General features: G+C 36.4%; 3 protein-coding genes across 38 annotated transcripts in view; 1 reads left to right on the top strand and 2 right to left on the bottom strand.

Annotated features, from left to right (window-relative positions):
- Positions 1-21,669: 21,669 nt before the first annotated feature.
- On the bottom strand, positions 21,670-31,533 carry tnfsf14a (TNF superfamily member 14a). Its single transcript, NM_001281995.1, has 4 exons — positions 31,330-31,533; positions 25,124-25,163; positions 24,942-25,016; positions 21,670-22,058 (listed from the first exon to the last, which is right to left on the bottom strand). The coding sequence occupies exons 1-4, from the start codon at positions 31,531-31,533 to the stop codon at positions 21,670-21,672; spliced, it is 708 nt and encodes a 235-aa protein (NP_001268924.1).
- Positions 31,534-42,011: 10,478 nt separating this feature from the next.
- On the top strand, positions 42,012-61,874 carry tmed1a (transmembrane p24 trafficking protein 1a). Its single transcript, NM_001003487.1, has 4 exons — positions 42,012-42,315; positions 45,099-45,196; positions 47,071-47,257; positions 61,299-61,874. The coding sequence occupies exons 1-4, from the start codon at positions 42,139-42,141 to the stop codon at positions 61,515-61,517; spliced, it is 681 nt and encodes a 226-aa protein (NP_001003487.1). The 5' UTR covers positions 42,012-42,138; the 3' UTR covers positions 61,518-61,874.
- Positions 61,875-64,962: 3,088 nt separating this feature from the next.
- dnm2a (dynamin 2a) overlaps positions 64,963-72,089 on the bottom strand; it is a 91,022-nt gene continuing 83,895 nt past the window's right edge. For 23 of the 36 annotated variants that reach the window (XR_015479863.1, XR_015479864.1, XR_015479861.1 and 20 more), the window contains one exon: positions 71,810-72,089. This exon is cut by the window's right edge. Coding sequence is in view for 12 of the 36 variants with exons in the window: in XM_087242911.1 (XP_087099037.1) it covers positions 66,933-66,969 (37 nt within the window). In the remaining 24 variants the exon portion in view is untranslated. Of the gene's footprint in view, positions 65,291-66,901; positions 66,970-71,809 lie in introns of those variants that run through there. The other 13 variants (XM_087242911.1, XM_087242895.1, XM_087242907.1 and 10 more) reach the window with 3 other exon arrangements.

The following is a 72,089-nucleotide window of genomic DNA, read 5'->3' as shown; positions in this document are numbered from 1 at the left end:
TGTCCCAAGCCTCCCGGAAGCTTCAGGAGACTCCTAGATGCCCGCAAACGAATAATAATCCTCAGAAAATTGCGAGTCTCCCCCCCGGTCCTTAAATACGTCGCACACCCTTCTCCACCGCATCCCTCCCAGCTCTTCAGGTACGTTGGGCACAACTCAACCCCGCCGCTCAGGTACATCGCACACACATGCCTCAACCGCTCTTCATATATGTCGCGCACCATCACCACTACCAAGAGAGTGGTGAAAAAAAAAACATCTGAGAGATCTTTATCGGTAGTGAAAATGTTGGGTTTTAAGAAAATGTTAAATGTAATAGAGCCCCGTTACATTATTCCTTCATAAGCGCATTTCAGTCAGATAATTCCTTCTTTCAGATCCACTGAAATGGCAGGTGACAGTCAAATCAAGCAGATATGTGCTGTCTGAGAAAACGGTGGACACTTATCTTTCTGAAAATACTTAAAAAAATATTTAAAAAATTATTATAACTGAGTTCCATATACAAACTAATATGTTATTTTCTTTTTATTTGTTTTACTGTTACAATATTATATATATATATATATATATATATATATATATATATATATATATATATATATATATATATATATATATATATATATATATTTTTTTTTTTTTTTTTTTTTTTTTTTATAAGCAGCTTTTTGGTTGTGAGTATAAAGAAGGATTTGTATTATTTGCAGAAACCCCGGAAGTATAGCTCTATCCCTGTTTAAAGTAAAAGAAAAAAAAACAGGATCATACTTTTATGATGTTAGTTTTAATACATTAAAAAATTAAATGAGAGAAATCCTCTGGCTTTTTTCTTTTTTTGCTGTATCGAACATACCGAAGTTATAGTCAATTATCAAAAGAGACACAGTGTAGGGTCTGTCTGCAGACTGCAAGACATGGGCATAAAATGAAGTGGCCTTAGGGGCGTTACTTGAACTATGTTAGAGGCGTAACTTGAAGTTATGGAGACATGTCAAAACTATTTTGTCAGCAAGATGGCGCTGTTCATCAGTTATTATCGTCTACACCAGGGATGGGCAAACTCGGTCCTGGAGGGCTGGTGTCCTGCATAGTTTAGCTCCAACTTTAATCAAACCCACCTGAACATGCTAATCAGTGTCTTCAAGATCACTAATTATCTAAAAGCATGTGTGTTTGATCAGAGTTGGAGCTAAACTGTGCAGGACACCCGCCCTCCAGGACAGAGTTTGCCCATCCCTGGTCTACACCTACTCCACCCCTAAACCTAACCATCATATTTATTCATGTGTATACCTACCACAACCCTACACCCAACCATCATCGTTTTTAATGTGTATATCTACTGTATCACAACCCTTAACCCAACCATCATCGTTATTAACGTCTGTGCCTACCACAGCCCTAAACCCAATCGTCATCGTTATTAACATCTATACCACAACCCTAAACTCAACCATCATAAATATTAATGTGTTTACCTTCTGTACCACAGCACTGAACCCAACCATCACCACTATTAACGTCTATACCACAACTCTAAACCCAACCATCATAGTTGTTAATGTGCATACCCACCACAACCCTAAGCCAAACCATCATCATCATTAACGTCTGTGCCTGCCACAACCCTAAACCCAACCATATTCGTTATTAACATCTATACCTACCAGAACCCTAAACCCAACTATCATTGCTATCAATGTGCATACCTTCTGTACCACAGCCCTAAACCCAACCATCGTCATTATTAATGTCTATACCTACCACAACCCTAAACCCAACCATCATCGTTATCAATGTGTATACCTACTGAACTACAACCCTAAACCCAACCATCATTGTTATTAAAGTGTATATCTACTGTACTACACAACCCTAAACCCAACCAACATCGTTATTAATGTGTATATCTACTCTACTACAACCCTAATCCCAACCATCATTGTTATTAATGTGTATATCTACTGTACTACAACCCTAAACCCAACCAACATCGTTATTAATGTGTATCTACTGTACTACAACCCTAAACCCAATCAACATCGTTATTAATGTGTATATCTACTGTACTACAACCCTAAACCCAACCATCATTGTTATTAAAGTGTATATCTACTGTACTACACAACCCTAAACCCAACCAACATCGTTATTAATGTGTATATCTACTGTACTACAACCCTAATCCCAACCTTTATTGTTATTAATGTGTATATCTACTGTACTACTACCCTAAACCCAACCAACATCGTTATTAATGTGTATATCTACTGTACTACAACCCTAAACCCAACCAACATCGTTATTAATCTGTATATCTACTGTACTACAACCCTAAACCCAACCATCATCGTTATTAATGTGTATATCTACTGTACTACAACCCTAATCCCAACCATCATCGTTATTAATGTGTATATCTACTGTACTACAACCCTAAACCAAACCATCATCGTTATTAATGTGTATATCTACTGTACTACAACCCTAAACCCAACCATCATCGTTATTAATGTGTATATCTACTGTACTACAACCCTAAACCCAACCAACATCGTTATTAATGTGTATATCTACTGTACTACAACCCTAAACCCAACCAACATCGTTATTAATCTGTATATCTACTGTACTACAACCCTAAACCCAACCATCATCGTTATTAATGTGTATATCTACTGTACTACAACCCTAATCCCAACCATCATCGTTATTAATGTGTATATCTACTGTACTACAACCCTAAACCCAACCATCATCGTTATTAATGTGTATATTTACTGTACTACAACCCTAAACCCAACCATCATCGTTATTAATGTGTATATCTACTGTACTACAACCCTAAACCCAACCAACATCGTTATTAATGTGTATATCTACTGTACTACAACCCTAAACCCAACCATCATTGTTATTAATGTGTATATCTACTGTACTGCAACCCTAAACCCAACCTTTATTGTTATTAATGTGTATATCTACTGTACTACAACCCTAAACCCAACCAACATCGTTATTAATGTGTATATCTACTGTACTACAACCCTAAACCCAACCATCATTGTTATTAATGTGTATATCTACTGTACTACAACCCTAAACCCAACCATCATCGTTATTAATGTGTATATCTACTGTACTACAACCCTAAACCCAACCAACATCGTTATTAATGTGTATATCTACTGTACTACAACCATTAACCCAACCATCATCGTTATTAATGTGTATATCTACTGTACTACAACCCTAAACCCAACCCTCATCATTAATAAAGTCTATACCACAACCCTAAACCCAACCATCATTATTAATGTGTATGCCTTTTGTGCCACAACCCTAAACCCAACCATCATCGTTATTAACATCAATACCTACCACAACCCTAAACCAAACCAACACAGTTGTTAATGTCTATACCTACCACAACCCTAAACCCAACAATCACAGTTATTAACATCTTTACCTACCACAACCCTAAACCCATCCATCATCGTTATTAACATCTTTACCACAATCCTAAACCCGGGAGTTAAATCCAGGGAGTTTTCCAGGAGACAGAACAATACGGGAGAAGAGCGGGAGATGGGTCTGAAATACACAAGACTCCCGGGAAGAACGTGAGTGTTGGCAGGTATGATGCCAGTATACCCAATTAAAGTGGAAAACAGTGTATTTGATTCATTCAGTCAGGAAGGCTCTTAAAGTATGTGCAAAATAATGACCAAAACAATAGGCAGAATCAGACATCCATATAAGGTGGTTATTAATTAGCAAATAATTTAAATATTACCAAAGTAAACACTAGATATGCAGGTTACAGGTTACATTACACCAGATAAAATGCAACATAAATTTAAATACAGCCATTCAGAAGCACGGAATAGTGCACTCACTGCACTACAACAAAATGCCAAGGTTTATAATCAATTTAATTCATATTAAACCTCTTTAACATTATTAAATGTACACGCTAAATGACTGGTAAATGTTGGCTTGCACTAATTCACAGTTCTAAAGTTTAATTTCAAACGGTTTACTTTATTTTAAAGATCTGAGGTGAACTATCTGCTGCTGCTTTCAGTAGTATGGCAAGAAATGTCAAGTGACGTGGCAATCGAGTGTCAAACTTACATACTGCACCTTTAAATACAGAATATTTTTCAGAGTGTAGTTTAAAAATGTCAGAATAGTTCTAGCTGTTTTGCTGATTACGCTAATACAGTAAATAGTGTGTTGTACTTTATAAATTGGATTTGTCAATCTAAGCACTCTGCAAGTTGATACTATTTATTTTGGTCACACTTTATTTTGATGGTCTGAATTTAATCTTCATGCCAACGAATTCTCATTAGTTTATAAGTAGACTGCTAGGTTGGGGTTTGCGTGAGTTAAGATGTACTTGAAAAGTTTCTTATAGGAGCAGAATCAACAAATATTAAGCAAACAATCTACAAACTCAAATGGACCATCAAAATAAAGTGTTACCTTTATTTTTAACTTTTTTTTTTTTTTTTTGCAGAATTGTGTTAAAACAGTTAGGGTAGTTCGTCTTTCCATCAACATAATTAATAACCAAGAATATGGGTATGCGTGTATGTGAATGTGTAAAATAAGCTTGTGCATTAAGCTGATTATACCCTTTTTGTTTTGATGAGCTCATATAAGATTAGCTTCATGACACATTCTTTGAAATAGTCCTACGCCTTAATAATGCTGCATACAGACAAATGAGGGGGAAATAAACTGAATGTCTGGTTCCTATCCATCCTTTCTGAGTGGGTGTTCCACTTTATTATTTTTTTTCCATATTATCATGTCTTTTCCCTCTGAATCGGAAAAGGCCAATAACCCTAATATTAGACACCAATAGGTCCACAATGCTAATTTTACAGCCCACTCTTGTGGAGATCAGACGTTTTCCACCTCCGCAGAACAAGAGGCAGAAGCATTTCCGCTTCTCTCGCTTCTTTCACTGAGGGAAATCTCGGCCATTCATCAGCTCCTTTTCACATCACACACATTTTTATGAGATCATGTCTTCCTCAGCCTAAGAAAGAAAATGAAATTGAAAAGCATGCTAATTGTGTCTCTCATTTTGAACAGTGAAAAATAAAACTCTTAGTTTCCATTTCACATCCTTCGTCTGGCATTATCTGAATTGTAGCTATTTACTCAAATACATCAGTGAATTTCTTTTAGATTTGAAGTCTGGTTTTAAGATGAACTCCAATATTTTAGCAGCAGGTGGCGCTGTTTTACCTACAGATTTACACTATGAGCAGTGGTACTTTTGTCCGAATGATGGGCTGTGCATTTTAAAGTGTTTCATGAAATGGTAATTTAGACACAACTGTTTGTCTCATTCTACTCAAAATCAGTATTTATGTTTTTCTAATATGCAAGTTCTTTGTGTTAAAGGGATAGTTCACCCGAGAAAGACAATTTATTCCCTTTTCACTTGCCCTAAAGGGGTTCAAGAGTTTCTTTTTTCCGTCTGCTGAAGCGAACATAAGATATTTTGAAGACTTGTACAAACTAATAATAGGAAATGAAATTCAATAGTTACAGCTTTAGCAATCTTCTAAATATCTTCTTTTGTGTTCAACAGAAACTCTGTTTCTGACTGACTGTTTTTGATCGAGTTGAGCGGGAGTAAGTAATGGCAGATTTTTCTCATTGTTAGGTGATCTATCCCATTCCGTCATTGTGCTTGTTTTAGATTGTGTTTTAATGCTCATTTTGCGTGACCAGTAGACCGATACTCAGATGATGAATCAGATTTGTCCATCTCTACGGTTGAAGCTGGCATGTGACATTTACACAATCGCTGATTTTAGTCCACGAACCTTGTATGTCATCTTTAAAAGAGCCTGTCATGCAGTGAATAATCAGTGAACAATAATGAAGATCTTGTTTTGTTTCTCACAGTGATTGATCATGAAGGTCTGTTCACATGAATTAACCCCTCCAGACCCAAATTATGTTTCAAGTTTTTGGAAAAATAAAAAATTCAGAGTTTTTGGAGGCTACTAAGTAGACCAAATTATAATAAAAAAAATATCAACACCCTTTAAGATATATATATATATATATATATATATATATATATATATATATATATATATATATATATATATATATATATATATATATAGTTGTTTTTTTTTTTGTTTGTTTGTTTGTTTGTTTTTTGTTTTTTTGTTTTTGTCTATTACAATGGCCATCAGGTCAGAAGAATTGTACTTCCCAAATTGTCAGTCACACAAGGAAGACAAAGGAGGATAAAACTTCAAGGACATTTATTCAAACGCATCAACAAAGGTAAGATGGAGCTGGTGAATGGTGTTGTGGAAGGTGAGCTGTCTTTGTGAAACCCTCTCATGACATAATCCAAAGGCCACACCAAGATCCAGCAGCAGAATATATTTTTTCCATTTTTTTGTCTTTTCTGTTTTTGGTTGAAGGATGAGTTTTCAAATTATTCTACCAGCAACCAAAGGGGTGTAATTGCTTCGTTCTCTGACGTTGGCGGCTCAACGGCTGCAGGGGTTGGAGGTAGGAGCTTTTGCCCAGGCTTTTTGGACTTTGGCTGAGGCACTGAAATTATCTGACTTTGAGCTGATGAGAATTTTTAATCAATGTCTGGATCAGCCTTTTTCTATTGAGTAGATGGATGAGCTTAAGATCACTCAATTTTGGGACTTTGTTATTCACCTCAAACAAGATGCGCTAAAGTTTGATTCTTTTCCCAAGATGGTTGACCCTCCAGAGTCCCCACCTCAAGAAACCATCATCCCAGACTGTTTATACATCCATAGAGTTAATGACTGTTAATGACTGTTTTGAATCTCAGTCTAAAGTGATTTCCTGTCCTGAGACCCCAATTAAGTTTGTTTTTAACCCAGGACCCCTGTCTAAAATGGTGGAGGACATGGAGGATTTCTTTCATAAGACTATTACTCCTGTACCAATCTGCAAATTGACCATTAATTCAGATTTTTTTGCCCAGAATTGTGGTCACCTCACATCCATTGCCAAAAATGGTTAATAATTCAGAGTTTTTGTCTCGTGTCTCTGCCTATTTCAAGTTTCTGCTTGAGTCTACTGCTAGCTTTTTTGTTCCTGAAACCATTTTGGAGCTTCAGGTTCTCATTTGGGGAACTTTTGTTTTCTGTTTTTTCTGATTCAGATTTTTGTGGACTCATTGAACCCATTTTTTCGAATATTCTTAAGTATTCGTTTTTAAGTTTTGCACCCCCAAGTGCCGGAGAGCCCCCAGCCCCAGAGCGCCCGTCAGTGTCGGCTCCAGCCCAGAGCGCCCGCCAGTGTCGGCCAGCCCCAGAGCGCCGGAGAGCCCTCGCCTCAAAAACAAGCTTATGCTCCATGGAGGACTGCAGTCCCATCTTTACCACCAGGGTGGTCTTTTACCCAGCGTAGGGGGCCACCAAGCCCACCAGTTGCACCATGGTGGATCTATAACTGGTTTAAGGAGATTTTCCCCTCTATTGTACAGCCATGGTGGTTTTCAGTCAGGGAATCAATTCTTCAAGGCTCCTTTGATCACCAGCTCTATGGGCTCTATCTTGGCTCTTATAGACTTGATTAGTTCTTTGTTTTGTTTTGTAAATTGTTTTGTTTGTACTGTCCTAAGTATAGACCTTACCCACCATCCCTCCCCCTGGTCCACCTTCGTTCCGCCTCCCTCCTATACATTTGGGAGTGTCTGGTATCCACTCCCTTTGAGAGGGGGTAATGTCACACCTGTGGATACTTGAGGGCACTAGCATTTGTTTTGTTTTTGCTTGTATCTCGGCACACGTGATCACTCATCGTACTCAGCTGTTCCTTGTTTGTTTAATTGAGTCCTGTCTTTATAAGCACTGTTCTGTTGTGTTTTAGTTGCCTTTAGATTTTTGATTTGTACTTTTGTTCCTCGTGATTTGGTTGGTTTGTTTGTTTGATCACTATGTATCATCTCAATGTTTTGGATTTCTGCTCGTTTCTTGTCTGCAGTTTTTTGAATTACCCTTGTTTAGTTTAATAAATTTATTTTGCTGCACATGGATCTTTTCTTGTTTTTGTGAAACCCTCTCGTGACATAAACAGAGTGTTCAGAGAGTAAGCTCAGTGTTTTCGTAAAACACCAACATAAAAATAGTCACCTCCCTTTCACAGGTGAATCTGCATTTGCAGGAGTAGGAGAACATCAATGCAAGAGCACAGGCAATGCAGGAGAAAAGACAAGGAGGACCATGCATCTTTGGCTGTTTCTCAATTCCAAGAATGCAGAGAACGTACTTGCGTTCTTGTGGAGACCGGTCTTACCAGGTGTCCTTGGAAGAACAAACTCAGGAGACCGTGAGGGCAGAGAACGTGTCCTGTGAGAAATGAGATGGTGCGTTCTTCCTGATGGTCACATGACCTTCACGCGTTTTAAATAGTAAATTATTTAAACATTACAACATTCATACAAGGATTTATTGTTTTTCCTCTTTTCAAAATATATACTCTGCATAAAAACATTATAATTATACTTTGCACGATATAAATAAAACAAATTTTAATATGAATTTCAGCAAACAAACACCCTTAATGTGTTTATCCTTAATTAAGATGTCCATGGTCATGTTTACTTTCACTGTTTCATTTAGGGAAACTCCTGATGAAAATAAGTGATATCTCTGAACTTTAATAATAAATCTAAATAAAATGCTGTGCTTCCCACCTCCAGTCGCAATGACTTCTGGGACTTCTAGCTCGAGTTCAGTGCTCAAATCTGCATCGGTGTGTCCTCAATATCAAGATCACATCCAGGAAGTTTCACACTCTGTTCTTTTGGTCTAGAGTATTGGAACTGAAGTTTGGCAGCTGATAATGACGTTAAACAAGAACATGAGGACGTAAGACCGCTGAAGAACACATATTGAGAAACAGACTTTAACTGCGTCCGAAACCGCATACCGGTAAGATTCTGGAGTACGCATCCCATGCATGCTGCGCTATCCCATGACGCCCTGCGAGCGAATTCATGAATGGGGATAAAGCAACGCAACTGACGCAGGTAGGTCACGTGACCATGACAAAATGGCGGATGAAGTAGGTCCAAATTCCATTCATACTTTTCACATTCATACTGTATAGAACATACTTTTCTAACAGCCGATTAGTACGTTTAAATTCAAACCTACTGAGTAGTAGGCGGTTTTGGATCCAGCCAAAGACTGAGTGAGTGAGGTGAGTGTTTATAGTGAGTTGCGATTGCAGGTGCGGGTGATTAGTTATCAAGTCAGTGTTCACGGGTGTGGTGTGTGGTGAGGCAGAGCGGTGATTTGGACTGCAGGAATGAGCCGAGGGTGTGACACAAACATTATACCCACATACATTACTAAAAATAACATACATTGTTGCTGGTATAATCTTGAAATTTCTTTTCAAAACCACAAACATTGTAACATTTTACTTTAATTTTGAGGTTTTTGTTTATAGATTGCACCTTGTTTATAACAAACTTTATATATTTTTTTTTCGTCTTCCTCGTCACTCAACATAATGTCCACATCTGAAATATTTCCATCCGCTATATGCTAAAGAACTTTTGTATATTCTGCATATGAAATTGAGTCAGCAATGATTTAGTACATCCATATATATATATATATATATATATATATATATATATATTAGGGGTGTAATGAAAATGAAAGGAGGCAGTAATGTTATAGGCTCCACAATGTATAGCTACACAATGCCTCAACATTTTTAATGTCTGTTAAGTTGCTAATATTAAAATTAAACTAAGGTAGTTTCTTAAATCATGTTTCATTTTATTGTTAAGAAAGTGAAACATAGCCAGGGTAGTGCGAATGAGGTTATAAAGTAGCTACACTGTTTCCTTTGAAGATTTACCAGACTTTTAGGAGTTTGTTTTCTTCTTAACACTATTAATATAGTGTTCATACATACCTATGTTGATATTTAAATGTATTTTGAGTTATTGTTGACTGCATTGCAGGGCAGTTTGCATTGATCAGTTAAAAAAATAGTCAGAACAGTGTACCAGTTTAATTTTTTATTTTTAACAATTCATCTGAAATGCAGTTAAACCAACATAAAATGTACAGCATTTTCAGAGTCAAAAACTGTGAGAGTCTTAAAGAAGTGCTACAGTACTTGCTTGCAAGCTTTGATAACAGAAATATATTATTGTATAAGAAACATTTAGTGAAAAAAGCTTTGCTCCCAGTTCCTTTTCCCTGGATGACTCACTGTTAAGTCCAATGTCGATGTTGTAGATGGCAATCTGCAGAAAGGTTAAGATGTTGACAAGGGCTTCCTCATATGTCCAGTTGAACACATAAACATTAAAGAGTTCATCAACAGCTCTCAAGGAGCTGGTTGCTGCACATGGGATGAGATGTTTGTCCATAACCACATAGAAAGGAACGATCTTCCCCTTGATCGTTCCTGCTCCTAGTAGATATGGCTGGTGGCCCTTCCTTGCACTTAGATGGCCTTCAATGCTGGTGCAAGACTGCAAAAAACAGGCAAAGATATGTCATTAAATGCAGAAAACTAGTTAGGAAACTTACAATTTTGTTAATGAAAACAACAGTAAAAATAAAACACAACCACCTTTACACAAAGTGCAAAAATATAAATACATAATAATAATGTGTTCATATCATCCACTGTGTAGTGTGACAGAGAAAATAATTATCACAAAAATGTTTAAAAATCTTTTTGATAAATCCTCAGTTCATCCAAGATGTAATGTACAATCTTTAACAGCATTCAACTGAATGTATTGACTTTTTTAAAAAGTTTAAAAATGTACATTTTGCAGCATCGCATTATGGTTTTAACAACCTCAATAATAATAATAAAAATATTTTCTAAAACATTGAGTTTTACCTTATGGAAATGCACAAGTCTTTCAAAGGCCTCTGTTGGACTGATCTTAGTCTTCTTTCTCCCTGAAGAAGGAGGCAGGAGATGCAGAAGGAGTAGAACAGATGACATATCACTATCCCAGTCTAAATGAATGATGGTAAAAAGTTTTTTTTTTATTTTTTTTTAGTTAAGTTTAAGAAGTATTAATATTAAAATATTGGTTCCTTTCTGCTGTCACCACTTGCTTGGTTTGGGACTTGTGGAGCTGCGCAGCGATGGATTTGCTCTTCAATTAAACCACACTGCACTGAACTAATCTGGGGTGCGTTTTCTAAACCCCAACATAAATCGTGGCTGAACTATCATAGTAGGATGCATCGTTTGGGAAAAGAACGATGTAGTGAGGAGTGTTTCCCAAAACCATAGTTGCTTTGTCGCAGATCTATCGTTTGAACCACGTTAGTTGTAACGTAAAACATCCATAATTATGCTCTAAACGGGGCAGAGTTACAACTTCTTTAGAGAAAAAAAAACATCATTTTGTGCAATTTATTGTTTTAGACAAATACACATTTATTTATTTTTTAAAATCCAATATTATGCTAATTTTGTAAAAACATGCACTTACCGAAATATACACATATTGTGAATATGCCATATTCTGTTCTAAAACTACTCAGAACACATATTCTAGTCTCATATATAAATCATAAAAATCATTAATGGTTGTAATTTACAGTAGACTACTTATTAAGAAATGAAAAAATACTACTTCATAAAAAAATTAGCAGTCGTAGTAGTAATAGTACTGTAGTATTTCTAATGTTCATTTATAGTTTTATTTATTTAATATTATTATTTTTGAAGTTGACTTTTACAATTTGGCACATTTAAACACTGCAGAAATGTTTAATGCAGGTATACTTAGCAAAATCTTCAGGCAGGCAATGGTCAACACAGGGGCAAAGAGAAGTATACAGAGAATCCAGAGTTGTGGTCAATAAACAGGCAGATGATCAAAAGGCAGGCAGCAGCCAATGTAAAACAAACAAAACAAGGTAAGGTTAAAACACAGAAAAACAAGGCAAGGAAGCCGCGTCGTAATGTTCACAATACTGTTTGCAAGCGGTATTTATGTAAAGTATAATCAGTCCATGAGCAGCATCAGCTGAGGGTGTGTAATCAATGGAGACTTGGAGCAGGTGTGTGTATGTATTGCATGACAGGACTTGTAGTCATTCTACCAGCAGATCTTTAATTCCGTTCTGCTGTGTTCACACCAGATGCAGAACGCATGGATAAATCATGCTATTTGCACATAAATAGATGCGTGAACATTTTACTCGCTTTATTTAATTCACTTCAGAACAGATGTGGCTTTCTGTCATGGGCAGGGCTTCTGTCTGCCGGGTGACTGTAGCTTCATTGCTAAATGGTTAACATGGATTTTATTGAGAAAATAGCTGTGTTTATGTGCTTTATGAAGGCTGAAAAACTCAGTCGATTTGATTGGAGCAGTGTCTGAGTCCATTAGATCCTTTCAGAGGTGCACTCAGCTCTGTGAGCTCATGAACTCCTCCAGAATCTTAACCTGGATGATGGAAGCATTTACTGGTGCTTCTGACTGAGCCGAGCCCAGTTGGAGGAATTGTTGTTGGTATCGGCAGGAGGATTTTCTCCCAGGCCACCAACAACAGGCACTATGTCATAATCACGCCCCCGCAAAAGCAAGCTGCTGATTGGTTAACGCAGCACGAATGTCCGCTGAAGCGTGTCAAACCTGCAAAATGTTCGTGCTATTTGCGTGTATCGCACCGCAGGATGTCTATATGCGTGTTTGCATTGACTTAACATGTGAATCACTCATGCTTGATGCTTCTTCTGCATCTGGTGTGAACGCAGCTTAAGCAATCTGCACAGGCTCGATCGCTGGTGACCGTGACAGTCAGTAGGCTACATGTCTTAATAAATAACCTACTATAAATTAAAACCATTAACGTTTGCTATATATTTTTGTTTTCACAAGCTTTGGAGACGTAACGTTAATTCCGCTTTTAAATAATAGGTCACCTATAGCTTTTGTCATGAGCCACAGATGTGTTCAAAATGGCATATATGTTTTCAAAGTGTGCTACAAAGGGAACACAACTGTCAATATGAAGATTGCTAAAACTAATATTATATTAATTAATTTTTATATATTTATATTAATAAAATATGGTAGTTTACCGTAAAAATGAGAAAATACTTTTACGGTTTGTACCGTGTTTTTAACGGTAAAGTACTGGCAACTACAGCTGCTGTTTTTTTACCGTAAATTTTACGGATTTATTTTTTACAGTGTAACAACAGCTCCAGAAGTGTAGTTGCAAGCATACAAGTTTGCGACACAGTCTGTGAATGTTCGTTGGAATGAGGGATTGGAGATACGCTAAATCAATGAAGTATGTTTGTAACGACAAAACTTGCGACCTTACTTGGCTAACGATGGTTTTCGGAAATGCACCACTTAAATTTAAATATGAATTCTGAACTGAGGGCGATGCAGTGGCACAGTGGGTAGCATGTTCGCCTCACAGCAAGGTCGCTGGGTCGCTGGTTTGATCCTCGGCTCAGTTGGCGTTTCTGTGTGGAGTTTGCATGTTCTCACTGTGTTCGCGTGGGTTTCCTCCGGGTGCTCCGGTTTCCCCCACAGTCCAAAGACATGCGCTACAGGTGAATTGGGTAGGCTAAATTGTCCGTAGTGTATGAGTGTGTGTGTAAATGTGTGGATGTTTCCCAGAGGTGGGTTGTGGCTGGAAGGGCATTCGCTGCATAAAAACTTGCTGGATAAGTTGGCGGTTCATTCCGCTGTGGTGACCCCAGATTAATAAAGGGACTAAGCCGACAAGAAAATGAATGAATGAATGAATGTATTCTGAACTGGCACAGTTTCAATTTACTAGAACTTTTATGTTAAGCTGACACAATCTACATTGTAAAGGTGCCATAAAAATGAAGATGAATTTGTAATTTTGACATGTTTATTGTCTGTTTTTGAGACAATACATATGGTTGTTGATGTTGTTTTAACATCAAGGTGACTGCTGGGTTTCATACAACAATGATAAAATGATAAGTAACGGGATCATTCAAGCTAGCCTTAAAGTTCGCAAGACTTCTGATCTCAATCTTCTGCCTATATGAAACAAAACCTCTTCACACCCTTTAAAGCTATAGTGGAAACTAAAAGGGTAGGAAAATCCAGGCAAAATACTTTCAGTTGTTATTGTGAAAAGTGAATATACAATAGACCATAAACACCCACGAGGAACCAAACACAACCCATCAAAAAACTATGATGGGAATACACACATACACACAAAGCCCTTTCCATTCAAAATCAGTGCCTAACATCAAGGCTTTAAATATCAAACTAATGCATTGAAACCACAACACTCTTCTGATATAGGATTATAAAAAAAGCTTGAGACTGTGTGTAAAGTGTGATATGGTCCACGTGTTGATAGGAATCTTCCACCAAACTTGACAGAGAAGCTGGAGTCCTCAAGCAGACAGATCTGAGTCAGCGAAACGGCCTGTGTTTTCATACCTGTGAGTGCAGTGTTGTCCCCCACCCCCATTTCCTCTGCAGTTTACTAGCTCTGCTAAGAATACACAACAGCGTGGGCGTTCACCAAGAAAAGCTTCTTAGAATGTGATCAAATAAAAAAGAGAGCAGATTCAATTGATAAATGCATCTGTGAACGCGTTGGGCAGTCTAAAACAAAGCCATACATTTCTCCAAAAAAGAAATGTTTCTGAAATGTTTGGCTGGTTGAAATCATCTGGCACATATGAGCAGGTCGCATCTCGATAGACAAATGACTCACAACTCCCGCAGCAGTGGAGGCCGGTGGCTGAGTCAGAAAATTTATGCATTGTGAATTGCAAGAAGAAGAAAAAAATCTCAAATTAGCGTGTCAGAGGAAAGGTCAAACCACAGCATTGCGGAACTTGGGTTGAATGACTAAACTGAAGTACTGCATGTTGTATGAGACTTGTTGATGGATAGTGTTTAATATAGTCTTAAATTGAGTGGCATTAAAGATAAACAGGGCAGACCTCAAGAATCAGCATATGACTCAACAACGTTGACACTCTTTTGCTTCATTTACAATTCACTAGTGACTCCCAGCATGCACTGCAGCAAGACAGTTGTCACCATTGTTAAGGTTTTTTGTGGCGAGGGGGCATGGCCGAGAGCCATGGGAACGGGGTGAGGCCACCGCGTAAGTGGGTACACCTGCGGTGCGCACCTGCCTCGGATACCAAGGAAGGAGCTCTGGACCATAAAAGGAGGACCGATGGCAGAGGAAGGCGAGAGAGGACCGGGCCCTGGCATATTGTTTTACTTTTACTTTCTGTTTGACGGCAGTCTCCGTGAGGAGCTGCCGTCCGTTTATTTTGGTTAGACGGCAGTCTCCGTGAGGAGCTGCCGTCATTGTTATTAATAAATATTTTAAACCTGCGTCGGTTCTCCGCCTCCTTCTTCCCGGAGGCCAAAGGGCCGTAAACTTCATTACAGTGGTGCCGAAGCCCGGGAGAAGGAGGGACACGTTGTCCAGATGCCCTCGCCGCTGAGAGAGGGGGCGAGTGTTCGGGAGTTAACCCGAGTGGGGGAGAAACCCGTTTGTCTGTCCAGAGTGCCGGGGCGGCCTGAGGCTGGTGAGGAAAGGATCTGCCTGCTGCCGTCTCCCAGCATAGGGAGGAGCAGGGGACGCGGGGCTCACCACCGGAAGGGAAAGAGCTGAAGGGAATCCCACAGAACCCGGGGGAGTCGCTGCGATCCGCCATGATGCCAGAGCCTGCATCCATCCACCGAAGCGGGAGCAGAGCAGGAGACCAGAAATGCCGCCAGCCAGCCAGGAGACGTCATTGTTATTAATAAATATTTTAAACCTGCGTCCGTTCTCCGCCTCCTTCTTCCCGGCGGCCAAAGGGCCGTAAACTTCATTACATTCTTATTCTGATTTTTGATGTTTTTGTGTTTGAAGATAAACAACACAATTGTAAAATGTTTAAAATGATGTAGTAGTTGCTGAATGCACCGAGAAAATGTTTAAATAAATTATACCCCCCATGCAGACTCAAATACATGAACATGTGCGTTTTAAAATGAGAAAAGTCCTCTATTTTGCATATTATTCATTCATTTATTTTCCTGTCGGCTTAGTCCCTTTATTAATCCGGGGTCGCCACAGCAGAATGAACCACCAACTTATCCAGCAGGCTTTTACACAGTGGATGCCCTTCCAGCCACAACCTATCTCTGGGAAACATCCACACACACACTCATACACTATGGACAATTTAGCCTACACAATTCACCTGCAGCATCTCTTTGGACTGTGGGGGAAACCAGAGCACCTGGTGGAAACCCACGCAAAGGCCGGGAGAACATGCAAACTCCACACAGAAACTCCAACTGAGCCAAGGTTCGAACCAGCAATCCAGCGACATTCTTGCTCTTAGCAGAGGTAGCGACAGCACTACCTACTGCGCCACTGCCTCGCCCATTTTGCATGTTATTATTTATGTTAATGCTGGCGTATCAGACTACAAGTAGGTAACACTTTATTTTAATTTATTAGACTGCTCCTTCAACAGACATTTAACTGACTATAAGAAACTTTTCAAGTAAGTGTCAACTTACACTAAGGGCATACTCACACTATGTACAGTTGCCTTGAACCGGGTCAAGCATGCTTGTCCCCCCTCCTCTCTCCCCCGACGGCCAGCAAAGTAGAGATTTCTTTAGTTACATGGTTTAAGTCGTTTGATATGCAGTGACATGCAGTTAAATATTTCCCCAAACAGATGAGGCATTTTTGATGCTGATAGACAATCATAAAGTCCTCGTGCTGCAGTAATTAGGAGGTTTGCTGAAGGTGCAGCTGAAGGTGCGTCTTTAATAATCTACGACAGTTTGTGTTCAATGAACAGTAAGACTGATTAAATAATCCATATCAAAGTCCCTTACCAAAAGTCCCATATCAAAGTCACGTCTCACTTTCAGTTTCGGGCTCAGACGCGTTTTGCACTCAAACACAAGCGTACAGCACCACCGTGCCTGAGCTCGATTCAGAGCACTCAAACTTCTCAAATGATCCAGGAAACGAGCCTGGGCATTGTTTGCATAGTATAGTGTGAGTACGCCCTAACCTCAACCCTAACCCCAACCTAACAGTCTACTTATAAGCTAATAGGAAATAGTTGGAATGTATTTGCAATGTGACTTAAATTCAACAAACGGACCATCAAGTTTAAGTGTGACCTACAAGTGTTTACTTGTGCAACGTTACAGTATTGACCTTTTCAGTTTGAGACCTATTCTTTGAGCCCTTTTATTTTTGTTCTATACACCCTTGAATTTTTTTGAAGGTGCAAATGAGTCTGGTAGCTTCTTTGTAACTTTAAAACTGGCATGATATATATTAATATAGATATGTATTTAACAGAGCAAGGGAACATTTACAGTGTGTCTGATAATATTTTTTCTTCTGAAAACAGTCTTATTTGTTTTATTTTGACTAGAATAAAAGCAGTTTTTTTAAATAAAAAATAAAAAACTATTTTAGGGACAAAATTATGAGCCCACTTAAGCATTTTTTTTATTATCTACAGAACAAATCATTGTTATACAATAACTTGCCTAATTACACTAACCAGCCTAGTTAACCTAATTAACCCAGTTAAGCCTTTAAATGTCACTTTAAGCTGTATAGAAGTAATAATAACCAGTCAAATATAATTTACTGTCATCATTGCAAAGATAAAATAAATTAGTTATTAGAAATGAGTTATTAAAACTATTATGATTAGAAATGTGTTGAAAAACTGTTCTTTCCATTAAACAGAAATTGGGGAAAAATTAGGGGCTAATAATTCAAGGGGGCTATTAATTCTGACTTCAACTGTATATATACAATGGTATGTTGAAATTTCTTGATTCTGATTGGCCGGAGGATGTGCATTTTTTTTTTTTCATTAAAACACACAGGTAGTTTTAATCAGTTTTGATCAAGGTACGAAATAAATGTGCTTCTCCCAAACATCAGTAATTACCATAGCAACTCACATATGCCGCACAGGAAAAAGATGTGGACGGTTGGCTACAATAAAAATGAGAAAGAAATTTAAGAGTTTTTTTTTTTTTTTTTTTTAAGTCAATGTATTAGGATAACACATCTTTAAAAAACAACTTGCCCCATACTCAAAGCTCTAAACCGTTGATAATCCCTTACTGCACATATTCATATATATATATATATATATACATGCTTCAGTTTCCGTATATTTATCAATCAGTGCCAGTATACAGCCACATCACAGTGCTACCTGTGTTGCTACTGTGGACCCACAAGAGCAATCTGTCTGAAAAGATACATACAGTAAAACCAAAGACGCCCAACTCTCTGCAGAAGTAAATGTATGCCTCAACTCTCCTATTTCCACCAAAACTGTTTGTTTGAAGCTGTTTGTTGGGTCAATATACATGGCCGGGTGTTATCACTTATGCCAATGCCAAACATCTATTGGTGCCAGCAGTGATAATCTTGGGCTGTGCACTATGTGAAACATGTATTATTCTCTGATAAATCCACCTTCTCGGTCTTTGTGACAGGTGTATTGTCTTTTAATGTAACTTCTATGTCATGGTGCGATGGATTAAAAATGGATTAGAAATAATGGTAAAACCCAAATGTGTAACTCTAGGAAAGCTGTAAAGTGCCTTTTATTCAATGTTTGACGTAATCTCAACTGAAAAATGTAGAGAGCGTCTTGAAGGGGGTGGAACATGTCAGATACTAGAGAGCAGACTTTAAGCTTTACAATCTAATATTATCGTTCATAAAATAAGCCGTCGCTCTTGAATTCGAAATACAACTTTACATAGACGTAATTAACATACACGAGCTAATCCTTCTCCATTAGACAGTTTGCACTACATATTAAAACAATATTCATGAGCACAAACTTTGAGTGTAAAAAGAGTGTAAGCTGACATTTATTTTAATAGCGCAATCCTCACATCTCTTTAATAATTGCTATGGATTAAATAATTGAATTTCACTTAATTTAATTATATATGCTGCTACTTCTGTTTCTTTGTAACTTAATTAAACATTTTCACAGTGGCCTAAGATATTTCAAACCTCACTTTTTAAATTAATTGATGAACATAATATAATAATATATATATATATATATATATATATATATATATATATATATATATATATATATATATATATATATATATATATATATGTGTGTGTGTGTATGTGTGTGTGTGTGTGTGTGTGTGTGTGTGTGTGTGTGTGTTTCCACTAAAATTTACTACAACATTAAATAATTGCAAACAAAAAACAAAAATTTTGAAGCAGAGTGAAATAAATTTATTTATTTTATTAGAAAACAGTTTTCAGACAAAAAGTGTATTAAAAATATAATCAATACTTAATTTAATAAAATATTTGTAACCACGTATCTGAAAAGAATACAAAAATATGACATGCAAAGATACATACAAAAGGAACTGCAATATTAAAATATGCAGCAGTATTTTGAACAAATTTAAAGTGTAATAAAAAGCTCATGTTCTTTTTATAACATTTATTGAATTTATTTAAACACTAGTTACATAATTAGATGATTTCACCATTGAAAATTAAATGAATAACCAAAACACATAGCATATAAATTGTACATTTCTAGTCGAAAATAGATTTGTTTATTACAATAATTATTACCCTAACCCTTATACATTCAATGCACACAAGTTACCAATATTACATTTACTGAACTAAAATCCTATAAAAATTACAACTTCAGTTGCTTTATTTTGAAATAGTGATCCTTTAACAAGGATCTAAAGAGCAGAAGCTGCTAAGTGCAAAACAAATAAAGTTTTTAAGTTTTTTTCAACACAATCTCACAGTAATTCGGAACTTTGATTTAGTTGCTAATTCGTACAATCTCTTTTGTACAGTTTAGTACGATTTGCTCATCTTCCAATGATGGTAAGGTTTAGGAGTGGGGTTGGATGCCACGTCTCCTTTTTAAAATCATACATTTTCGTATGGCTGAACTCGTACGAATTAGCCGCTAAACTTACAAAACGTAAAATAGTTATGCGTCCTCGTGAGATCAGGCTGTTTTTTTTGTTTTTTTTTACTCTCATAATTTGTTAGTTTTATGTTTAGGAATAAAAACATCCATCCTGTGATCCTGTACAAGAAACTCTCTCGTCACAAAATATTGAGAAAGGTTTGTCCACCTAAATGCGCTATTCATTTCATCATTCGTTCAGTGTCTAGTTTATTTTTAGATGCAAAAATTTATTGAATTTATTTATTTTTATTTAATTGAAAGTAACACATTACAATATTGAGTTACTCCCCAAAAAAGTAACTAGTTGCATTACTTAGTTACATTATATGGAAAGTAATACATTATGTTACTTACGTGAGTTACTTTTGCATTTTTCATACCATTAGAATAATGTTCAGCATGAACATCCTATTAGTATCCTATTACATTGAAAAAAAATGTAAATTCATTTGTTCATTCATTATTAATCTGGCGTCACCACAGCGGAATGAGCACATGTTTTACATAGCGGATGCCCTTACAACTGTAACCCATCACTGGGAAACACCCATGCACTCTTATTCACACACACATATACTACAGACAATTTTTTTAGCTTACCCAATTCACCTGTACCACATGTCTTGTGAGGGAAACCGGAGCACCTGGAGGAAACCCACTCGAACACAGAGAGAACATGCAAACTCCTTACAGAAACGCCAACTGACCCATCCGAGGCTCGAACCAGCGACCTTCTTGCTTTGAGGCGACAGCACTACCTACTGCGCAACTGCGCCGCCTCAATTCATAAATTTAAAACACGCTTTATAAACACACAAATCTAATTCATAATTCAAAACACGATTTATAAACACACCAGTCCAATTTGTAAATTCAAACATGATTTAAAAATACACAAAACCAATTTGTAAATTCAAAACAAGCTTCATAAACACACAAAACCATTTTGTAAATTCAAAACACGATTTATAAACACAAATCCAATTCGTCAATTCAAAACATGATTTGAAAATACACAAATCCATTTCGTAAATTCAAATCACGCTCCATAAACACACAAATCCAATTTATAAATACAAAACATGATTCGAGAATTCACAGATCAAATTCATAAACTCAACACACAATTCATAAATATGCAAATCCAATTCATTTGCCGAAAATATTTATGATTTTTACTTGTAAACTCACAAATTGTGTTTACAAATTTACAAATTTAATTTTGTAAATGTGAATTGTGTTGTGGACGTGTGAATTTCATTTTGTAAATATATATATATATATATATATATATATATATATATATATATATATATATATATATATATATATATATATATATATATATATATATATTGTGTTAGACTAATCTGCCTCCATAAAAACTACCTCCTGGTCAGGCTTGAAAACATTCTGTAGTCTGTGCATGTGATCTGTTCTGTTGTAAAATTATTCCATAGGCTAGTGGCTCTAAAAGAAAAAGATGTTTGTCCAAAAGAAGTTTTACATCTGAGGACAGGCTCAAAGGAAAGCTAAATATTGCTCCTTCTATTATGTAATTTCCCGTCAAAGCTATTAAATGTCATATGATAAAAGGCAGACTTCAGAATTCAGTTAAATCATAAACAACCCAAAGTAGTTTTCAGCAGAGTTGGACAACACAATTGTGCAGTTTTTTACCCTGACAAAAATCGCATCGTCTTTGTAAAGGTGAAACACGCCATTGAGAAAGCTGTTTTCGATGCTTGGTCTTGGGATTTTTGGATGTAAGCTGGAGGATTGCAAAAGCAGAATCTCTTCGCCTGCGAATCGCTGTGTATTTCTGACTACAGAGTGGGTGAATAAGATGCTCTCCTCCTTGTAGTTGATCTTAGAGTAGACAGAATAGAATCCCTCCTTCTCTATGATGAGTTTTCCCTCCTGTGATTTGTGTTTGATGAAGTGAAGGATGGAGTCATGATTCTCATGCCACAGCACAACTTCATTATTTACACGCAAACCAGCTGTGAAGGAGAAGACAACGTGAATGAGACATACAGCACATTTTTCAACAATAAAACTTAATTTAGGCTCACAATTAAAATATTGCTGAGTTAAAGGTGCTGTATGTAGGTTTTTGACTCTTCTAAAGCATAAAACTATCATAATATGTTTGCAGATATTTAAGAAACATGCTAAGTGAACATTCTTGTTCATCTAATAAACAAAAAATGTCCGTTACATGCCGGAACATATATACTATTTATATTTCATCACCCTTGGTTGCCTTGGTGGAGAACAGCGTATTTTGCCCGTGACCAAAATGAGATGCAGATTCAGAGTTCCACATGAGCTGGTTATTAATTGCCAAATATCAATATAAATAATACGAATGTAAACACTTGGTGAGCAGGTTGCATTGTAACCCTGTGTCCTGACAACAGCTACATCATGAGAGAAGTAGCCAAAATAAATTCCTTGAGTGTGTGAATCACACTAGCCAATAAAATTGATTCTGATTAGCTATTTGCACCAGATGAAACACGACGGAATAGTGCACTCACTGCACTCCAACGAAATGGTAAGGTGTATAATCTAATTAATACATATTAAATCTCTTTAACAATTTTAAATCTACATGCTGAATCCCTGATTTGTGTTGGCTTGAACGGGTTCACAGTTCTAAAATTCAATTTAAAACTGTTTTTTTTTTTTTTTAAGATCTGAAGTTAACTATCTGCTGCTGCTTTCAGTAGTATGGCAATAAATGTCATGTGAAATGGCACTTAAATTCACATTAGCACTGGATAAAGAACACAAGGTGTACCTGATGGGAGGATTGACAGCTTATCCTGTTGCTCAGCTGCAAGTAATAGAAGGTGTTTCTAAAATCTAAATTTCAGGTGTTGTTAGGAAAAAAACTCCTTTTAATATGAAAAAAAATAGTCCTTCTATCTCGTGCTGTTGCTTTTATTTAGAACATGACTTAAGTCAGCCTTTAAGCTCGATAGTCAGACTCGCTTCTGTGTGTGTTTTGAACCAGGCATGGAATACCTAGGTCAACCACTGGTTGTCAAACTTACATACTGCACCTTAAAAGTGCCCCTTTTTATTTTGACATCTCTAATGATAGATTGAAATGGCCAAAATATTTTTATTTCTTTGTTATGTATTTTCAGTGGTTGAAGTGTTTCGTTCAAGAACAGATCTTCTTTAAAATCTTAAAATGTTTTAAATTTAAAAACTTTAAAAAAATATATAAATTACCTTAAATATTGTGTTGTAGATTTTAAACATGTCTTAATCATTCTGTCCATGTAAAGCTATACACTCACTGACAATCCATCTCTATGTTCCATCATCTCTACACTGTAAAACCCAAATAGTTAAGGTAACTCAAACCATTTGAGGAAATTGCAAAACTGATTGCAATAAACCATTTAAGTTCAAAAACTAATCTATATGAGTATTGTGAACTTAATCCATTTGAGTAAATAAAGAAATATGAGCACAGTAAAACCCAATAAATGAAGAGACCTTAAACCAACTGAGTACTGTAAAACTCAATAAGTTAAGGCAACTCAAACTATTTGAGGAAACCAATTGCTACACACCATATGACTAAAAAAAAAAAAAAACGAATCTATATGAGTACTGTGAACTTTATTTAAGTTGAAGTAATGAGGTATTTAATTAACTCATTACCTTCAACACTGAGCTCAAAACTCGCACAATTTTGAGTTAACTACACTCATTTACTTTGATAAAGTTGACTGTTGGGTTTTACAGTGTATAGCCAAATCTATTTAACAATATTGTTTAATTTCTCCTTTACAATATCAGTTTTTACAAATTATCTGCACTCAAAATTGCCTTAGAATACACAAGTTTATATCTGACATTTTTTGTCAAAATTGAGTTATTGACATATTCTTATTAAAATACAACTTATTTACATTATGGGATGTTTTTTATAAGTTGTTTAAATTTTAAGACTTTTTATTTTTTTTAAAAATGTTACACATGGACTGTTTGCTGTGAATGCAAAAACTTTGAAGCTCAATATCTCAAAATCAGTCAGAACACAGATAGAACCTTATAGGTGCATAATGATGATGTGTTTGCTGTTTGTTCAATTTACTTATTTAAAATTAGCTGAAACAACACAATCCTGTAGATCCTTTTTGGCATCAAATTAATATTTTATATGTTTAATCTTCCTAAAATTGTAAAAACTAAGAAGTCAACTTTTAGTTAAAATTACTTCATGTTGCCTAACACAAATCAATTTTGTTAAACCTAGCATTTTTACCGTGTGTGTAAGGGTAGGGGTAGACGTTAATAAAACACAATTGCTGGCTAATTTAATACATTACATGAGTAACATTCAAAAGTTTTGACATTTCTGGCTTAAGGCTTGGAGTAGGGGTAGACGTTAATAAAATACAGTTTAATGGGTAATTTAGTAAACAATATGAATAATACTCAATATAATTACTGTTTTACATTATTGTGATTGTTGGGTTAAGGGTTTGACATAATTAAAACACAATTAATGAGCAATTTATTAAATTAGTGAATAATACTATGTATAATTACTGTTTTTATATTACATTGATGGTTGTAGTAGTGGTAGATGTTAATAAAGCACAATGAATAGGTAAATAATATAACCAAATTCACATTAACTTCCTGCCGCAGCTAGGAACAACCCAAAAATTGATGCACAAGCTTGCATTTCTGCTCTGCTGCATGAGCATTAGTTTGAGTAGAAGTTTATGGGTCAATAAGTATGGTGTAACCGTGGCTTAATACTGAGAAGGGATTGGATTTGTAATGTCTGTTTTTAGTGATGTCAACTAAACTAAACTTAATATCTAAAACAAAAAACAAATCTGTGAACTTACTTGTCAGCTGTCCCATTGGTTTTGATGGCTTCATTTCTCCAAGACGATTTTTTTTAGGTTCTGCAACAACTTTGTCTATGATATTATTGAAAAAAAGGTTAGTGCAGTGTTATGTTGTTCACATGTCATGTATGCTTCAAAGACTGATACTGGCAAACACATGCTGGTAGAGCGATCCTTACCTTGTTTGCTCATGGCAGTGTGTGATTCATCTGTCCGGATCTGCACAGACAATCACATGTGTGTGAGTATTTGTTTTTTAAGTGGCTTAGTTGAAACATTGTTATTGTCATTGTGTGATTTAACATCTCAGAGAAATTACAGTCATGCACCATGAGCTGCCGTTGTGTAAATGTCATTAAGAAATAGCATTACCTATATACTTTAAGGAATTACAGAGATAAAAGTCATTCCATTTCAGCATTGTTTTTATGCTTTTAAGCTTTTGACGTTTTATGGAATGGGTATTTATAAGTGGTATTTATAAGGCACAAACTATGGATTGAGTGGCGGAATGGTGGTTAGCACTGTCTCCTCACAGCAAGAAGGTCACTGGTTAGAGGACCAGCTGGGCCGGTTGGCATTTCTGTGTGGAGTTTGCAAGTTTTTCTGTATGCTCCAGTTTTCCCCACAATCCAAACACATGCAAAATAAGGTAATTGAATGAACTAAATTAGATACTCAATGTATGAGTGTGTGTGTGAATGCGAGAGTGTTTGGGTGTTTCCCAGTACTGGGTTGCGAGTCTTGCGACCAGAAGGGCATTCTCTGTGTAAAACTTACGAATGATTGGCGGTTCGTTCCACGATAGTGACCTAAATCAGTACATCAGATAAATCTAATTAATTAGAGACTAAGCCGAAAGAAAACTATGGATTGGCTGATTTACCGAAATTCAGATTCAGATTTCTGATTAATGGAAGTATATGCAAATTACACATTCTGTATGTTCATATTTGGATTCTACAGATTTAAAATATGCCATATATGCAAAATACTGAATGCTATAAATATTAGATTATGTTCAGTGCATCGGCAGCCATCAGCCCGTCTCAGCTGACCAAAGAAAGGGACGGTTGACGTTCCACCACAAGACGGTGACAGAGACTGCATAATAAGTCCTTAGACGGAGAAAAACTGAGAATTCTCTGTAGATTGATGGCCTTTCATGTCGTTCAGCCTTGTAATCTTAAAATATGAGCAAAAATAACCTGTCATCACTTTGGACATTACGCTTGAGAGTCATTCAAATACTAGCTCTAAAGTGACGTTTGTGACAGGCAACAGTTTCTGCTCTTCTGATTGTCAGCTGCAGATGTGAATGGCAGAAGAAAGTAGTTCCTTGTATAATACATGAGACGTGTTGTTATTTCTGTGTAAAGTCACTAGAACACATTTTACACATTAAATACTGCTTAAAATCTATTTATTTGTTCATTTAGTTTATACAACTTCAGTTATTTATTTGAAATGATATGAAGAGCATTACTGGTCTCCAAAAAAGTACCATGCAGAAACTCAAAAGCAAACTTACTAACCACAACAACACTTACAGTAAGTAATTCTTCAGAAATCCTTCTAATACAATGAATTAATACTTAAGCCAATCCTAATTCTACCCCTTTGCCCTTCGCCTTACCCCTCGTTTTGTGCGTTCATGTAAAGGGGAAGGGGTGACCCAATTATCTTTAGCTTGAAGGTGTAGGGCTGGGGGAAAGGGTAGATAGCCCTTTTCACTGAGATTTATCAGGACCACACTCGAAACCAAGGAGTAAGAAAATTTTCCAGAATACACCAGCTACAATGGCAGAGAAGCTGCACTTGGAAGTGTGGCGATCCACAAATTAGTGTTTTTTTTTTAGGATTATTATGAATTTTTACAACAAACAAGCATATGTTTAATATATTCATAACTACTAACATACTTGTTAACTAAGCTAAAATGAAAACATTTCGCTATCTATAATCCCAAATCCAAAAAGAGAATTGGGATTGGGATTGGTCTTTAATGGAAACCTATTATCAATGTAAGCCTTCAAAACAGTTGTGCTTCAGATTTATTTTGCTTAATAATTAGGGTTGGGTACCGAAACCAGGTGCCATTATAGCACCGGTATCTTTGGTATGCACTGGACAGAAGGTATGCACTGGACTGAATCAGCATTTGAATTTCGATGCCTAATTCCGGTGCCACTGGTGCTGCGATAAGAACAAAAAGCAAGTCGCACACCAGAACCGCCGCTTGGCTCTTCGTTCACACCATCTTTAAATATTTAATTCTAAACAGCTTTGAGGGATACAGACGTTAGCGATGTCAGGCGTTTGTTCTTGTTGCTTATAGAAGGCAAAGCGTGCATAACGGCGCATGCGGTGAGCGACTCCCTTCTTCAACACGCATGATCGCATTCATCTAATTTGCTTAAACTAAGCATTCTAAAGTATGGCTTTATTTTACAAGCAAGGATTCTGACACACCAACATGCAGAAGATGATACATAAAAATTGCGTGTAAGGGGAAAACATGTCAAACTTATGAAATTTGAGGGCTCATGTAATCAACTTAAAGGTGAGGAATGGACTGTCTTTGACAGCTTGTGACATCATCTGGCACTTTGAGTATGTTTACATGGACACCAATACTCTGATTTTAATATGATTAGGACGATACTCTGATCAAGAGTCTAGCATGTAAATAGGGATATTTGATTATCTTAAAGGACCACAGACACAAACTGTGGAGGAAACATTTATAGGCTGGTGACGCAATGACGTTGATGGATCTATGTGCTATAACATTTAACTGGGAATCATGAATTTAACATTCAAAAGCAAACTCATGTAAACACCTGAATCTAATTATTGTCTTATTCAGATTAGAACAAATCTTTAAATCACTGATGTCCATGTCAAAGTAGTCACAAGCCCCAAACCCAGAAAAAAAGGTGTTCCCTGATTTCGATGACAGCCTTTCCACAGGTTAGTAGTAGACTAATGTAAAGTTATAAGCATAATGCAAATCTTGCATTCATGCTAACAAACCAATGATCAAAGAAAACAATTTTTATTGCAATTTAGATATATAAAGTATAAAATGATGTTAACTTTAAACTTATTTTAAACTTATTGTTCAATTATAATGAATATATATATATATATATATATATATATATATATATATATATATATATATATATATATATATATATATATATATATATATATATATATATATATATTGGCACCGGTACCATTTTAAAAGTATTGATTTAGCACGGGTATTGAAATAACCCCAAACGATACCTAACCCTATTAATAATTGCAAACTGAAAAATATTAAATGACAAAGTCATGTTTTTATGTTGCCTTAACATAGTTTATTAAGTTTTTTTTTTTTCTTTTTTGCAGCTATGCCGAGTTTAACTAAATATTTTTAGTTTGACTGATTTAAGTTCAGATGACTAGAAAAATTTATTTGATTCAACTTTTTTGTCATGAAGCTGTAAAGCTGTGTGCTGTAATAGTTAATAGCATGCAAGTGATGTTTGCTGTGTGGCTACTTGCATTTGGTTATCATCCAAATCAAAAGATATGCTTGTTCTAGTTATCTTAATTTGCTGGAACAGGTTGGTTGAGACCTATATTATTCTCATAGTTGTATTTGCTAGGCAGGGGTCAGGTAACCACAGCACAACATGTGGTTTGAGCTTAAGTGGGTCTGTCCAATTGCATTTCTGCAAACTTCAAGTAAACAGGGGGCAGACTGAAACTCCAACTGAACTTCTATCTACAGAGTGAAAAACTAAACGCATGTTGATTTAAATGCCTCTATTTGCACTGCAATATCCGTAAACTAACAGTTTCAATATTTTGTGTTTTTCTTTTATGCTTTTGCATTGCATTATGGGACCTTAATATTTGTGCCAACAATTATTTAATTATTAATATATTAACAACTATTTAGTACTGAAAAGTTTGAAAAAGTGATTTTTATTGACATTTTTCATGCATGGTTAAAGTGATATATTGTCTGTTTTTGTTGTAATAAACTACCAGTACATTTTTTTTTGTCATTTTACAGACTTATTTGTCTTTTATTTATTACTTGTTCAGTATAATGTTTAAAACTTTGCCAAAATGTCAATAAAAGTCACACTGTTAAACTGCAGAGTTGAATATTCAACATCAAGAGTTGAAAGAGGGGAGATCAAAATCCCATGATTAGTGGTGTAAAGTAACAAATTACTACTGTAATTGAGTAGTTTTTCCTAGGAATTGTAATTTACTAAGTCGTTTTTTAAATGTTTACTTTTACTTTCCCTTGAACTACACTGTTACAATTTACTATGAATATTTTATGTAAAGCTGCTTTGACACAATCTACATTGTAAAAGCGCTATACAAATAAAGGCGAAGTGAATACATTTTTAGTGCTGTATCGGTACTTTTACTCCCCTAATTTAACCTGCAGTCACTACTTTATTTTTATTGTCTATGGAGATTATAAAAATGGAGATAAACCCTCTTAAAATAAATTTTCATGTTACTATATATATATATATATATATATATATATATATATATATATATATATATATATATATATATATATATATATAATTATATTAATAGAATAATTAGCCCCCCTGTTTATTGTTCCCCAATTTCTGTATTTAATCGATTTCTTCTTACATTTCTAAACATAATAGTTTTAATAACTCATTTCTAATAAGTGATTTATTTTATCTTTGCCATGATGACAGTAAATAATATTTTACTAGATATTTATTAAGACACTTACAGCTTAAAGTGACATTTAAAGGATTCACGGTTAATTAGGTTAATTAGGCAGATTAGAAGAATTAGGCAAGTTATTGTATAATGATGGTTTGTTCTGTAGACAATCTAAAGGGGCTAATAATTTTGACATTAAAATGGCTGTTTAAAAAATTAAAAACCACTTTTATTCTAACCGAAATAAAACAAAAAAAAGACTTTCTCCAGAAGAAAAAGTATTATAGGAAATACTGTGAAAATGTCCTTGCTCTGTCAAACATCATTTGGGAAGTGTAAAATAAGGGGAAAAAAAGAAAAGAAATTTAAAGTTAATAATTAGGTAATAATTCTGACTTCAACTATATATATATATATATATATATATATATATATATACATACATATCTTACATGAGATCTTACATGAGATCTATAGAGGGATCTTTTTTTTGTATACATTGTCAACTATAGTTGCTAGTTGGCAAATAACTTGTTAGTATAAATCCTGGAAAATTGGAGTATACTGTGTTAATAAATTAATAAATCAAGTGTATCTGTCTTGTTTAATGTTTTTTTTTCTTTAGTTTTTAGAATATTCCATCTAAAAATAACTTAACACTTTAACTGATATCTTTAGTGCAAAGTAGACCTTATTTGATACACAACAAGATAACACTTAAGCAGAGTTAAAGTGTTTGGTGAACATTAATGATGAACTCCTGCTGGTAACAATCATTGAAGAGGAACACAAAACTGACTTCAGTCACAGCCTTAGGCTTTGCTGTCCACACAAACGGGAATTTTCAAACCTGCAGCTTTTTAAATGAGGTTTGGCTGCCAGTACACTCTAAAGTGCAGTGTCAGGTCACTAAAACCAAACGTTTTAAAACCTCTTCTCTGAAAAATGGGCGTTTTTAACAGGCTCCAGAGTGTCGGTTTACCAATTTCACATTTATGGCAAATAATATATTATTTTCATGGTCTTCAAAGTGAAAAAACTCATCATAAACAAATGAATAATGCTAATTTTCTTTGGAAATTTTAAATGCCACTTAAAATATATCCATTTCATTTTAATTTTGTTCATGTAGTCAGTATAAATGTTTATTTTTAAAAGTTGTCCCTATAAGTAATCCATTAAGTTGTTCAAAAATACAGTAAAATACTTCAATTCTGTGAAATATAATATCAATTTAAAATAACAAATTAGATTTATTGGTTAATACATTGTAAAATGAGATTTCTTTCCACGATGACAAAGCACCATTACCCTAATCTTTACTATCACATGGTCCTTTAAAAGAAATAAATAAAAATCATAAAGAATGTCTTACTATTATTAACATTTTGTGTAAACTGATCATTCAATTTTTCAGAAGATTCAAAAGAAAAAAAAACTTTATTTGAAATCTTGCTCAATTTTTAGTTTTAGTTTATTTCAGCCATCTGAATCTTCTTATTTTAGATATTTGAAACTGTTAGACTGCACTTGAATGAGTCACGCTCCAATGACTATCATCCACATTCATTGTGTAAAAGAAAAGAGCGTCAGAAACTTCTGAGATGAGCTGAAAGTGCTGATGCTAAAAGTAAAAGTTGCACTGAATTGTACTTACAATAGTTTCTTTGACTGAGTACAGACGGTAGATGAAGCAGGCTTCCACAGCCATGCCAAACAGAGCCAAAGTCACCAGGATGAACAGCAAAGTCTGGATGGCTTCCTTCCGATGTCTACTGGCCGGCTTGGGGGGTAGAGGAGGGGGTCTCATGTGTCCGTCAACCACAAAAACTGAAGGATACGACACGTTACCTGAAGCCATATGCACAGCGTCTTTGGCCAATTCAGAAATGACAACTGCACATCCAAAGTAGTGTGAAAAGACCCACTGCACAATGAGACTGAGAGATAACCATCACTCATAAAGCCCTTGGGTGGGCGGACGGTGCAAGTGAGAAAAAAAAAAAAAAAACGTCAGACCACTTTCAGTATCTGGAAACAAAACTGTACCTGTTAGTGCTGTCTCACAAGTGATGGGTAAAGCCAATAATGCATGCTCAAGAAATTATGTGGGTGAGGGAAAACGTGCAATCAAATATGAGAAGGAAAAAAAATGTGCAATGAAAAAAGCTAACAGTGATATTTTATGTTATGTTTGGGTAGATTGTAGGTGGAATCTGCATAAGACTTGTTTTTATGACCATGCAACTGGCCCACCAACTCACACTCTTGTCTATTTCATGCAGTTGCTCTGAACCACAGCTTCCTATTCACATCTCAAACTTTTATTCTAACCGAAATAAAACAAAAAAAAAGACATTCTCCCGAAGAAAAAAGTATTATAAGAAATACTGTGAAAATGTCCTTGGTCTGTCAAACATATTTAGGAAATAAAAAAAAGAAGAAGAAAAAAAAAGAAATTTAAAGTTAATAGTTAGGTAATAATTCTGACTTCAACTGTATGTATGTCACAAATTATATATATATATATATATATATATATATATATATATATATATATATATATATATTGTTCAAGTTTATTGGTCTTATTTAATGTTTTTTTTCTTTAGCTTTCATAATATTCCATCTAAAAATAACTTAACACTTTAACTGATATCTTTACTGCAAAGTAGACCTTATTTGATACACAACAAGATCCTCACAGTAAAATGAACATCTCATTAAGTATTTAGTCCCACTTACACAAAGAGAGTTAAAACAACAGAGTTAAAGTGTTTGGTGAACATTAATGATGAACTACTGCTAGTAACAATCACTGAAGAGGAACACAAAACTGACTTCAGTCACAGCCTTAGGCTTTGCTGTCCACACAAACAGGGGAATTTTCAAACCTGCAGCTTTTTAAATGAGGTTTGGCTGCCAGTACACTCTAAAGTGCAGTGTCAGGTCACTGAAACCAAACGTTTTAAAACCTCTTGTCAGGGTAAAGATATTAAAAATTGCCTCTGTAATTTTTTTTAATGGAGGGGAATTTATTTTTTTTACAAAAATACCTGTGAAGCCTGTCCTTAGATTAACTAAAATGAAAAAAAAATCTCAAAACCTCAGCTCATCGGCATTATTAAACAACTTCACAAACAGCAACAGCAGTGTCACTTATTACTAACCTGTTTGAACTTTTTTTTTTTTTTTTGTCAAATGTCTACAAAGGTTTTTAGCAAGATTTATTAAAAAATATTACTTTTGTTACACTATAAAACCCAAACGTTAAGGTAACTCAAACCCTTTGAGGAAATTGATTGCAAAAAAACATTTATGTTGAAAGACAAATCCTAATGAGTACTGTGAACTTAATCCATTTGAGTAAACAAAGCTATTTGAGCACAGTAAAACCCAATAAATGAAGAGAACTCAAACCAACTGAGTACTGTTAAAACAAATAAGTTATGGCAACTCAAACCATTTGAGTTAAAAAATAATAATCTATAAATGAGTACTGTTAAATTACTCCATTTAAGCTGAAGTAATGAAGTATTTAATTAAATCATTACCTGCAACACTGAGCTCAAAATTCTTTTCAATGATTAGATTTAACTTTCAGTAAATTTAAGAAAATAAAGTTGACTGTTGGGTTTTACAGTGTAGACATCATTATTGTAGAGAGCAGTATGTGCTTTATACTTGGGCTGATTTTTGTATTTTAATTGTTTCTTTATCTGCTATGCTGTTGTGTGGGCCCAAATACTCTCTACTCTAAATCTTTTGAATCTTTTGACCAAACATGGCTTGGCTTTAGGACTTTAGAAAAACGCCAGACCACTTTCTGTATCTGGAAACAAAACTGTACCTGTTAGTGCTGTCTCACAAGTGATGGGTAAAGCCAAAAATGCATGCTCAAGAAATTATGTGGGTGAGAGAAAACGTGCAATCAAATATGAGAAGGAAAAAATGTGCAATGAAAAAAGCTAACAGTGATATTTTATGTTATGTTTGGGTAGATTGTACTTGTTTTTATGACCATGCAACTGGCCCACCAACTCACACTCTTGTCTATTTCATGCAGTTGCTCTGAACCACAGCTTCCTATTCACATCTCAAACTCTTTTTTTTAAATAACTCAGAGGTAGAACAATGACTTTTGGCATGCATAAGTCAATTTGGTTACGTATGTTTGCTAATCTGGGGAAACCATGGTCACATGTTTCTATTGGCTGTATTTCAAAATAGCTTAGATACTAAACAGCAACTAACTTTTAAGTTTTTTAAACTAATGATAGCAAATAATTCTAGCTCACATTTGGCATTAATCTGGCACAGCAGGCATTCATCCAGCGCTGGCATACAGCATGTGGGCCAAACATGGCACCATCTTTAAGGCGGCATACAAAAACATGGGCCAGAAATTGAATGTAGCATTTGGCCCAGATTTGATAAAACTGATCAGTCGGCCATGTAAGTTTGGCCTATCTCAACCCACATTTAAAATACATTTGAATTATTTTTGAGTACAGAAAATCGATTCTACCAATCAGGTCGCTTCAAGAACTCACTTGGCTGAGACTTGGCCCAAATATGGTCAATGTTTAGCCCTTGTCTGGAAGCAAGACTTGCTCCAGTCATACACTGTAATTTACTGCAGCATGTGGGCCAAGCAAAGCTGATTGTGTCCCATAACTAGGCCTGAAAGGGGCCAGATATCTTGGCATGTCACAACTGCAATGAAGCATTGCGCTTTAGCTACGCTATAGAATGATTTTATGTGGCTGCCATTTTAAAAGCAAAACTGAGGCTGCAGTGGGAAGAAGCCCGAAAGTGTCGCCTGAAGTCACACAGGAACGTTGTGAACCTGGCTGTATATCTTATCAGTGAAGAGAAAGTGACACAAATGTATCATTTCACCGCCTTCGAAGTGACCCGAATGTCTGTCCTGAATGGATAGTTAACAAAAAGGCATATCAGACCATATTTTCTGCTAAGTCAAGAAAAATGGCACAAGTTAGCTATCGTTTTCTTTCTCAAACTCTCATTTTAGATGCCATCTATCAAACTCAAGTTATTGAACTGACTATTTCACTATTTCATTAGACTTGTCACAATACTGAATTTCAGCACTTATTTAGGAACTGAAATAAAAAATAAATAAAAAAAAAACATCCATTTCCTGCTAACAATTAAGTGCTGTTTAGTGCGTTCTTAAACAGCACTGATTTGCCATACTATTCACCAGTGGGTGACAGAAATGTCTGTAATTGACTGTGAAGGTCATCAGCTATAAAATGCTCTAGTCTCCGTGTATCCGTTTGCACTTGGTAAAGTGCAGTGAATTGATGACCTTCACGGCCAATCACAGTCATTTGTGTAAAGCACTGGTGAATACTATGGCAAATCAACGGTGTTCAAGAACGTGCTCAACAGTGCTTAAATGTTAATGGGAAATGGACATTTTTAAAATTACAACACTCTTACAGACAACACGAGGTTGTGCTACAGAGGACTGCATTGTTTTATCGCTCACTGGGTTACATAGGCTGAACAGGGAAGCGTTCCCACTGTGTTTACCTGGTGCCATGAACTGAAGTCTAGGAGGACACTTAAGCGTATCACTCTTAAAGAGATTGTGATGTTGTTTGATGTCTAATATGCTTTTAATTGTTTACATTAAACTGAACTGAATGATATTAAAGTGGTTTAAATTACATCTGCACTCTAAAATTGCGTTGTAGTCCACAGCATGTTGTTGCAATGTTTATAGTGCTCATTTTTAAAAGTGGCGGCTGCATGAAATTTGCATATAGTCATACTTTTTCTTGAAGTGATCTGAATGGTAGAATTGTTTCTCTTTGTGTCGGGTGACACAGCAGTTCAGTGGCTGGGGCTGCTACCTTGCAGCGGGAGGGCCAATAGTTCAAGTCCTAATTGAGCCAGTCCCACGTTCTGCACGGAGTTTGCAAGTTCTCTCCATGTTCGCATGGGTTTTCCCAGGGTACTCTGTTTTTTTTTCCCACAGTCTAAAAACATGTGACATAAGCAAATTGTAATAACAGTCACAAGCATTTAACACATACATTCTGAATAGATTCGTATAGAACCACCTTATATACCAAGGTAAAGGTAAAAAATGAACCAGGTGCTCTCAGGAAATGCATGATCTCATCTATCTCTGAGCTCAGGGTTCTCTCCCAGGACAGGATGCCAAACCTGCTATTACAGTTAAGTATTACCTAAGTGTGAAACTTGAAACTCAAAAATAATTTACATGTATTTTAAATGTGGGACAAGATTGGTCAAACTTAAGTGGCCCACACATAATTTTTTAACATCTGGGCCAAGTCTTGTGTGCCTCTTTAAAGAAGGTGCCACCTCTGTCAAACCCAGGCCATGTTTGGCCCACATGCTATATGCCAGTGCCAGATGATTGCCTGCTGTGCTAATTTTATACCAAATGTGGGCAGGAATTCTTTGCTACCTGGTTTGTGATGATGAACCATGAAACCAGTCATATGGGCAAATTTAATGGGTATACAAAAAAAATTGGTCCATATGACTGGTTTTGTGAATGTAAAATAATCTGAAATATGAATAATTAAAGTGTTTGATTTCTTAGTATTTGATGATATTTAGCTGAGCAACAACTATTCGTAAATCTGAAAAAAAAACTCAATATTGAATCAAATCACCTTTAATTTTGCTTTAATTAAACACTTAGCAAGGCATATTAATGATCAAATAATTTTGGATATATTTACACTAGGAAACTTCATGAAACGTGATTTTTTTTTTACTTCATATCCTAATGATTTTGGCAGAAAAGAAAAATCTTTTTCACCCAAATTTAGACCTACATGCATTTATAGCTAATGCCAAAAATATGCCTGTGTAACGTTTTGCGGTTCATGGTCCTATTTTAGATTCTGTTGCTCCTTTTTAGAGAAAGTAAAAGGAAAACCATGGCTAAATAAAGTTACAGAGGCACTGAGATGAGAGGCTGCATGTAGAACAGAAGTATATTGCATGTGCTGTAAGAGATATTATTATTATTATTATGTAGTTTATTAACAAACCTTCAAAAGCGCTTTCCACTGTCATATTTTGACTGTAATTTCCTTATTATGACTTAAGTCATACTTTCAATTCAATAATTCAACTTTTAGTCTTAAATACTTTGTCTTTTTCTATTCTTTTTGAAATAGTGGAAGACATCATGATAATAATATATATGCTTCAGTCAAATTATATATTGTCTTTTACATACGACTACTGCTCTATGCTACTAAGCCAGGTTTACAATGCAACAGATCAGTACTTTAATATGTCTACATATTAAAAATGATGTACTTTTACTTCACAAAAAGAGGACATACTTTTAGACTGCTGTGTAAGTAGGTGAATTGGAAGTGTTCTGTCTGAAGGCAGTCTAAAGTGCTACTTTTGTTGTTGTCTGTTGTTGCTGTAGTAGTAGACACAACAGAGAGAACAACATCCCTTTTATATTTTGCCGTCTAAAAATAAATGAGACGATCTAAAGACAAACCCAAGCAGATTGAGAATGCATTACTCAAAAAAGAATACTCATTCTGTCCTTATTTGTTCCCCTGGTCTATGAAACTGAAGATGACATCAAAGCTACTGACATAAGCTGGTTGCGTTGTTGCGTGCATCTTGGTCAGAAGGTGGAGCTTTGAACTAGTGATGGCTGCTTTGAAAGAAGCTTTGAAATCTTTACAAATAGTTCAGAGTGTGTATCAAATTGGCATTTACATCTGTTACATCATTACTGTTTTAAAACTATTTGAATATTCTGTGGTTACGCTTGGTTGAGGAGAAATCACTCTGCACTGGAGTTGTGATGCTAAAGGAAAACCTTGTTTGAGTTGCATCTTGACCACATGTGAAATCCGTCCACGGAAACTGTTGTGACATAACATTGTGTGAAAAATGCTGTGAACCCCATCACATCACATCGGTTCTTGGTGAGAATATTTTGTAGTCTTCACCCACCATAATGTGTAGGGTCCAAGAGCAGTTATTTAAGTAGGGCTCCAAATTATTAAAACCTGAGTAGGCTCTGGTAATGGAACAATAATTAAAACATAATTTGAGCAAAGAGGCAACAGAATATGATCCTGAGAGAGAGTCAGGCTGTTACAGCCAGTATTTCAACTTTCCAATAAAAAAAGAGCGGTTGCGTCCAATTATCCATTTACACCAACTAAGGCTGTACTCAAACTAGGCTACCCAGACCATTCCCTGGCATATTTGACCCACAAATCTTCTTTTGACTAGTGTGAATGCTCCATTCACTGCCCTGGTACATTTCGGTTGGCCAGCCCTAGCCCGTTTTGTCCCGGGCTTTCGGTGTGGTAAACATGTAGTGTGAGTTTAAAGCATGCGCATGTGTAAAACTGAAGATGTTATGTCATAACTGACAAATTGTTCCATATAAATTTATAACTCATTCTTACCCCTGCATACGAGTGTGGGCCACTTTAGGCAGTTATGTGGCACTGGCGGTCTTCTCTCGGGCCAGACAAAATGAATGTGAGCCTGAAGTGGCCCACCTGTACAATAGCAAAAGGTAATGCAAAGATTCCAATTAATATATGGGCCATTTAAGGCAAAGATTTGGCACTTATGGCAAAATGTAATTTGAATGTGAGCCTAATGTGGTCAATGTGGAAAATGGTCAATTTGGCCCAAATGATGGAGGACAAATGAGGGACTCAATTGGCAAAATGTGGCATAGTCATTAAGGTAATCTGGGTCTAAACCCAAAGTGGCTCACATGTGCAAATGTGGCCCAGTTATTTTAGGACATATGTGGGTAGCTTTTGTCAAATGTTCGGCACAATAAGCTCTGCCTATATGTGGCTGTGAGCCTACTGTGGCCCAGAACAATTATGGAAACTGTGGCCCAGTTATGTTAAAACATATGAGGGCCACTTTTGGCAAATATTTGGCACAGTAATCTCTGGCTAATGTTGCTTTTAGCCTAAAGTTGCCAAGTGAAGATATGGCATATGTGGCCCAGTTATCTTAAAACATATGTGGGCCACTTTTGGCAAATATTAGGCACAGTAAACCTGGCTAAGGTGGCTGTGAGCTTAAAGTGGCCCGGAGAATATATGGCATATGTGGGCCAAATCTGGCAAACAGCAGTGGACCGCCCAAGTGCCATCATTCCATGTGATATGTGGGCCAGATGTAAGTATCTGGTGTGGACCAGATCTGGGCAAGAATAAAAGCAAACTGTGGCCCAAAATAGAGTCAATTCTGGTTCATTTGGTTGAATTCTGGCTGATATATGGTATTGCTATGGCTTAATTGTGGTCCAGCTCTGGCAAACAGGAGTGGACCGCCCAAGACCCATCATTCCATGCGGTATGTGGGCCAGATTTAAGTATCTGGTGTGGGCCAGATCTGGGCCAAAAGAAAAGCAAACTGTGGCCCAAAATAGAGTCAATTCCGGTTCATTTGGTTGAATTCTGGCTAATATGTGGTTTTGCTATGACTTAACTGTGGCCCAGATCTGGCAAACATGAACAAACTGCCCAAGTGCCATCAATCCATGCAATATGTGGGCCGGATGTAATTGTCTTTTGTGGGCCAGATCTGGGCGAGAATAAAACTGTGGCCCAAAATAAGGTCAGTTCTGATTTATTTGGTTGAATTCTGGCTAATATGTGATATTTGTATGGCTTAATTGTGGCCCAGATCTGGCAAACAGGAACAGACTGCCCAGGTGCCATCATTCCATGCGGTATGTGGGTCGAATGTAAAGTGTCTATTGTGGGCTGGATTTAAGCCACATGAATTTTGTTAGCTGGGACTTGTCAATGAATGAAAACTGTCCTAGTTTATCAAAAATGTAAACCCCCACTGCACTTCAAGAAATTTCTAAGCATCAAAAGTGGTGGATGTGTTTGGCCATGTGTCCCAAATGACTCAAAATAATACAACACAACAATATAACTAAAGCAATCTCCATTGTACTGAGCAACTGTGCTTCTCTTCCTGTTGTCTTCTAAACAGTCGCATTGATGACACAAACATGCTTAAGGGGTCAGAATGTAAAATTGCAATGCTAGTGTTAGTGGACTGGCAGAGTGGGGGCAATCGTGCCTGTGCTCAGTTTAAGTATATAGTGCTTGTCATAAATGATCAATCTGCTCACTTCATTATTTTGTAAAAAATATATTTGCCCTCATAATCTTTAATCAAATACCTTTTATCTACTCTCAAAATGACTTCTTCACTTCTAGTCACATGGAAAGCTTTTAGGGTGGGGCTATTAGTGCATGTCTTGTTTTAGTCTTGTCTTCGCAGTTGCACAAACAAATATGATACAATTCTGTCTGTAAAATTCAGCTCATCATCCTTGTCATCATCAGAAAACACTCTTCACCCGAGAATGCCGATGGTGATTCTGGTTGACAGTATTCCTCCACAACAGAGTGCAAACTGGCATTCAAATCTTCCTTCATTTTGTTAGCAAAGCCCATCATCCAATTTTCCAATCAGCTCCCAAAGAACAAAATAACGCACCTCCCTATTTTTTTCTAATTTTAGAAACTGTTCAATTGGATGTACATAACAATAGACAATAGTGGGGAAAGGACGATCTTAGTTTTCATTTCATGCTGAAAGAAATGTGGCTGATATGCAAATAAATTATTCTTTCCAAAGACATCTGTTTAAATTAGGTTTGAAATACAATTCAGCCTTAAAAAAAAAAAAAAAAAAAAAAAACAACTGATAAACTCTTTTTTTGTGTGTCACTGGCACATCAAGCATGTCCTGAAATGAATCTAATTAAATCTTATAATGTAAAGTGATTGTATCACTTCAGAAGATTTAGATTAAACCCCTTTATTATATTGATTGCATCTAATATGTCGTAAGATACATGTGCTGGTATTTATTTTCCGTCAGCTTAGTCCCCAATTTAACGGGGGTTGCCAAAGCAGAATGAATCACCAACTAATTTTTTTTTATTTTACCAACACAATCTCACGGCAATTCATAACTTTTTGATTTAGTGGCTAATTCGTATGATTTAGAATGACTTGCTCATCCCCCAATGACGGTTAGGTTTAGGGGTGGGGTTAGGTGCCACGCCTCCTTTTAAAAATCTGTGGGAGAAACCGGAGCAGAGCACCCACATAAGCATGAGGAGACCATGCAAACTCAACACATGTCAACTGGCCTAGCTGGGGTTCAACAGCGACCTTCTTGCTGTGAGGGATTTAACATTGTAATAATTAACCTGCAAGATATTGTTGTTGTGGCATGTATATATACAGGGTGGGCCATTTATATGGATGCACCTTAATAAAATGGGAATTGTTGGTGATATTAATGTCCTGTTTGTGCCACATTAGTAGGGGGCTTGTAAATAACTCATGAACGAATAAAGTTATGTTAAACCAAGCACACCATTGTTTTTTTTTTTTTTTTTGTGAAATTCCAAATAAAATTATTAATGTGTATCCATATAAGTGGCCAACTCTCTCTCTCTTTCATATATATATATATATATATATATATATATATATATATATATATATATATATATATATATATATATATATATATATGAACAGGGTTTTACCTGGTGATGGGTTGCGGCTGGGAGGGCGTCCCCTGCTTAAAACATAAAAACTCATGCTGGATAAGTTTGGCGGTTCATGCCGAAGTGGTGACCCTAGATTATTAAAGGGACTAAGCCAAAAAGAAAATGAATGAATGAATGTACAGGGTTTCTGCAGGTGACACTAAGTCAAATTTAGGACTTTTTAAGAGCATTTTAAGACCCTGCGGATACACTTTATCTTATTGTTATTAAAAGTCCCTGAATACTTTTACTCAATTACCTGTAAATATCAAAACTTAATAACATAGGCTACTAAGCAATTCATTTTAACTTTTTTCTGAATCACAAATTAAGGATTTTCTCATATAGCACTTATGTTTTCCCATCCAAACATCAATTGAAAGCTTGTTCAGCTTTCAGGTGATGTATATGAAACTCCATTTGAAAAATAAGTGACCCTCCAGCATTTGTTAATGATTTTGTGGTACAGGGTCATATTTAAACTTAGGTTTCAGAGTGCGCTACAAACAGCTAAATCAACATTAAAACATGATGAGTTGAAAAGCTTCCTGTAGCTTTGGAAAGCTTCTCGACGCAACAAACGCGTACAACACTTTGACGTCGGAACACAGTTAACAAATCAACGACAGTGTTTGCGCGTTTTACGCGACGCAGGAAAACTGCAACGCGTCAGTTATTAACGAAGCTATCAAACTTCACGCGCGGCTGTTTGTCATGTAGGTTCACGGGAGTCCAGACAATGCGCTCGCGGTGAAGTTTGGCAATGATAGAGTCCTGGTGAGGTCGCGTCGCTTGCAGTGCACACTGCCTGTTTGATACAGCTGCTTAAGTGTGTTAGGAAGAGCAAAAGTCATGGACGAGACGCGTCTCGCGGTTTGTTTTCTATCCTTCCTGACGCTCTGTCTGGATTTGGGATTCACTTTCGGACAGAATAAAGACACCGAGTTCACCTTCCTTCTGCCTGCTGGAGCAACCGAGTGCTTCTTCCAGACGGCCACCAAGAACAGCAGCATGGAAGTGGAGTACCAGGTCAATACAAACTTTAACTAAATATTTTATTAGACTTCAGGTTCAAATAAAAACATGCTTAAAATGGTTTGTGAAACATAAACAAAACAGATAAGCAGGTGCTTGTTTTGATGTTTCATGTTTATCATTTTGCATATTTGTTATTAAAAAAAAAAAAAAAAAAAACACTAGGCTACTATATACATTTTTGAAGTATTTAAAAGAGGCCACTCTTAGTTTGGTTGTTTTGGCATACATTTATTGTTTAACTTTTAAGAATTATATTGCAGGTTTCCCTGAAGGTATAATGACCAGGAAGACGCAGGACTTTCCTTTCGCATTCAGCTGGCACATGTTTTGGTCAAAGTGCATTTGTTTGAAGCTCATGTCAGCATGACTTCAGTAAAGATCGCTGCATGACTCTCTTGTCTGTTCACATATCATAAATGACTTGTGTGTTTGGATTTGGTTTCATGATTGTGTTTTTTTTCTACAGTTCTGGTGGGATGTTCAATAATATTGACAAGTCAGTGGCAGGACTTTAGCAATCGTCGTTCAGTTGTAGCAACACACACACACACAGACAGAAGTCAGTAACTCAAGTCATCATCCAACTTCACTATAGCTGTGCCACGTGTCTGGGGTGTGTTTGTGGAGCCGTCCTGCTTTACGCTAAAAACAGGCACAGCTGCGGGACAGTTGACCCCAGTCAAAGCTCAGTCCATCTGCCGGCAGGATCACAACGTCTCTAGTGCTGCATAGTTGTTGCTTGTCACATTTTATCTCCAGTAATGACAAACAGGCTTTTCCATTGAGCTGCTTTATCAGCTGGTGGTTGATAGGAGGCCTGTCATTTGAATTTGGGGAAAAGAGGACGTAGTACAGTGTTTTCATGATGCCACTGAACAAGTTTCACATTTTTATCACTGCTGAAAATGAAATTCGTCTGTTTTTGAGTTGTACTAATATGTCAGACATTTTAAGGCGAGGAACAAACTTCACCAACTGACGAAAGTCAATTATTCCCATTTGTTCTTAACATTTCCAGTCAAGTTATGTCACTCACCTGCATGTCCAAATGTCTTACCTTCATTCATCTTGAGAACACAAATTAATATATTTTAGTTTTCGGATTTTCAGCTAACTTCTTGCTGTGAGCTGACTGTGCTAATCACTGAGCCACCATGACGCCCGCACTTGATTTATATTTGCGAAAAAGTTATGTATATAAAAGATCGCTGTAAACTATAAAAGAATGTTTTTTTTTTCCTGTATAGTTACACCACATTTTATAAAATTTACACTATTCTCAAAAATAATCTTCGAAATCATTTCAAACCACAAGAACAATTTCTTATGCAAAATTATTTTGTGTTGTTGTTGTTTTTAATGTATTTATGTATTTTATTTTTATTTATCCTTTGCTATGCTTCTATCTAAAAATGTGAATTAACTTTATATGCAAACCTGGATTAATGCATAAAAGATTTGCGAATAAAGCAGCATCTCCATGCAACGAGTCAATCAAAACAAAATCGTCACTTCTTGATTAACTGGCGCCAAATATCAACAGTAAAGACGGAATTTGCTGCAATAGGAGAAGCTGCATAAATATTTTCTTAATTTCATGACTTAAGTTTATTATAAAGTAATTTCGAGAGGACCTTGTGATTGATTGAACATGACTGGTTCTGCATTAACTATGCATGATCCACCAATCAGACGATTCCTTACCCACTATATAGAGCCAGGGTTTCTCACTACAGTCATCTTTGATTTGAAGAATCTCCCCCTTCCACCCCTACTCCTCCACCTTACTCTTCATAGGACGGCACGGTGGCCCAGTGATTAACACTGTTGCCTCACAGCAAGAACGTCACCGGTTCTAGTCCATTAACAGGCCGGTTTTCAGGCAGGCAAGTTTACATGTTCTTCCCGGGCTCGCATGGGTTTCCCACGGGTTCTCTGGTTTCCTCCCACATTCCAAAAACGTGCATTACAAGTTAATTGATCAATCTAAATTTAGCACTACAGTAAAACTCTCATATCGCAATTCTTTTCATGGCAATCATTTTTCTGTCATCAGCTTTTTAAAAAAAAAAAAAAAGGGGGGAGTTCTCGAGACCTACCTGAGCTCAGAGCTCCACTCTCTGCAAACGGGAGGGAGCCCAGGGCTCTCTCCTGGGACAGCATGCCAAACATGCTTATAATCAATCATCAGCTAAGTGTGAACTTATGAAATGACTTGCGCCTCAGAAGGCAATCCTGAATCGCAATGAATGTGCAGTGGTGTTTGAGGCATCAGAAGCGGAGCACAGATACTCTTGATTCTGGAGGTCATTAATAATATAATGACACTAATACTTAAATGATTAAGGCATTTTAGAATGACCAAAACAACATTTAAGATGTTTTACAGTGTGCTCAGCTGCTATTTTGTCAATTCAAATACACATTTTTATCATCACATGATCTCTTATAACAAAAATCACAGGACATGTTTAATGCACATATTCAGGAATTTGTTTGTTGAAAGTGTCTCCATTTTATGCTCATCTTTTTTTAACGAGTATTTTTTATGGGAACTATTTCTTTAAAAGTTTATCTCATTTAATCACCCTACTGTAAGTCACTTGCATAAAAATGTAGAGACAAAAATTATTGAAATTCTTTGAATAGCTGACAGTTTCACATACAGTAGAACATGTTTATGGTTTATAACACTAAATGTTCAGTTGGATGTGCAGGTCACTTCACAGAAATAAACATTGTTGTGAAACAGTGCAATCTGTGTATGTGTGCAGGTGATCGCAGGCTCAGGACTGGACGTGGGCTTCACTCTGATCTCCCCCCGGGGGTACAGACTGGTCTCAGACTTCAGAAAATCTGACGGCATCCACACGTGAGTTTCAGGTCCCACAGAGCTGAACCTTTACACGTTTACTCATTTGCATACCCGTGAGTTTCGGACCATCATAATCCACTGTATTTGCATGTCTTCTGCTGCAAGTTTGCATGCTGGATGCATGACTGACAGTGAACTGAAAACTGACTTCACAGAAAACAGTTCCATCTTCGCAGAAACTGATGCTAGGTAGTTAATGTCAGCAAGTGTTGTGACCAATTTGCTGCGCGTTTCTTCAGTTGTTTGTGTTGTGACCAATTTGCAACACATGTACTGTGCTTTCTCTTTTTATAATTATTTCTTTGGGGGTTTTCACCTTTATTTGGATTGGAAAGTAGAAAGAATTGACATGAATGCATTGGTAGCAAAGAGAGGTGAAGGAACGCGAAGTGGAATCGAACTCGAGTTGCCGCGAGTGCATGTGGCGACGCACTAACCACTACGCCAACTTGCATGTGCTTTTTTTTTTTAAATTGCAGAGCGTGAAGCTCTCTCGGCCACCATACTTTTATCTTCGAACTCTTAGTTCATATCCTGCAATTTTGAATTCTGATTTATTTAGCAAATTATGTGTGCTTATAACCAGGGCACAATTTAAAAGGGAGGTTTGACCCACATAATTAATGCTTGACCCACTGAAGGATGTCAAAAGAAGATGTGTGGGGGTCAGCCCTTTAAATGGTGAGATGTACATTGTTCTAATCTGTATCTTAAATAATAATAAGTAATAATAAAACCATGGGGAAAATAAATATTTCTTCTTCATTTATTCGCCCCTATTATGGTTTATACCAGGGGTGTCCAAACTTGGTCCTGGAGGGCCGGTGTCCTGCATAGTTTAGCTCCGGCTTCCTCCAACACACCTGCCTGGAAGTCTAGTATACCTAGAAAAAGCTTCATTAGATGGTTCAGGTGTGTCTAATTAGGGTTGGAACTAAAATATGTAGGACACCGGCCCTCCAGGACCGAGTTTGGGACACCCCTGGGTTATACAATTGTGAATCCATGACCACGTCCAGCAATCCACACTGTAAAAAATGCTGGGTTCCACACAATCGATTTGTGTTGGGACAACATGAAGGAATTAAGTTAAATTATTAGTTTTTTTTTTTAATTTTTTTTTATTTATATGGACTGAACATAAAATAATAAAGTGAAGCTGTTTCAGATCATTTTAGTGGTTTATGTCGGAAAACATTGTCAGCAGTCTGAAACTGGCACCAAAAGTGTTCACAAGACACTTTTCTTGTAAAATAGGTGTTTGTATGTAAAAGCTGAAAGTTCATTAAAATTGTAGTTGTATGTATATTAATAGACACCTGTGCTAGCACATGGATGTTAAATAGTACAATAAAAAGTGTCCTTATCCACCACTTGTGTGCAGCATGCACATGGATGACGCGATAGAAGCCATAATGCGCCAGACCACACACCAGCTGATGGTGGAGAGGAGAGTAATGAAGCCAGTTACGATATGGGGATGGTTAGATGGGAGGTCATGATGGACAGAGGCCAGTGGGCAGATTTTTAATGACCACAGTGAGTCAGGACCTCGGTTTAACATCTCACTGAGCAGTATAGAGTCCCCATCAAGATAATGGGGCGTCAGTGTATACCCCGGTTATCTCTAACACCATGACCATGTGAATTGCTGAGAGCTACGGTAGCTGCCGGCTGTACTCATTATCCCCCCAAAACACTGAACATTTGAACAAGTTGAATTAATATATTAGATGTAATTCAGTTAAATGTATGTATTTGATTCACTGAAGCTCTGAAGCAAAACGGTTATATTAGTTTCATTTTAATTTTTAGTTTTTCTTAAAGTCATTAAATGCATTGTAGTAAGCTTGCTGTGTGTTTTAAATCAGTGTTGACTCCACTGAGGAGGGCGACTACCGGATCTGCTTTGACAACAGCTTCAGCCGTATATCGGAGAAGATGGTGTATGTGGAGGTGATCATGGATGGACCAGAAGGAGAGGATGAGGATGATGAAGACTGGGCTGCTTTGGCTGAACCTGAGGACTCACTGGAGTACAAACTGGAGGATATCAGGGTAAACAATAGTCAAACGTCTTTTCATTTATTTGCCTCTGTTTACATCTATTAATGCAGGAGATCGATCATGTGGATTATGAGATTTAAAGTGCCCCATCATGCTTTTCAGATATCCTCTTTCATGCAGTGGTGCATGTTTATTATTATTATTATTACTATTATTATTATTATTATTATTATTATTATTATTAATATTATTATTATTATTATAAGAATGTAAAATGTCTGTAGTTATAAAGCTCAAAGTGCCTGATTAAAAAAAATATATATATATTTTTTTCTTTAATAAGGATTAAAGGCACTGTTGCCATTAGAGGGCGCCTATTCACAACAAACAAAGGCGTATAGTGTGATGCCATATTGGGGTCACACTCTGTTTAGCTCAAGGGTAGTTAGAAAAGCTTCCTTTTTAAGTGAGCTTGCTTAGTTTTTTCTGAATGGCTAAAATGAGTTTTATTTAAGTTTCATTATGGCGCATATCTATGTATCACATTTGTATAATGTCAGCCTATCCTTTTCACTAATGATATCTGCTACTGTGACATATGCATTTACACAACTTCACACCTACAATAATCATTAAAGATGCTAAGGGTGTACTCACACTATGTACAGCTGCCTTAAACGGTGCCAAAGCACAATTGTCCCCCCTCCGGTCTCCCTGACGGCCCGCACTCACATTACATTTGGCCTGGGCATGCTTGCGTCATTGATGATGCGCTGTTCAGTTTAAGAAGCTCTATATAAATGGAACCTTAAAAGTCACGTCTCGTCTTTAGTTTTGGGCTCAGGCGCGTTTTGAACTCACACACAAGCATGCTGCGCCAAAGCCCAGGTGAACCACACTCTGGCACACCTCTTCCAACCGGCCCAGGGCCGGCCAAGTGAATCGTGCTTGAGCCCGATTTAGAGCACTTACACTTCTCAAACGATCCAGGAAACGGGCGTAAGCATGGTTGGGAGAGCATAGTGTGAGTACGCCCTGTATTAGGATGCTTTAACACTAGCACTTTTGGTTCGCACCTGGGTTTGTTTTACGTCAGAGTACGGTACGTTTAGCTTGTGTGAACTATGTCTTTTAAACTCATATGCGCACCCACGAATTGTACCCAAGTCTGCCTGAAAGCGGTGATTTAGGGTAAGGTTCACTTCTGATATGAATGCAATTGTACCAAATAAAAGTAAGCGAACCGCCAACTGTAAAACAAACTTTAGTTTTCATAACGTTCATTTGTGTGTGTGTGTGTGTGTGTGTGTGTGTGTGTGTGTGTGTGTGTGTGTGTGAGTGTGTGTGTGTGTGTGTGTGTGTGTGTGTGTGTGTGTGTGTGTGTGTGTGTGTGTGTGTGTGTGTGTGTGTGTGTGTGTGTGTGTGTGTGTGTGTGTGTGTGTGTGTGTGAGTGTGAGTGTGTGTGTGTGTGTGTGTGTGTGTGTGTGTGTGTGTGTGTGTGTGTGTGTGTGTGTGTGTGTGTGTGTGTGTGTGTGTGTGTGTGTGTGTATCACCTATCTTGGTGTCAAGCGGGACTGACCCAGTGCAATGTCTACTTGTCTCCATGACAAACGACTTCTGCAGACATCTCATGATGTTCTAAACAATTTTTTTTAGGCCTATTTTCTTTTAATTATGAAGTATTGGATTTATATGTTTGCATTTCAATGCAGCATCCCTAATGTATTCTCTTAGGTGAGGAAAGATTTCCACTTATCATACTTAAAATTAAACTGTGCATTATGCATTAAAAAAAGTTCAAAGCACCAGAATCAGTACTCTATGTCGGCCGGTCACCGTGACAAGGAATCAGTACTCTGTATCTGCTGCAGCCTTGATTGGAGTATCGCTATTGATTTACAGTAATCAACGATTGGATCAAAAAAAGTTGTCAAAATTTTCCTAAGAAAAGATTGGGTGTTTAATAGTTTTAGGACAACTTTGATGGTTTTGAACCTCTTCAAATGTTGTCTATTGTATTTATGCAGACGATTTACAAAATGTCATCCTTTTACATAATCTTTACTAAATATTCTAATGAAATTTAGTATAATAAGAAAAATCAATCATTATGACTCACAATATATTGTTGGCTATTTCTATAAATATTCCTGTAAAATTAAGACTGGGTTTGTCTTCCAGGGTAAACAATTATGATAACATTTACTTTTTTTTTTTTTTTTTTTTTTTTACCTTGCTTCATGTAATTCCTTTTGCAAGAGAGCTCTGAAACAGAATATGAAATGTTTTATATATCATAATAAACACTACTGTATGCTGCCATACAAAGGCAAAGAGTAGTAACTACACATTTGGTCAAAATTAAAAGTCTATAAACAAAGCCTAAAATTAAAGAGTTAAAGCCTAAAATAAGCATTGTACTCTGTGGTTCCCAAAGTGTGTGTCGGGACCCCCTGGGGGGTTGCGAGACAATGATGGGGGTTCACTTGGTGATTTTTAAAAAAATCTCATATATGTTAATAAACTATTAATAACTATTAACAGCGGTGGTGCAGTGAGTAGCACTGTCGTCTCACAGCAAGAAAGCTACTGGTTCAAACTGGGTCAGTTGGCATTTCTGTGTGTAGGTTGCATGTTCTCCCAGTGTTCGTGTGGGTTTCCTCCAGATTCTCTTGTTTCCCCCACAGTCCAAAGACATGCGGTACAGGTGAATTGGGTAGGCTAAATTATCCATAGTGTATGTGTGTAAATGAGAGTGTATGGATGATTCCCAGTAATGGGTTGTAGCTGGAAGGGCATCTGCTGTATAAGTTGGTGGTTCATTCTGCTGTGGCGATCACCGATTAATAAAGAGACTAAGCCAAAAAGAGAATGAATTAATGTGTGTATATATATATATATATATATATATATATATATATATATATATATATATATATATATATATATATATATATATTTATATTTATTTATTTTTATTATTATTTTTAATTTTTTTATTTTACAGCACAATGTTAAACTTTGATACCTTAACATTAACCACATACATTATAAATAAAGGCCACGACTAAACATATAGGATGATCTCCAAGTGGCGGTCTCCAAAATTAAACCAAGAATGGTGTTATGCTATAAACTTTGTGCCCACCATTCTCATAAAGTGAGGTTAATATCAAATTAAACAAATGAATAATGACTATAAAATAATATGGTTATTAGGCTATTGCACTTTATTTTATTTTTTTGTAATAGCTGTGTTCATATAGTTCTTATTGTTGTGTGTGTGCACTGTTGTGTGTAGTATTTGTGTTTATAACCACCTCAGAGCATAATGGGGGTCATGAGTCACTTGAATTATTTTGGGGCTTTTGGGCTGAAAGTTTGAGAACCCCTGATTTTAACATCTGTTCTCTCTTGTGACATTATCACACTTCAGGAAAAATAGATAAATAAATAATTAAATAAATAAATAAATAATAAATAAAAAAAAAACAACAACATCAACAATTGTCAAATTTGTAGTATCTACAACACCCAAGCTGGTGTCAAAACATTTACAGTAGATTTTTTTTGTGTTTTATGTAGATACTCCACTTAACCTTGGAAGTTTATATTGTTATAACAAAATCATGCTTTTGTTGAATTTCTTTTTAAATGTTTGCACTTTATTTATTCATTTTCCTTTAGCTTAGTCTCTATTTCAGAGGTCGCCACAGTGGGATAAACCACCAAATAGGTCACACTTTGATGGTTTGTTTGTTAAATATAAGTTACATTGCATCTACATGTCAACTAATTCTCATTAGATTGTAAGTAGACTGTTAAGTTGGAGTTAGTGTAAGTTGACATGTACTTGCAAAGCTTCTTATAGTCAGTTAAATGTCTGTTAAAGGAGCAGTAACAACAGATATTAAGCAGACAGTCTACTAATACTCAAATGGGCTATAAAATAAAGTGTTAGCACCAACTATTCCAGCATATGTTTTTATGCAGCAGATGCCCTTTTCAGCTGCAACCCAGTTCTGGGAAACACCCATACACTGCGTCATTCACAGACACTACAGCCCAATTAGTTCAATTCACCTATAGTGAGCACCTGCAAGAAACCCACGCAAACATGGGGAGAACATGCAAACTCCACACAGAATTGCCAAACCAGCGACCCTTAACCAAACTATAAAGATGTATAATTGTTTATTGAAGCTGCATTGAATAAAAAGGCTTATCTCCTTGAATGTGACAGAATGTTTAATTCTTCCTGAGGAATTGATACCCACAATTAATTTGTACATAGATGAAACATGGCAAAGAGAATGGGACAACTGCATGATTAATAAACTACATGAAATTAACAAGAAAATAAATGAAAGACATCTAGCAATCTATTATTTTGAGACCAGGCATCTATAGGCATTTGAGATCAGACTGTCTATACTATATGTCAAATTGGACATTCTAGGCTGACACATTTATATTTACTGAACAACAAAGCATCGCCTTAATGTAATTATTGCCAGGCTGTTCTTACCATAAAACATATTTTGTTGGAATGTGGAAGTTTTAATACCATTAGACAAAATGTTTTAAGCAGAGTACTTTGATTTTTAAAAAGGAAGGATTTAAAATTATTTATCAAAAATTGAACTGAAAAAAAGGGCGAGGCAGTGGCGCAGTAGGTAGTGCTGTCGCCTCACAGCAAGAAGGTTGCTGGGTCGCTGGTTCGAACCTCGGCTCAGTTGGCGTTTCTGTGTGGAGTTTGCATGTTCTCCCTGCCTTCGCGTGGGTTTCCTCCGGGTGCTCCGGTTTCCCCCACAGTCCAAAGACATGCGGAATTGGGTAGACATGCATGAATTGGGTAGGCTAAATTGTCCGTTGTGTGTGTGTGCGCGCGTGTGTGTGTGTGTGTGTGTGTGTGTGTGTGTGTGTGTGTGTGTGTGTGTGTGTGTGTGTGTGTGTGTGTGTGTGTGTGTGTGTGTGTGTGTGTGTGTGTGTGTGTGTGTGTGTGTGTGTGTGTGTGTGTGTGTGTGTGTGTGTGTGTGTGTGTGTGTGTGTGTGTGTGTGTGTGTGTGTGTGTGTGTGTGTGTGTGTGTGTGTGTGTGTGTGTGTGTGTGTGTGTGTGTGTGTGTGTGTGTGTGTGTGTGTGTGTGTGTGTGTGTGTGTGTGTGTGTGTGTGTGTGTGTGTGTGTGTGTGTGTGTGTGTGTGTGTGTGTGTGTGTGTGTGTGTGTGTGTGTGTGTGTGTGTGTGTGTGTGTGTGTGTGTGTGTGTGTGTGTGTGTGTGTGTGTGTGTGTGTGTGTGTGTGTGTGTGTGTGTGTGTGTGTGTGTGTGTGTGTGTGTGTGTGTGTGTGTGTGTGTGTGTGTGTGTGTGTGTGTGTGTGTGTGTGTGTGTGTGTGTGTGTGTGTGTGTGTGTGTGTGTGTGTGTGTGTGTGTGTGTGTGTGTGTGTGTGTGTGTGTGTGTGTGTGTGTGTGTGTGTGTGTGTGTGTGTGTGTGTGTGTGTGTGTGTGTGTGTGTGTGTGTGTGTGTGTGTGTGTGTGTGTGTGTGTGTGTGTGTGTGTGTGTGTGTGTGTGTGTGTGTGTGTGTGTGTGTGTGTGTGTGTGTGTGTGTGTGTGTGTGTGTGTGTGTGTGTGTGTGTGTGTGTGTGTGTGTGTGTGTGTGTGTGTGTGTGTGTGTGTGTGTGTGTGTGTGTGTGTGTGTGTGTGTGTGTGTGTGTGTGTGTGTGTGTGTGTGTGTGTGTGTGTGTGTGTGTGTGTGTGTGTGTGTGTGTGTGTGTGTGTGTGTGTGTGTGTGTGTGTGTGTGTGTGTGTGTGTGTGTGTGTGTGTGTGTGTGTGTGTGTGTGTGTGTGTGTGTGTGTGTGTGTGTGTGTGTGTGTGTGTGTGTGTGTGTGTGTGTGTGTGTGTGTGTGTGTGTGTGTGTGTGTGTGTGTGTGTGTGTGTGTGTGTGTGTGTGTGTGTGTGTGTGTGTGTGTGTGTGTGTGTGTGTGTGTGTGTGTGTGTGTGTGTGTGTGTGTGTGTGTGTGTGTGTGTGTGTGTGTGTGTGTGTGTGTGTGTGTGTGTGTGTGTGTGTGTGTGTGTGTGTGTGTGTGTGTGTGTGTGTGTGTGTGTGTGTGTGTGTGTGTGTGTGTGTGTGTGTGTGTGTGTGTGTGTGTGTGTGTGTGTGTGTGTGTGTGTGTGTGTGTGTGTGTGTGTGTGTGTGTGTGTGTGTGTGTGTGTGTGTGTGTGTGTGTGTGTGTGTGTGTGTGTGTGTGTGTGTGTGTGTGTGTGTGTGTGTGTGTGTGTGTGTGTGTGTGTGTGTGTGTGTGTGTGTGTGTGTGTGTGTGTGTGTGTGTGTGTGTGTGTGTGTGTGTGTGTGTGTGTGTGTGTGTGTGTGTGTGTGTGTGTGTGTGTGTGTGTGTGTGTGTGTGTGTGTGTGTGTGTGTGTGTGTGTGTGTGTGTGTGTGTGTGTGTGTGTGTGTGTGTGTGTGTGTGTGTGTGTGTGTGTGTGTGTGTGTGTGTGTGTGTGTGTGTGTGTGTGTGTGTGTGTGTGTGTGTGTGTGTGTGTGTGTGTGTGTGTGTGTGTGTGTGTGTGTGTGTGTGTGTGTGTGTGTGTGTGTGTGTGTGTGTGTGTGTGTGTGTGTGTGTGTGTGTGTGTGTGTGTGTGTGTGTGTGTGTGTGTGTGTGTGTGTATCACCTATCTTGGTGTCAAGCGGGACTGACCCAGTGCAATGTCTACTTGTCTCCATGACAAACGACTTCTGCAGACATCTCATGATGTTCTAAACAATTTTTTTTAGGCCTATTTTCTTTTAATTATGAAGTATTGGATTTATATGTTTGCATTTCAATGCAGCATCCCTAATGTATTCTCTTAGGTGAGGAAAGATTTCCACTTATCATACTTAAAATTAAACTGTGCATTATGCATTAAAAAAAGTTCAAAGCACCAGAATCAGTACTCTATGTCGGCCGGTCACCGTGACAAGGAATCAGTACTCTGTATCTGCTGCAGCCTTGATTGGAGTATCGCTATTGATTTACAGTAATCAACGATTGGATCAAAAAAAGTTGTCAAAATTTTCCTAAGAAAAGATTGGGTGTTTAATAGTTTTAGGACAACTTTGATGGTTTTGAACCTCTTCAAATGTTGTCTATTGTATTTATGCAGACGATTTACAAAATGTCATCCTTTTACATAATCTTTACTAAATATTCTAATGAAATTTAGTATAATAAGAAAAATCAATCATTATGACTCACAATATATTGTTGGCTATTTCTATAAATATTCCTGTAAAATTAAGACTGGGTTTGTCTTCCAGGGTAAACAATTATGATAACATTTACTTTTTTTTTTTTTTTTTTTTTTTTTTACCTTGCTTCATGTAATTCCTTTTGCAAGAGAGCTCTGAAACAGAATATGAAATGTTTTATATATCATAATAAACACTACTGTATGCTGCCATACAAAGGCAAAGAGTAGTAACTACACATTTGGTCAAAATTAAAAGTCTATAAACAAAGCCTAAAATTAAAGAGTTAAAGCCTAAAATAAGCATTGTACTCTGTGGTTCCCAAAGTGTGTGTCGGGACCCCCTGGGGGGTTGCGAGACAATGATGGGGGTTCACTTGGTGATTTTTAAAAAAATCTCATATATGTTAATAAACTATTAATAACTATTAACAGCGGTGGTGCAGTGAGTAGCACTGTCGTCTCACAGCAAGAAAGCTACTGGTTCAAACTGGGTCAGTTGGCATTTCTGTGTGTAGGTTGCATGTTCTCCCAGTGTTCGTGTGGGTTTCCTCCAGATTCTCTTGTTTCCCCCACAGTCCAAAGACATGCGGTACAGGTGAATTGGGTAGGCTAAATTATCCATAGTGTATGTGTGTAAATGAGAGTGTATGGATGATTCCCAGTAATGGGTTGTAGCTGGAAGGGCATCTGCTGTATAAGTTGGTGGTTCATTCTGCTGTGGCGATCACCGATTAATAAAGAGACTAAGCCAAAAAGAGAATGAATTAATGTGTATATATATATATATATATATATATATATATATATATATATATATATATATATATATATATATATATATATATTTATATTTATTTATTTTTATTATTATTTTTAATTTTTTTATTTTACAGCACAATGTTAAACTTTGATACCTTAACATTAACCACATACATTATAAATAAAGGCCACGACTAAACATATAGGATGATCTCCAAGTGGCGGTCTCCAAAATTAAACCAAGAATGGTGTTATGCTATAAACTTTGTGCCCACCATTCTCATAAAGTGAGGTTAATATCAAATTAAACAAATGAATAATGACTATAAAATAATATGGTTATTAGGCTATTGCACTTTATTTTATTTTTTTGTAATAGCTGTGTTCATATAGTTCTTATTGTTGTGTGTGTGCACTGTTGTGTGTAGTATTTGTGTTTATAACCACCTCAGAGCATAATGGGGGTCATGAGTCACTTGAATTATTTTGGGGCTTTTGGGCTGAAAGTTTGAGAACCCCTGATTTTAACATCTGTTCTCTCTTGTGACATTATCACACTTCAGGAAAAATAGATAAATAAATAATTAAATAAATAAATAAATAATAAATAAAAAAAAAACAACAACATCAACAATTGTCAAATTTGTAGTATCTACAACACCCAAGCTGGTGTCAAAACATTTACAGTAGATTTTTTTTGTGTTTTATGTAGATACTCCACTTAACCTTGGAAGTTTATATTGTTATAACAAAATCATGCTTTTGTTGAATTTCTTTTTAAATGTTTGCACTTTATTTATTCATTTTCCTTTAGCTTAGTCTCTATTTCAGAGGTCGCCACAGTGGGATAAACCACCAAATAGGTCACACTTTGATGGTTTGTTTGTTAAATATAAGTTACATTGCATCTACATGTCAACTAATTCTCATTAGATTGTAAGTAGACTGTTAAGTTGGAGTTAGTGTAAGTTGACATGTACTTGCAAAGCTTCTTATAGTCAGTTAAATGTCTGTTAAAGGAGCAGTAACAACAGATATTAAGCAGACAGTCTACTAATACTCAAATGGGCTATAAAATAAAGTGTTAGCACCAACTATTCCAGCATATGTTTTTATGCAGCAGATGCCCTTTTCAGCTGCAACCCAGTTCTGGGAAACACCCATACACTGCGTCATTCACAGACACTACAGCCCAATTAGTTCAATTCACCTATAGTGAGCACCTGCAAGAAACCCACGCAAACATGGGGAGAACATGCAAACTCCACACAGAATTGCCAAACCAGCGACCCTTAACCAAACTATAAAGATGTATAATTGTTTATTGAAGCTGCATTGAATAAAAAGGCTTATCTCCTTGAATGTGACAGAATGTTTAATTCTTCCTGAGGAATTGATACCCACAATTAATTTGTACATAGATGAAACATGGCAAAGAGAATGGGACAACTGCATGATTAATAAACTACATGAAATTAACAAGAAAATAAATGAAAGACATCTAGCAATCTATTATTTTGAGACCAGGCATCTATAGGCATTTGAGATCAGACTGTCTATACTATATGTCAAATTGGACATTCTAGGCTGACACATTTATATTTACTGAACAACAAAGCATCGCCTTAATGTAATTATTGCCAGGCTGTTCTTACCATAAAACATATTTTGTTGGAATGTGGAAGTTTTAATACCATTAGACAAAATGTTTTAAGCAGAGTACTTTGATTTTTAAAAAGGAAGGATTTAAAATTATTTATCAAAAATTGAACTGAAAAAAAGGGCGAGGCAGTGGCGCAGTAGGTAGTGCTGTCGCCTCACAGCAAGAAGGTTGCTGGGTCGCTGGTTCGAACCTCGGCTCAGTTGGCGTTTCTGTGTGGAGTTTGCATGTTCTCCCTGCCTTCGCGTGGGTTTCCTCCGGGTGCTCCGGTTTCCCCCACAGTCCAAAGACATGCGGAATTGGGTAGACATGCATGAATTGGGTAGGCTAAATTGTCCGTTGTGTGTGTGTGTGTGTGTGTGTGTGTGTGTGTGTGTGTGTGTGTGTGTGTGTGTGTGTGTGTGTGTGTGTGTGTGTGTGTGTGTGTGTGTGTGTGTGTGTGTGTGTGTGTGTGTGTGTGTGTGTGTGTGTGTGTGTGTGTGTGTGTGTGTGTGTGTGTGTGTGTGTGTGTGTGTGTGTGTGTGTGTGTGTGTGTGTGTGTGTGTGTGTGTGTGTGTGTGTGTGTGTGTGTGTGTGTGTGTGTGTGTGTGTGTGTGTGTGTGTGTGTGTGTGTGTGTGTGTATCACCTATCTTGGTGTCAAGCGGGACTGACCCAGTGCAATGTCTACTTGTCTCCATGACAAACGACTTCTGCAGACATCTCATGATGTTCTAAACAATTTTTTTTAGGCCTATTTTCTTTTAATTATGAAGTATTGGATTTATATGTTTGCATTTCAATGCAGCATCCCTAATGTATTCTCTTAGGTGAGGAAAGATTTCCACTTATCATACTTAAAATTAAACTGTGCATTATGCATTAAAAAAAGTTCAAAGCACCAGAATCAGTACTCTATGTCGGCCGGTCACCGTGACAAGGAATCAGTACTCTGTATCTGCTGCAGCCTTGATTGGAGTATCGCTATTGATTTACAGTAATCAACGATTGGATCAAAAAAAGTTGTCAAAATTTTCCTAAGAAAAGATTGGGTGTTTAATAGTTTTAGGACAACTTTGATGGTTTTGAACCTCTTCAAATGTTGTCTATTGTATTTATGCAGACGATTTACAAAATGTCATCCTTTTACATAATCTTTACTAAATATTCTAATGAAATTTAGTATAATAAGAAAAATCAATCATTATGACTCACAATATATTGTTGGCTATTTCTATAAATATTCCTGTAAAATTAAGACTGGGTTTGTCTTCCAGGGTAAACAATTATGATAACATTTACTTTTTTTTTTTTTTTTTTTTTTTTTACCTTGCTTCATGTAATTCCTTTTGCAAGAGAGCTCTGAAACAGAATATGAAATGTTTTATATATCATAATAAACACTACTGTATGCTGCCATACAAAGGCAAAGAGTAGTAACTACACATTTGGTCAAAATTAAAAGTCTATAAACAAAGCCTAAAATTAAAGAGTTAAAGCCTAAAATAAGCATTGTACTCTGTGGTTCCCAAAGTGTGTGTCGGGACCCCCTGGGGGGTTGCGAGACAATGATGGGGGTTCACTTGGTGATTTTTAAAAAAATCTCATATATGTTAATAAACTATTAATAACTATTAACAGCGGTGGTGCAGTGAGTAGCACTGTCGTCTCACAGCAAGAAAGCTACTGGTTCAAACTGGGTCAGTTGGCATTTCTGTGTGTAGGTTGCATGTTCTCCCAGTGTTCGTGTGGGTTTCCTCCAGATTCTCTTGTTTCCCCCACAGTCCAAAGACATGCGGTACAGGTGAATTGGGTAGGCTAAATTATCCATAGTGTATGTGTGTAAATGAGAGTGTATGGATGATTCCCAGTAATGGGTTGTAGCTGGAAGGGCATCTGCTGTATAAGTTGGTGGTTCATTCTGCTGTGGCGATCACCGATTAATAAAGAGACTAAGCCAAAAAGAGAATGAATTAATGTGTATATATATATATATATATATATATATATATATATATATATATATATATATATATATATATATATATATATATTTATATTTATTTATTTTTATTATTATTTTTAATTTTTTTATTTTACAGCACAATGTTAAACTTTGATACCTTAACATTAACCACATACATTATAAATAAAGGCCACGACTAAACATATAGGATGATCTCCAAGTGGCGGTCTCCAAAATTAAACCAAGAATGGTGTTATGCTATAAACTTTGTGCCCACCATTCTCATAAAGTGAGGTTAATATCAAATTAAACAAATGAATAATGACTATAAAATAATATGGTTATTAGGCTATTGCACTTTATTTTATTTTTTTGTAATAGCTGTGTTCATATAGTTCTTATTGTTGTGTGTGTGCACTGTTGTGTGTAGTATTTGTGTTTATAACCACCTCAGAGCATAATGGGGGTCATGAGTCACTTGAATTATTTTGGGGCTTTTGGGCTGAAAGTTTGAGAACCCCTGATTTTAACATCTGTTCTCTCTTGTGACATTATCACACTTCAGGAAAAATAGATAAATAAATAATTAAATAAATAAATAAATAATAAATAAAAAAAAAACAACAACATCAACAATTGTCAAATTTGTAGTATCTACAACACCCAAGCTGGTGTCAAAACATTTACAGTAGATTTTTTTTGTGTTTTATGTAGATACTCCACTTAACCTTGGAAGTTTATATTGTTATAACAAAATCATGCTTTTGTTGAATTTCTTTTTAAATGTTTGCACTTTATTTATTCATTTTCCTTTAGCTTAGTCTCTATTTCAGAGGTCGCCACAGTGGGATAAACCACCAAATAGGTCACACTTTGATGGTTTGTTTGTTAAATATAAGTTACATTGCATCTACATGTCAACTAATTCTCATTAGATTGTAAGTAGACTGTTAAGTTGGAGTTAGTGTAAGTTGACATGTACTTGCAAAGCTTCTTATAGTCAGTTAAATGTCTGTTAAAGGAGCAGTAACAACAGATATTAAGCAGACAGTCTACTAATACTCAAATGGGCTATAAAATAAAGTGTTAGCACCAACTATTCCAGCATATGTTTTTATGCAGCAGATGCCCTTTTCAGCTGCAACCCAGTTCTGGGAAACACCCATACACTGCGTCATTCACAGACACTACAGCCCAATTAGTTCAATTCACCTATAGTGAGCACCTGCAAGAAACCCACGCAAACATGGGGAGAACATGCAAACTCCACACAGAATTGCCAAACCAGCGACCCTTAACCAAACTATAAAGATGTATAATTGTTTATTGAAGCTGCATTGAATAAAAAGGCTTATCTCCTTGAATGTGACAGAATGTTTAATTCTTCCTGAGGAATTGATACCCACAATTAATTTGTACATAGATGAAACATGGCAAAGAGAATGGGACAACTGCATGATTAATAAACTACATGAAATTAACAAGAAAATAAATGAAAGACATCTAGCAATCTATTATTTTGAGACCAGGCATCTATAGGCATTTGAGATCAGACTGTCTATACTATATGTCAAATTGGACATTCTAGGCTGACACATTTATATTTACTGAACAACAAAGCATCGCCTTAATGTAATTATTGCCAGGCTGTTCTTACCATAAAACATATTTTGTTGGAATGTGGAAGTTTTAATACCATTAGACAAAATGTTTTAAGCAGAGTACTTTGATTTTTAAAAAGGAAGGATTTAAAATTATTTATCAAAAATTGAACTGAAAAAAAGGGCGAGGCAGTGGCGCAGTAGGTAGTGCTGTCGCCTCACAGCAAGAAGGTTGCTGGGTCGCTGGTTCGAACCTCGGCTCAGTTGGCGTTTCTGTGTGGAGTTTGCATGTTCTCCCTGCCTTCGCGTGGGTTTCCTCCGGGTGCTCCGGTTTCCCCCACAGTCCAAAGACATGCGGAATTGGGTAGACATGCATGAATTGGGTAGGCTAAATTGTCCGTTGTGTGTGTGTGCGTGTGTGTGTGTGTGTGTGTGTGTGTGTGTGTGTGTGTGTGTGTGTGTGTGTGTGTGTGTGTGTGTGTGTGTGTGTGTGTGTGTGTGTGTGAATGTTTGTGTGGATGTTTCCCAGAGATGGGTTGCGGCTGGAAGGTCATCCACTGTGTAAAAACTTGCTGGATTAGTTGGCGGTTTATTCCTCTGTGGCGACCCCGGATTAATAAAGGGACTAAGCCGACAAGAAAATGAATGAAGGAATGAATGAATGAATGAACTGAAAAATCATATTTAACTTTGAATATATTTTTGTGTGTATTTGATCTATTTATGTTTTATATATTTGTCTAGTTTGTCAAGTAACTTTTTTTTTATTGTAATACGAATTTTTTTTAATCATGTAATTTTAATTTTTTGTATATCCATTTTGCCACTAAATAGCCATAAGTTGCTGATGTGGCAATAAATAAATATAGCTGCATTGATGTTCTTCTGTCCTCACACAGGACTCGATGGACGCAGTGCACAAGAGCCTGGAGCGAAGCCGTCAGCTTCAGACGACACTGCGGGCGTTCGAGGCTCGTGACCGATACCTGCTGGAGGATAACCTTTGGCGCGTCTCCTTCTGGTCCTGCGCCAGTCTGCTGGTGATGATCAGTGTGGCCCTCACACAGGTCTACACGTTACGCAGATTATTCAACGACAAACACAAAGTTTGCACATAGCAGAGTTGAACACTGTAACACCCAATGCACTGCTTATGCCAAATATTAAAAGGATGGATTCTGGACACTCTCAGGTCCTAACTAAACACTCTATAAAACTGTGAGGTCTTTAGAGATATCAGTGAAATCTTGGAGTATTAGTTAAACTTGTTTTAGTTTTAATAAGAAGAGTATGTAGCAGCAAACACTGGTGAACACAACATTTATTTGAATCACTGTACAGACATTTGAATGTGAATCTAATTTGGATTTGACTTTTAAAACACTGCAGTTAAAATCATTTATGTGACTTAATAACATTTGCTAGTAGATTCCTTATAGGATTATGTGGTATAAATAAAAAAAGAAATAATGCAAGTAATAGTTTTTTTTTTAATGGCTTTATTATACATCAGCATCTTGTTTGAAACACAAAATGGGTCGTTGCTGTTATTTTGCATCAATTCATGACTAGACTAAGTTATTACTCCGATTCATAACACTACTTTCAAGACTGCCATCATTATTCTCTAATGCTGATTCATTTCCAGTATTTCTAATGTTCTTACATCACCTTGCAACAATATACAAATATTCTCATTAACCAAGTCACATTTATGTACAACCATCTTCATCATTGTAAAAACTACCTATAAATAAGTGTCCCTAGAGATTCACATAAACGTCATGGTGCTCCATTTATGAAGCATACACATATTTGGCACTAAGGTCATTCTTTGCAAATCAGGAAATTAAATCTGACAAAGGCTGTTAAACAACAAAGCCAGTTGCTCACCAGAATCGAGGCATTAAAAGATTAAAAGGATAATATCAGGCCACACATCTTCATCTGCTGTCATTGCATTGTGTGTGGCATTTTGACGTCAAACAAGTGACTACTGAAATGAGTGCTGGAAATGATTTGTGTTTTTTTTTAAAGGTCAGATGCTGGAGTCTTGTGATTAAATCTGGAATTTGATTTCATGCTTTCAAAATTGAATGTACATTACCTGACAACAGTTAGGTTATTTTAAGTTTTTGGAACAACAAATAATAACTTGACTTGTAGTTGATCATTTGGTATCATAAGTGGCTTATATGAAAGGCAAAGGCCTCTGAATTATGCTTATTTTATTGCAATAAATTTTGATCATGAATTGATTTAATTGTTTAATTAGGACAGTAAGGTCTGACTTTACTTAGACTAAAGTCTTGTCACTTGTCACTTATCTCTGCTATGATACCTTCTACTGCAAAATAACTTTCTACTAATAACTTTCTACTATTCATCATCAAATAACTAATCATCTGGAGCAAAAAAAAAAATCTTGTAGGACTCCCAGAGTTCATAGCGATCATTTGGATTCCCCTTCTATGCCTCCTTTTTTTTTTATCCTACCCCAGACATGCTCAATAATGTTTATATCTGGTGACTGGGCTGGCCAATCCAGGAGCACTTCAACCTTTTTTGCTTTCAGGAACTTTGATGTGGAGGCTGAAGAATGAGGAGGTGCGCTATCCTGCTAAAGAATTTGTTATGTAATGGGCAGCACAAATGTCCTGATACCTCAGGCTGTTGATGTTGTCATCCACTCTGTAGATCTTTCGCATGCCCCCATACTGATGCAACCCCAAACCATGATTTTTTCCACACCAAACTTGACTGATTTCTATCAGAATCTTGAGTCCATGTGGGTTCCACTAGGTGTTCTGCAGTTTTTGTGATGCAGTTCAATAGATTATTAATCGGAAAAATCTACCTTCTGCCACTTTTCCAAATGATCAACTAGAAGTCAAGTTATTATTTGTTGCTCTTACAACTGGGATAAACAGAAATACTTTTGTCAGCTAGTATACCATTGGAACAAATTTATTTCTTGCTACCAGTAATTAGTACATGTTGCAGGCTAATAAATGAATACTTTAGACTTCTGACATCAGCGAGAAAACTTCAGTTTAATTTCAACCTTTAGAAATGGTAAACCTCTCTTGTAAAAAAAAAAAAAGAAAAAAAAAATCACTGCTTATGTAAAGTGTTTCTAATGCAGCATCTATGGGACTGAGAGTAAATTTATGTAAATTTAGTAAATTTATCATGTTGTTCTCTCCCCTGGTTGCCGGCATCAGTCTCACACAATCTTTTTCCTTTTTCTTAGTCTTGATAATACCATTGTGGCGTTCTTCTTTTATCAATTTAACAAACAGGATTGTAAATATATATATATATATATATATATATATATATATATATATATATATATATATATATATATATATATATATATATATTGTTGTTTTCTCCCATTCTCCAAGTTTACTCAACTATGACGACTTCTGCTGCTTAAAAACCCGGAAATGTGAAAAGGGTCTATGTGCAGGGCGAGGTGGCCAAAGGACTGGAATTGTGAACCACTGGTGTAAAGGAACATTTCACACTTGTTTCATTTAGAAATGAGGTTAGTGCCACTTTTTACCTAGGGCTAACATAAGCCAGGTTGCATAACTGTAAGTTGTGGCACTATTATGGTAATTAGCCATTATTTGAAATACAAGCAAAAACACAAGCAAAAAAAGATGTTTGCTACAATAAACATAGGATGTGACATTTAAAGAAAAAAAAAAGTTTTTTTTTACCTTTTTAATTGTGTGAAAATGTTATAAAATAGAGCTTTGCAGAGATGCTGTAAAAAAAAAAAAAAAAACATTTTTTAAAAAGTAGGTTCCATAACGCAGTGTTTCTCAACCACATTCCTGAAGGACCACCAACCTTGCATGTTTTGAATGTCTCCTTTGTCTGTTGCACCCATTACAGTTATTTCAGTCTCTTCTAACTAGCTGATGATCTGAATCATGTGTGTTTGGTTAAGGAGGCAATGTGCAGAGCTGCTGGTCCTCCAGGAATGTGTTTGAGAAGCACTGCCCTAAAGTATATTAAACTAAACAGCTGTTAAAGTTTTCCTACTTTAAATAATATAAATAATCATTTGTGGAATGTTAAAGTTCTTTAGATGTTAATGGTTAATTTACACAAGTCATTCAGGTGAGGTATACCAGCCACACCATCTTGCTACTGGGGTGCCTCAGGGCTCTGTTCTTGCACCGCTTCTCTCACCTGGGTTTGAAGGGCAGGGTGGGTGTGGGAATTCTTTAGATTATTAAAATGTTCTTCAATCTATGAAGAAAATGTATTTTAACTAAAGATAATCTTAATTAAAAGGTTGGAAAAAAAAATATGGCATCACTGCGGTTTTGCAACCTCTGCTTTTGTTCCACAAACACTATAAAAAAGTAATATGCCCTCTCATTGTCTTATTTGTGTGAAAATGTAGGTTATATTGTTTTCAATGATTAATCAAACGCTGTAGGCAATTGTTGCATTGAACGAATAATAGTAGATCTGAAAAGATGGAGTAGTGTTCATTAGACAGCCTTTTTTCATATTAGAGTTTGTAATGCTTCTAAGTTATGAGATGGTTACTTAAAGACTTTTAATGCCACAGAAATAGAAAACAGAATTTAAAAATTCCATAAATTACTTCTGGATGCAAGATAAAAAAGAAAAAAAGCAGATAAAACGTAGCACTTTTTCCAAATCAGCAAGAGTAAAGCTCACTAAAGACTGTAATCCCTGGAAAAATCATATATTTTGGAAACCATTTTTTTAAATACACATTGAATCAGCAGCTTCTCAGCAGTTGTTGTGTCGTTGCAGGCATCTGCAGGGTCTCTTCCAGACAGTGTTTGGTGTAATTAATTACAAAGTAACTAGTTACTGTAATTAAATTACTTATCTGCTGAAAAAAGTAAAGGAGTTATTATTTAATATACTTCATTTTAATACATTACATAAATTCAACAGTTCTGTGTAAATAAATTCAGAGCTGAGAAATTGTATTTTTTTGTATACATATTCAGTTAAGTCAACAACAAAAAAAAAGGTTTCATTTATCAAGATTATTGAAAGAAGAAAAATGAATAATGAAAAAAGTCTGATGATATATGGTAGAAAGTCGGGGGGTCAGAGATTGCAAGTATTCAGATATGGCTTATAATAGTACAATTTGTCAAATAATGCAAGTTATATTTGGCCAGCATTTTTTGGCTTAAGCATTTGCTTAAGAAACGAGTTTGATAGTTTCAGTCATGAATGTCATTATACATAAAATGTGTTTTGATCATTTTTATACAGATTAAGTTTAATTTATATATTGTGTTAATACTTACAGGTACTATTTAGTCAAGTAAATAAATTACATTTCATTCTAAGCGATCAGAAAAGTTATTTAAATATAATTTTAACCCTTTAACTGCCTGCTCTACCAAATGGTTGACCATATTTAGACTGTTTCAAATACTGACTGCTTTTAATAATGGTTTACACTACACAACATAGTTGGTTTATAAATATATTAAAAGTCAAACATAATCCTGTTGCACTACTAAACTTGATTTTGGTTTTATTGTTAAAAGATATAGTAAAAGAGAATCTGAAATATTTTATGGCATACTTTAAAAAATAAAGATTACCTAGTATTATTACGTTTTTTTACTTTGATTACTTTTTTAAGGGCACCTATGGTGAAAATTCTACTTTTCAAGCTATTTGGACAAACATATGTGTATATATAGTGTATAGACCATCATATTGGGGTAATATAAACACACCCAGTTCTTGTTTTTTCAATTTAACAACATAAAAACGGTGGACCAATTAGAGCGGTTTTCAGACCGACCGCAACTTAAGGTAGGAGTGCAGTCCCCCCGCCCACCGAATTAATTGACAGCTGCGCGCATTACAGCACGTGTGTAGTAAATTACAGCGATTTACTTTAGCTTTACTTCATCAGCCCAGCCGCGTGTCAGAACAATTATAAAAGAAGACGCTTCAATCCCGGTTTGTGGAAGTTAAATCAGGTTTATTTTGTACAATAACATAATAGATATCCACACATCAGTAGAGGTTAGCCTGTATCCTGAACTAGGCTTAAAGGCGTAGTACGACAAAACCACCCCTACTGGAAATGTGTATAAAACAGCATCTTTTCAATGGTATAATGAAAAATCTGGTGGGTGTTTTGAGCTGAAACTTTATATACACATTCTAGAGACGCAACAGACTTATATTAAATCTGAAAAAAGGGGTAACCTAGGTGCCCTTTAAAAAAAATTAGTCCTACACTTCATATTTTAAGATTTCTCATAGTTTATACTAAACCGACATGTCAATCATTTAGTAGAGGTTGATATTTTTTAAATAATGGGATGTGTTGAAAAAAATACATTTAATGTAACAAAATACAGTTAATTAGCAACATTAGGAGTTAAACAATGAAATTATTTCCTTTTCCCTGGAGGAACAGTTAAGGGGTTAATTAGTAAAACATGACTGTTTTGAAGTAACTTACCCAGCACTGCTTCCGGAGATCTGAATCTGCTTCACCACTGGTTCTCTGGCCGTCGGGGAGGTGGACGTCTGTTCAACAACCGCAACCGAAACCACACATCAGCAACAAGAATTACATTGACATCCATCACACTGTTAAACGTGCCTGTTTACAGTAATCTGGCTGGCTCTAATGTGCAAAGTTGAGGTTTTCATTACCAACGTGTCATCATTTCCTCAAAGCCTGTGAAACATTGTTACAGATGAAACAGAGACTACATATTTAACCGCGTATTGAACACACTAATAACGGATGCAAAGATGACATCAACTAAGGGAACTTAAAAACACACTAGAACAAAATAGTGCTTCTCAATCCTGACGCTATTAATGTGACTCATACTCTCGAATCATTGAAACCGATATCCTAGAATTAGTGTATATGCTGAAAATAAATACTTTCTAGTGGGTATGTGTAAGTGGAGGTCTGAATTATGCAGCCCCTTGCTAATTCACTACTCGATTACCCATCTATGGCAAGCCGTTTTGACATTTAATCTATAATCCATACAAGTATCTGTTTTCATATTAATGTTATTTATTTATTTTTTTTAGATAGGCCTACTACTATTTTTTTTTTCTATTAAGTACTAGTGCTTATTTATTAGTGCCTATTTTTAGATACTAGTGCTTACTCATTACACTAGTTCTTTTCATTAGATACTAGTAGGCTACTTATTAAATAGATACTACTTATGTATTAGATACAGTTCTAGTACTTATTAAATAGATACTAGTTCTTATTTATTAGATACTAATACTTATTTTAATAGTGACTAATAACTACTCTGTTGTTATTATTAATGAATCAAAATTTTTTTCATTGATTTCTATGGGATCTGTCATTTAGACATCCACAATTCAGTTTTGAATATGTATTCCACATATTTTTATGTACTATTAGTTATTCATTTGATACTTTATATGTTAAGTTAACTTAAATGCAGGGTTCCACACAAATCGATTGTTGCAGTGAAATGGAGTAAATAATATATTATGGTAACATTGTAAAATAATTGTCTATTAGTTAATGCTAATTAAGTAATGTAATAACATGATTTAAGTATGATTATCTTGTATTGATTAATCATAGTTTAACTTTTACTAACGTATAATTAAAATCTAAAGTTGTGTTTGCTAACATTAAATAACATACTTAGTTAACACGTTAACACGAACAAACAATGTGCAACTTTTTTCCGTAAAAAAATGGATAGCGTAATAAATGTATTGTTCGTTTGTTTGTTTGTATTAGTATATACATAACTAATAGACTATCTTAAAGTATAGCTATATTTTTATCCACATATTTTAATGTGCATTTTGAATATTGGTTGATGGAAATGCCAAGATGCGCAAAAATGTTGAAAATGCGCATAAAAAATCTGTGCATAACTAAGGATAAACTTTTTATTTGATGCGAAAAAATATGCGCAAAAACTATGATGGAAAAACTTTTACAGAACAAAGGTCACATTATTTTGTTATAAGAGATCATGTGATGATGAAAATGTGTGTAAATGGACAAACCAGCAGGCTGAGCACATTGTAAAACATCTGAAATGTTGTTTTAGTCATTCTAAAACTTCATAACCATACCATGTTTCAGTATTAGTGTTGTTATATTTATTAATGACCTACAGAATCAAGAGCATCTGTGATCCGCGTCTCACACCTTCGAACGCTACCGCCAGTTCACTGCGTGTCAGGACTGTGTTCTAAGGCGCAAGTCATTTATTAAATAAAGAAAAGATTCACGCAGCTTTTTCATCGCAGCGAATTCCGTTTTTACTGTAAATATTTGGCGCCTGTTAATCAGGAAGTGATCATTTTGTTCGCTTTGGATGGAAACCCTGCTTTAGTATCAAATATTTTATGTGATAATCTAGTTTTGTGCATGAAGTTAATTCACAATTTTAGATAGAAACATAGCTAGTGTTACCTATATTTTGGTATTATTAGTAATTGTTACATGTTGAATTTATTTTAAAAAATATTAATAATAAAGAGGAGTCACAGAACATGATGTCAAATTTTGCGCACTGCAGTGTCCGACATAATTTACGATACAACACAATTCTGACAATTTGTATCTTTTCAATTTAGTGGCTAACTTGTAATAATTTGTACAATCCTTTTTGAAGATTTTAGCATGATTTCCTCATCCCCATAAGCGTGAAGATTGGAGGTGTGCCTTGTTTTTTTAGTTTACGTTCTTGTACAAAATAAAAAGGATCAATTTGTACGAAAATAGTCACTCTTTTGAGATTGCATCAAATAGCCAAGTTTCCACATGAAGTCTGATGCATGCACCATGTATAAATGCTTTCCAGTTCTTCACTTTTCTAATGATGTATACTGTGTAAAATTGTTAGAGGCTCCTCATGAGATGGGTCTAAAAACTTAAATATAAAGAAGCCTTATACATTCCTGACATATTAACATATATCTTCTTGACTTTACAACATTTATAGATAGAGAATATACCTGGGGAAATGCATGTTACACTCTGTATCTGTAAGAGCATCTGATGCATTTCAACTAACTAGACATTACAAGCTATTTTAAAGCCCTAAAAGTCACCATGAAATCAACATTTACTCTCCTTATTTTTGCATTTATACAGTAATTGTAGATATAAACGATGTATCTGTGCACTTCACTATTTTGTGAAAAGTTTATTTCCCTTCATTAACTTTAATACCACAAAACTTACCTCCCCCTCAACACAACTTTCTTTACATCCTGGTCACATGAAATTCCTTTAGAGGGAGGAATATAAGTAGGTGTTGTTTGTGCTTTGAATTCATCAATCTTCCTTGGTTTTGTTAGCAACACCCAACTTTCAACAATCCAATTGGTTCCCAAATAACAAAATCATGCACTGCCCTACTTTTTCTTTATTTCAGGACCATTTCAAGTAGATGTACACTCACCAGCCATTTTATTGCTTGTTAAAGCAAATTTCTAATCAGACAATCACATGGCAGCAACTCTATGCATTTAGACGTAATAATAATAATTCTTTAAGTGTCTTTAACACATAAGGGGGAATCTCCTCATCCACCACCAGTGTGCAGCATCCATCTGGATGACGCAACAGCAGCCATATTGCGCCAGACCACACACCAGCTGATTGGTGGAGAGGAGACAGAGTAATGAAGCCAGTTATGATACGGGGATTGTTTGGAGGCCATAATAGACAAAGGCCAGTGGGCAGATTTGGCCAGGATGCTAGGGTTAAACCCCTATTTTTAATGACCACAGAGAGTCAGGACCTTGGTTTAATGTCTCATCCGAAAGACAGCACTTACTGAGCTGTATAGAGTCCCCATCAATATATTGGGACATTAGGACTTACACACACCGCAGGTTGAGTGCCCCCTGCTGGCCTTACTAACACCACTTCCGTCAGCAACCTAGCTTTCCCATGTGGTCACCCTTCCAGGTACTGACCTGACGCAGCCCTGCTTAGCTTCAGTAGGTGACCATGTGAGAGTTGCAGAGAGCTAGCTGTTGGTTAATACGATCTAACCGACCATCACAATAGGGAAGAAAGATGATTTAAGTGACTTTGAACATGGCATGGTTGGTGTCAGACAGGCTGGTTGGAGTATTTCAGAAACTATTGATCTACTAGGATTTTCATGCACATCTATCTTTAGGGTGAACAGAGAATGGTCAGAAAAACAAGAAAATGTCCAGTTAGTGACAGTTCTGTGGGCACAAATGACTTGTTGATGACAGAGGTTAGAGGAGAGTGGCCAGACTTGTTCGAGCCCATAAAAAGGCAACAGTAACTCAAATAACCACTCGTTACAATTGAGGTATGCAGAAGAGCATCTCTGAATGCACAACACATCCAACCTTGAGGCAGATGGGCTACAGTAGCAGAAGACCAAACCAGGTGCCACTCCTGTCAGCTAAGAACAGGAAACTGAAGCTACAATTGGCACAGGCTCACCAATATTGGACAATAGAAGATTGGATAAACTTTCCCTGGTCTGATGAGTGTAGATTTCTGCTGCAACATTTGGATGGTAGGGTCAGAATTTGGCATCAACACCTTGAAAGCATGAATCCATCCTGCCTTGTATCAACGTTGTTCAGGCTGGTGGTGCTGGTGGTGCTGGTGTAATGGTGTGGGGCATATTTTCTTGGCACACTTTGGTACCATTAGTATTAACTAAGCCTCCTGTCAATGCCACAGCCTTCCTGAGTATTTTGTCCATCCCTTTATGACCACAGTGTACTCATCTTCTGATGGCTGCATCAAGGAGCATAACACACCCTGTCATAAAACACAAATAATCTCAGACTGGTTTCTTGAACATGAGTTCTCTGTACTCAAATGGCCTCCAATGTCATCAGAAATCAATCCAATAAAGCACCTTTAGGATGTGGTGGAACTGGTGATTCACATCATAGATGTGTATCCGACAAAGCTGCAGCAAGTGTGTGATGCTGTCATGTCAATAGGGACCAAAATCTCTGTGGCATAGATTCAACAGTGTACTGGAAATATTCCTCAAAGGATTAAGGCAGTTCTGAAGGCAAAATGGGGTTGACCTTGTACTAGTAAGGTGTACCTAACAAAGTGGCTGGTTAGTGTATATCCATATAGCAGAAAAAAAGCAAAATCCTCACTTCCGTTTCATGGTGACTTTAATGTAAAGCATGACTCTCTGTTTGGCACCAACTGGATTGCAAACTCTGTCCTACACCAATAGAGCATCACTACATTACACCCTTACACCTTTGACTTGTTTCTAAGAGAACACAAAGTGGAAGAGATGCATGCTGGGAGACACAAATCACGCTAAATGAGGGAGAAGAGGCAAGGAAACACCGACCACCAGAGCGCCAGATCTTTATTATACACAACACCTTTTATTATCGCACTTTCAATTCTCATTGTGCAGTTTTGCTCCAGGTCCATTTTAATTTGCTACACAGGCACTTGACAATGATTTGTTATTCCAAAAAGCTTAAAAAAAGAACGCTGAACATGTCCTCTGTCCCTCACAACTTACAAAAGGACAGTTATTAGAGGCAGAGAAGGCTCACCATAACCTTATAGACCACAGGAAAGTTATGGCTGCAGTGATTTTGGGCTTCGTCCAGTTTTGAACAGGTCATTTGAAAAAGAG

The sequence above is a fragment of the Danio rerio genome, chromosome 3 (genome assembly GCF_052040795.2).
Source record: "Danio rerio strain M-AB ecotype USA chromosome 3, GRCz13ab, whole genome shotgun sequence".
Lineage (NCBI taxonomy): Eukaryota > Metazoa > Chordata > Actinopteri > Cypriniformes > Danionidae > Danio > Danio rerio.
Note: the sequence above shows the minus strand (reverse complement) of the source record. Positions and strands in the feature narration are given on the sequence as shown.

Bases quoted from the DNA above. Each gene is read 5' to 3' on its own strand.
- tnfsf14a (NM_001281995.1), bottom strand. From the start codon at position 31,533: ATGGCTTCAGGTAACGTGTCGTATCCTTCAGTTTTTGTGGTTGACGGA. The intron at 25,017-25,123 runs GTAAGGATCGCT...ATAATATCATAG, and splicing joins CACTGCCATGAGCAAACAAG to ACAAAGTTGTTGCAGAACCT. The intron at 22,059-24,941 runs GTAAGTTCACAG...TCTCCTTCACAG, and splicing joins ACCAATGGGACAGCTGACAA to CTGGTTTGCGTGTAAATAAT.
- tmed1a (NM_001003487.1), top strand. From the start codon at position 42,139: ATGGACGAGACGCGTCTCGCGGTTTGTTTTCTATCCTTCCTGACGCTC. The intron at 42,316-45,098 runs GTCAATACAAAC...GTATGTGTGCAG, and splicing joins GCATGGAAGTGGAGTACCAG to GTGATCGCAGGCTCAGGACT. The intron at 47,258-61,298 runs GTAAACAATAGT...GTCCTCACACAG, and splicing joins ACAAACTGGAGGATATCAGG to GACTCGATGGACGCAGTGCA.